Here is a 70,160-nt window from a genome sequence, read left to right on the forward strand (position 1 = left end):
AAAGCAGCAAATGAAATTGATTTGCTCTTATATCCACATAGCTTGTTTTTCAATAGCCTAGTTCATAGGATCTCCGATCTCTTAGGATAGGTTACTGCCGGTATGAACCTTATGAGTGGGTAATAATCTCATTTCTCTTGACGCTGCTTGGATGTGCTAAAAAATGTCGCATCTCGAGACTCTATTATTGAGTTGATGGCAATATCTGAGACCTCAGAATGGACCACTAGGAATCTATATGCGGTAATATGGTGTGCATACCCTAGGAAGACACAATCGACAGTCTTTGATCCTAATTTGTATTTCTTCGGTAGGGAAACATGTACTTTAGATAAACAGCCCCAAGTGCGAAGAAAGGATAGACTTAGTTTCATCCCCTTCCATCCTTCATAAGGGGTTGCCTTGCAATTTCAAGGAGTGACCTTGTTTAGGACATAGTTAACTGTGAGAATAGTCTCACCCCACCATGAGTTAGCCATACCAAAACTTTATAACAATGCATCAACTAAGTCACAAATTATTCGGTACTTTCTCTTGGCTACTCCATTGACCTGTGGTGAGTATGGTGGCGTAAACTCATGAATTATGCCAGTTCCTTCACATAACTTGGAGAAATCTTTAGGAATATATTTCCCACCTCTGTCAGACCTCAGTCTCTTTATTGTCTTCCCCAGCTGGTTTTCCACCTCGACCTTATAGATCTTGAAGTATTCTAATGCTTCATCCTTTGTTCTAAGAAAATAGATATAGCAGGATCTAGTAGCATCATTTATAAGAGTAAAGAAATATCTTTTGCCACTCTTAGTTAAATTCCATTCATCTCACACAAATCAGAATGGATCAAGTCAAGTTGCGAGGTGCTTCTCCCCTTGACCGAATGAAACGGTTTACTGGACTGCTTAGCTTGCACACACACCTCACACTTATGGCTCTTGTCGTAATTATACGAGGGAATGAGATCCATATTGCTCAAACGCACAATTGCTTCATTGTTGACATGATACAAGCGAGAATGCTATATATCAATGTTGTTATTAGAATATGAAGAATAGAAAATATTTGCAGAACTGTCAAAAATAGAAATGCGGAAGATGCCTCCGCAATCATAGCATTTTCCTACAAACGATCCACACCTGGTCATTACTACTTTATTTGACTCAAAGACTAACTTTATTCCTTGCCGACACAATATTGATCCGCTGAGTAGATTACGGGTTATGGCAGGCACAAACAGCACGTCCTTCAGGACAAGATTCTTGCCGAAAGTCAGCTTCAGGCTTACTTGTCCTACTCCGCATACTACTATCGAGACCCTATTCCCCATCAGTATGGATCCGCCATCTGCGCCCTGAAGAGAAGTAAAACACGTCTTGTCAGCACAAGTATGCCTTATTACACCTATATCGACCACCAACTTACTGGTGAATTTGCCATAAAGGCCACAGATACATACCCACTAGTGGAGTCACCTCTGCCGGTATCATTGGTCGTCGCAACTGCCACATGCACTTGATCTTTGGCTGCCTTCTGCTGTTCAGACGTTGGCCCCTTGCCCTTACAGTCATGACATCTGTTAGCTTTGTGATTCAACCCACCGCAGATGTAGCAGATAATCTCGGGCTTCTTCTTCTTCTTCATTGCATTAGCCTTCGGTCTAGAAAAACCAGGCTTGTCCTTTTTCTTTTTTACATTCTTCCCAGGATGGTTCTTGTGCTCGATAAGGTTAGCTTGAGTGGGCGCCTTCACCCCACCATAGCCTGCCTTAGACTTCTCCTCGACGTTTATAGCAGCAATGAGCTCATTAAGAGTCAAACGCTGCTTTAAGTGTTGACGCACAGTGATAAAGTCATGCCAAGAAGTAGGAAGCTTAGCTAGAATGACATTAACCTGAAAATTCTCAAGGAGGACACGACCATACTGGCCTAAGTCTCGTACGATCGGCCTAAGTCTCGCACGATCAGCTGCAACTCATGGATTTGTTCCATACGAATTTTCAGGTAACTGACCACCATGAAGGACTCATTGTCGTTGTCACTTTCAGTATACTTGTCATTTAGCTCCATCCACATTTTTCGTTCTTCCTCGAACCCCATGTAGACATCGAATAGCCTGTTCGACAGGACAGCCAAGAGGCGTTCTAGGGTAGAGGCATTAGCCTTCTCCCAACGGGCCCTTAACAAGTTGAGACGCGTTCTTTCGACCTCGTCTTGCACGGCTTCCCCTAGAGGAGCATGTGGCTCTTCGGTGAGGACGTAGAAAACTTCAAACTCCATCAACCATAGCCTCGTCCGAGCCTACCAGCACTTAAAGCTGGTTCCATCGAAACTCTCAGGCTTAATCGCGTCCGAGGACGATGGTGGTAGGACAGAAGAGTTAGAGATAGCCATTTCAGAAGCAATAAGATTTCTGGATTGTTGTAAATAATGCGATAATAAGAAAAAAGATTTCATCACGAATATAAAATGCAAGAAACAGAGTAGTTCATATACACTGAACATGAACATACATGCAAGTGCCATAAGTATAGAAGCAAAACCACCTCCCATCAAGCAAGATAATGAACTGAACAGCATATGGATAAATTGATAGAAGTTGCTCTCAGATGAATATAACAATTGGCCTCAGGACTACGAAATCCTGCTCCCTAGTTGCCCATTTGACACATCATAAGCTGAGCTAGAAGCTAAGATCACAACTAGATGTAAAACTGAAAAAATGTTCTCTGAAATTGAGCTTTCTTCCTGAACAAAGCTACTGGACACAAATGCTGACAGGAAGAGGATTGCACTTTGAGAAACAAATACTAACTGAGCAACAAAATATCAGAGCAATACCGAAGGACTTTGTGGTCTTCCAGAATTCAATCCAAACAAGATTAATTGAATCAACAATTACAGTAATCCTAGTCCAAGAATCAAGCCTAATTAACAATGTATAAACCACTAACAATTAGCATAGAGACTAAACAAAGGAATGCACCATAACTTTCAGATGAATCCATGTCGATCCAGCAACAGAGAACGAACATATAAACACCTATTATACTTAGACAACTAGCCCAATCTCAGTGTTACATTTTATCATCACATAGCATATTAATCACCAAGTTGTTCAGAGAGCAGAGATGAAAAGGGGGAGTAAACCGAAATACTCACAGTGTTATTCAGCTAAAGGCAAAATCAATAGAGTCAATAAGCAAGACAAGGCACAACTTTACAACCGCTATCCCAAAATTCCGATCACCCGTCAGTTGCTGTTGGTGAGAGGAAGACGGAGATACAACACCTCACCGCAGTGCGTCGGTGCGCGCAGGCAAACCTCGGTAAGCACAGCTCTGATGATCACCAACCAAAGAGCTCCACCAATTCCTTCCAGTCCCAAATCACCAAACCACAGCTCAAGCTCCACACGGGTTGAGCTCAGAAGGCGATTCCCCAAAGCCAAAGAAGAAATCCGGTGAGAGAGCTAGAGAATGGAGGGGATTTCTCTAAAATCAGTTAGCGAGAAAGAAGAGGTCGACCTACATATAGATGGAGCGGTGCCTTCCAGCCCCATAAACCCCTGGAAGGGTCGGGAATGGTTACGCCACCACTGCTCTGGCCGTCGCCCGCACCCTCCGTGCTTTCTTATTCTCATCTCCTCTACCCTTGCCGGACCGATGCCCCCCACCTTGAACCCTCACTGAAATGGGCTCGGGCCTCATCAAGGCCAAATGAGCCAGCCGGTCCAACTGAGCAAAGACCCATAAAAACATTAAAATTCATCAACATATTATGCTCAAGAATATAAATCACCTTACAAATGGAGACTAAAAAATGTAATAATTTGAATTCCATTGTAGGGTTCATTTCCTATGCTTACAACTTGAGATATATATTTGTTTCATTTGACTTTTCCTGGCCATTGCAGAAGAAATCGAGATGGTAGGAATTTACCGCCGAGGAGCATCAAAGACTAAATTTCTTGGCAAGTGGAATATTGTGCTTCGCAAGTGGAACTTCTCCAGATGCTGCAGTAGATGGAACTTTTGCTTGCTATTTGATGCAAACTAAATTTCTTTCGCTTGTTGAACAAAAGACTCACACAAGGACTCTACTTTTACTTGGCGATAGCTATGCGGTAAAAATATAGAAAGAGATAGATGTTTATATATCCACCCTGTGTTAGCGCTTTATGTGTGCCGGTACTCAATATTTAGTTTATGTGCATAGGAACCCCATGACTTTTTCCTACTTCCTCTGATTCTAAATATAAGACCATTAAAACATCAATATGATCTCTAATTCGATACTTTAACTATCAATATATATATATATATATAATTTTAAATAGAAAGAACTATATATTATAAAATTATTTTTTATAATGAACCTAACAGCATCAATACTATATTTTCAATCTATATGTTTTTTTAGAAATTGATGGTTAAAACTAAAAATGTTTGACTTATAACATCTTAAATTGACTTATATTAGGGATCAGAGGTGGTATATAGCAAAAAGAGTCATGCAAAACATATGGCGAAATATGGCTAGAAACCGTTGGATCAACTATTCTTGCAAAAATAATATGGCAGTAAACTATGTTTAGTAGTACTTTTAATTGCAGCCATGCAATATTATATGGTGCAATAATTATTACCAAGATTTCTGTAAACTAAATAATCTCCAAGAGACTTATTTGAATGGACATGTACCAGCCCAATGACATTCGAATTGGAATTGGTACCGATCGTTTCCCTCCTGCCCAACCAAAAATAGCATGCCAGCTCTAAGAAAATCCCTGGATCAACACACAAGAGCACACACGGTTTCGCCTGCACACACACAGGAAAGAAAACCCAAAGGTGGCCCACCCGTCAGTCTCCCCCACCCGTCGATTCCGCGACCTCACCCAGAGGCGCAAATCCTAAGCTCACCCGTCTTCCTCCACACCACACGCGTGCGCGTCGTCTCCTCTCTGCCCCCAAGACCAAAAGCAACCCAGCCCGAGCACCCCAATTTCCCTTCTCTTCCCCGGCGACGTCCCCACGCCCGCCGCCCCCGCCCAGATCGGCGCATCCCCCGCCGCCGTGACGCCTTTCCGGTGCCCCAGCCCCCCTCCCCCGCGCCCCCGTACCGTTGCCCACACCGAATCCTCGCCATTCCGCGCCGCGAGGTATCCGCCCCACTGTACCTCTAGTGTTAACCCTTTTGGGGGGGGGGGGGGGGCGTAGTGGCCTGTGCGTGCGGGGGTGGGGCGTGCCTAAATAGGCGGGGGTGGGCATGGGGGAGGGTTCTGAGGGCCGCGCCGCGGGGGCGCAAAACCCTAGCCTCGAGGCGGAGGAGGAGGCGCGGCGGGTCAAGGAAGAGCTCGCCGACGACCTCAACGGCGACCCTGCGGAGGAGGAGGATGGCGAGGAGGAGATGGTCGTGGAGGAGGATGAGATGGTCATCACCTCCGACGACGAGGACGACGGCTTCGTGCCGCGCACGCTGGAGGAGGCCCTCGTGCCGCGGGTGGGCACGGTGTTCGACTCCGTGGACGAGGCCTTCGCGCTCTACAAGGCGTACGCCTACCGCACCGGGTTCCACGCTGTGCGCCGCACCTGCCACAACTACGAGGGGCTCCGCTACCGCTCAACCTTCACCTGCACCCACGGTAGCAAGCCCCGGGCAGGTGCCGCCCCCTCTGATAGCCCAGGCGCTCGCTACCCGCTCCGCAACAAGCTGGGGGCAGCCGCCCAGGAGAAGAAGGCTCGACGAGGCGCTACCGAGAGGACTGGATGCAAGGCGATGCTGATCATCCATGACAAGCGAGTGGACGATAGGTGGAAGGTGGAGTCTGTGGACTTGGAGCATAACCATCCTTGCACTCCCGATATGGTGAGGTTCTTGAAGGCGTATAGGGAGATGCCCGAGTCAGTCAAGAAGAAGGCCAAGATTACTAATGAAATGGATGAGATGGTGGAAAAGTCACTGAGTGAGATTGCTGAGACCAGGAAGTTCCCGACACGGCCCAAGAGGGGTGCTGGCGGTGGGGCTGGTGTTGGAAGCCAGAGGTTTTGTAGGATAGAGAGTTTTGTGCAGCGGTTTGTGGAGGATGACCTCATTGCGCTCAAGAAGTTCATTGAAACGATGCAGCGCAAGAAACCAAACTTCATTCACAGCTGGGATCTTGATCAGGAAAGTCGCGTGAAGAATTTCTTCTGGACTGATTCAAGAGCCCAGGCGCAATACCGCTACTTTGGTGATGTCATTACACTTGATGTGATGTATTTACAGCACTCTCGCGCCAGCCTCCCGCTGGCCACACTCCTTGGGGTGAATAACCATGGCCACCTTGTGCTACTTGGCTGTGGCCTGCTCTCCAGTGACAGCAAGGAGAACTATGTTTGGTTGTTGAAGAGGTGGTTGAGCTATATAAATGGCAAGTCGCCAGAGGCGATCACAACCAGCTATTCAGATGTCATTGCAGAGGCTGTGGCTGAGGTTTTTCCAAATGTAAGGCATCGATTCTGCTTTTGGAATATCTTGAAGAAGCTCCTAGAAAATGTGGGGCGTACACATGAGAAAGAGGCGATTTCCTCAAGATTCAAGGAGGTTGTTTATGATAGCGTCACTCTTACTGACTTTGAGAAAGAGTGGGGAGCCATGGTTGACCAGTACAAGCTCAAAGACCACGAGTGGTTCTGTGCTCTGTACAGTTGCCGGAAACAGTGGGCTCCTGGGTATGTCAATCATTCATTCTGGGCTGGTACTTCTGCTATCAGGAAGGTTGAAAAACCAGATCCATACTTTGATGGTGTTGTAACAACTAAAACTACCCTACCAGTTTTCCTTGAGCAATACGAGGCTACTTTGAAAGGGAAGTTGGAAAGGGAGGCGTATGATGATTTGCGCTCATATTATTCTAGACTCACTTTGCTGTCGGGATTACCCTTTGAGGAGCAACTATTGGAGCTCTACACGGTAACCATGTTTCAGGCATTTCAAGACGAGATCAAGCAATTGATGCATGCTATTTGTAAAGAGGTAGACAGAAGTGGGAATTCAATTACCTACATGGTCAGTGAGTTAATACAGGGAAAGAAAGTTGACTATACAGTTGTCTACAACAATTCAGACAAGGATGTTTGGTGCATTTGTCGCTCCTTTCCCTCACGAGGCATTCTTTGCAGCCATGCTCTGGCTGTTCTGAAGCAAGAGAATGTGCTGATGCTGCCATCAAAGTACATCCTCAACCGCTGGAGGAAGGATTTTAGGATACTTCATTCATCGGCAAATGCAAATTATGCGGAATCAGATAGAACATTGGGTATTTATGACGACCTCTATAGTCGTGGCCATGAGTATTTTGAAGATATCATTGATATTGGAGCAAGAGAACCTGAGCTGAAGGAGTTCGTGTTGTCAGCCATGAAGGAAGCAAGGGACAGACTAATTAGGCCTGATCACACACAACAAGGTGATCAACGGGTTGATGTAAATATGTCTGTGACTGGTCAGGTGTCCACAGATACAAGAGTTGATGTGAACATGACGTCAAACACCTCAGCCCTGTTTCAGGGGGACAGAAGGGTTGGTACAGATATGACATCAAACACATCAGCCCTAGTTCATGGTGATACCATGAGATCAAACACCACGGCTCTGATTCATGGGGACAGAAGAGTTGAGTTGAAAATGCCAGCAGCCCACCTTATTCATGGTGAGGGAAGAATTGACATGAACATGGCATCTCCTCACTTGATGCAGAGGGAAAGAAGAGTTGATATGAACATGACGTCGCCACACCTGATACAGGGGGACAGAAGAGTTGATATGAACCTGGCATCACCCCACTTTATTCATAGCGACAGAAGAGTTGATATGAACATGGCATCCCCTCACCTGATACAGGGGGATAGAAGGGTTGATATGAACATGGCATCCCCTCACCTGATACAGGGCGACGCTAGAGTGGATATGAACATGGTATCCACTGCTCAGAATGGGGTGCACAATTTCGATTTGGTGAATGTAAACATGGAGAGTGGCTCGTTGCCAATGGCTGCAGCAGATTTTATGCAAATGCATCCGCACCCACCAGTTTACCATCCAAAGCAACTTCTTGATATGAGAGATCAGGTTATGGATGCAAATAAGAGACCAAATATGGACACCAACACTTATTTTATGGGAGGTAGTATGCATGTGGGGTAGTTTGGTTGTGTAGTCCTGTAACCTTTCTGTTGGGAAAGGAGGCATCCTTCCTTATTTTACATTGACATGTAATCATGTATGTTCTTAGAGCAGGCAGTACAACTAAACAGCTAGGTTTTAGTGTTGCAGGCCAACCTTTGACTGTTGGTAGCTTTATTGTATTCTGTTCACTGTTTGGCAGTTGTGGCAGGCTGAATGCCATTATCTTGTGCGTATGATAAAAAGGAAAAACCTTTCTTATCATCTATCTACTAGTGATTTGGAAGCGAGATGCCTCTAGTTCCAAGATTACACAGAAATTTCTGGGTTGAGTTGTTGATTGATGATATACCTCTGCATCATGACTATCTTGCACCTTGTTCTTTGTGTGGTTTAGGTGCATCATATGATGCTCATCTGCCATTTATCGAGCCTTTAACTTGTACATGGGAAATGAAAGATCAAATTTGTTCATCATAGTTATGTAACTTGATTATCTGTTGGTAATCTATGTTATAAGTTAACTGACTTGTCTTTCTTTTTCTTAGTAATGTGTTTCTTCTGAGACAATTGGCGAGAGTTCAGGAAAGGGAAATTTTGGCTGTAGCTGTGTACCAAAAGAGCTTGCTAACTGTTACTGTTCAGATCATAGTGGGTCGACCGGGTCGCAGGTCGGGGTCGAGGTCATGAATGGACATGTCCTGCCATTGCCTGTAGCTGCTTGCTTCTTTTTGCTGCTTTATGCGGCACTATCTGCCCAGTTTATATTGACATAACTACTTTGATCCTTATGCTTTACATGGGAAGAAAGATAATGGAAGAAAGAGCCTAGTCAGTGCTATTTGCTTTATTTGGTTCTATTGTCCTGGACCTCTTGATGGCTTGCTAGATGCCTAGATCATTGCAGAATGGAGACTGTATACTAGTCGAATATATTATGATGCCCTTGGCTCCTTGCCGGTTTCTTTTGGATTTTTTCATATCCCGTTGCAAGTTGAAACTTGCTGTCGATCTGTGTTTTCTGTCATTGAGTTTTGCAGCATGATGGAAATAGATGATCATCCTTGTGACGTGCCCTACTAAATTCGCTTCATCAAACCGTGAAACAGTATTTCCATTCCAAATGATGATGAAAACTGACCCTAGAGGAAAGACACTTTCAGAGGCTGAAGCAAGCGTACTGCGAAACATCATGTGAGTCTTAGGAGTTTCAGTATTCAGAGGCTGACGCAAAAGTACTGTGAAACATCATGGGAGTCTTAGGAGTTTCAGTAAGGTGCACTTTTCAGCCCTTCACTTAGAAGGTTGTATCATTGTATGTTATTTGAGAAATGCCTTGCATTTTTTTTTGGCAGCAGCAGTGCAACTACTTGTGGACAACAATACTTGCTGGTCTTTAGGATTCCAGGTGTGTACTTTTCGGCTTGACAAAACTGTCCATTCAACAGACAACGGAGTTCTGTGTTTAATCTTGCAAGTGTAATTGAACTTGATTAAGATACAAAGTATTCCCTTGTTTCGAATTTTTTTACCAAAGTATAGACAAAAGGATCACCTTTTGTTGTCAAGACGAATGGATTTATCTTCTTAACAACACAACCCTTTCTAAGTGTACCATCTAACTGCTTGCATGTAGATTTTTTTGGGAATATTTATTCCTTTTGATCACCATGGGAACATTTATTCCTTTTGTCTGCTTGTCTACGCAGAGAAGGTTTCACCCCCTCCCAACTGATTTTGCTTCCAACTAACCAACATTTATCAGACATGTCATGAACAAGCAGCTTCGACCACAAGGCTTTTTGTGACCCCGCTGCATGGATCTCCAAAGTAATTCGACGACACTGGTACACTGCAGTTGCTCACCCCAATGCAGGCCTGCAGAGATTCCAGCAACTCATAAGGAAAAGAATCAGTTGACACATTGAGACATGACAAGTGTGGAGCAGCTTGTAGTTACCTTCTGAACAACTGCTAGAGCCTGAGAGCTGCTGCATTCGCCATGGCTGTAGCTCCCACATGTGCCGCTCGGTGTCCCGAAGCTTGCAAACTTGATGCTGCTGATGACCTGGCCTGCTTTCGGGCATTCCAGGTGAAGTGCAGGTCCAGGTCTCTGCACCTTCTGTTGGGGAGAGATCCAGCTATCGATTTGGGCTGGATGTGCCTCCGACACGTGTACGCACACACTTCCTGTCTGCCTCATCACAAAGGATATCTTGCTTGGGTCGCCACCAAACTGCTCGAAAAGGACTAGATCATTGCTGCCTGGCTGGAGAAACGAACGGGGTACATGATACCTGTTTAACAAGGTGAGAAACTCATTTAGTCATTTAGTTCTTGCAGTTGCTATATTTCTTGTGCGTTGTTATAAAACATAATCAGAGTGCTCCGCATCACAGTGGGCATGCGTAGTACAATTTTGAAATTGTCTGCCTTCCATTTTTCATAGTTTCAGTACTGACAAATCTAGCAGTGTTTCATTCTTGAGAGAAAAGTTGACCGCCATTATGATCTAAATGTTATTTTTTCCCAGAAGAGTGTTTGGATTTCCTTCAGCGAGAACATATAAAATATTAAAATGGGGAAAAGCTAGAACTTGCTCTGCATGTAGGGAACAAAGCGGAGTTATGAAAATCTTAGAATGCATATTCTGGGAGATTTGTGGAATTCTTACAGAGTCTGTGATGGCTGCCCACATTTCTTGAGGCATTTGCTTGAACTATAGGCTCCTCTGTAGTTGCATGAATTAACACAGCCACTTTGTGGAGCCAGATTTGTTGGCCAGTATCGACCAATGCTCTGTCCATTCACCCATGCCTCACCTTTTCCCATTCCCGTGAAGTCTATGGCAACAGGATCATCACCTGCAGGAGCCGTGAACTTGGTCTGCATTCGGAGCATTGCAGTTAGCACATCAACCAAAGGTTATGACCCAAGGAAATGGATTAGCCAAAGTGCCAAATAGATAAAATGTATATTTCTAGCCTTTTGAGCCCATGCTGCTAGCATGCAAAAGCCAAATGTAGCTTAATTTCATTGCCATATGATCATACTGACCTTGTACCAGATCAATGGTTGATTGATTGGGTAAGCATTGGCTGAGACCCATTCTGGAGAGACTTCTGAAGGATCATACAGATGCAAGTCTTCTCCTCTCAGTCCAATCTGAAGTAGCAGAAATATGATTAAGAAAAGCCAACTATACTATGCCTATGGTTGAGCTAACTAGTAAAGGGAACTCAAAACAAAATTTGCCAATATTTTAGTCAACCCGGAAATAGCATACTGTGGAGTGCAGGCTACCTGGTATGTCCAATCTGCAGAAGACAGATCGAGTGCACCATTTGGTCCACTCAACTTTATTGGGCCAGTAATTCCAGCACCTACCAGGTCAAAAAATGCACCATAATTCTGTAGGCTCAAAGAAGTTGAGGGGAAAAGGATGTTAGTTAAGTGTTAATACATATGCTAAAATGTCAACTCACATATGTAACATAAAAATGCAGTGGAATATTCCATGTGGCATCTCTTTTAAGGTGAAGATGAATTACCGACAGCCCAACTGTTGCACTCAGAAGATCTATCTTATTCCTCCCAGGTACAAGCGTAATTGGTTTTTGGAATGAGATGAGTGAGCTGCTAGCACTGCCCGAAGCACTTCCTGGTAAGATCAGTACAAAAATATGGTTTATGTGTGAAAGACCAATGTTTATAATCAACATCATAATTCAATGCCATATATGAAAGATTTTGCACTATCACCTCAAACTTACCTGCAATTTTTCCATTGATGTAAACCTGAAGAACATGTCCAAGTGAGTTTATAAGCAGATTGGACTGGCTGCTGTTTAGATAAGGTTCATCACCTTTAACAGTAACGCTGCACAAAGTAGCATAAGCGGTGAGGAAACTTGTATTGTTAGTTTACATTGTCATATGCAGAATTACAACAAGGCACATAATCATGTACCTTGCTGAGTACCAGAGGAAATCACTGGCATCTGCGGTGGTGTTTATCTGCTCCATCAGTCCAGGTTTTGTCAATGCATTGTCCTTTGTGATACCAACAGGCTCTATGGCGTAGCTCCAGCCAGATAGCGCTAGTTCTGCTGTGATGGACGGGTCATCTAATGTTTCGGTATTGGATCCCAAGTATCTCATTTCTGGACTTGTTGCCTGAGAATTGATCTGCAGATTGTAACCACGCGTACAGAATCAGGTTCGCGATCAAGATGTTCTTTCCCAAAGCAAGTGCAAGCAGCACATGTCCATACCTGAGCCGTGTTTAGTACCACATTCTTGCAGTCAGGAAGGATGCTGACAGACCACGCAGGGAGCTTATATGTATTGCCTTTGAAGGTGACAGTTTTATCGGATTGAGCATCTATGTTGGCAAGGAATGCTGCGCAAACTGAACCAGCCTTGTATATGTGCGCCTGAAGATAGAATATGCACTTAACGTCACTTACCCGACTAGGCAATGAAGGTAAATACTATTCCTGGACAAGATTTGCTACATTTCTGCATTATTGAATGGTTTGTGTTTCTTTCCTGTCACTTAAAAGAAGCTGCTTTTGTAAAGGAGGACATACCTCAGCATTTTGACCCAGAGAAATGTATGATGGATCAGTTGCTATGAGTGCTGGTTCGCATAGCTTTATTGCCTTGTGCACATCCCTTAAGTGGCCCCACTTTGGCTGCCTGACTAGTCCTGAATCACATGTTGAAAAGGGTGCAAATAAATCATCGTGGATCATTTTTTTGGGAAAAAAAATATTTCACCTTGATCCTTATCCATGCTAATGTGATATACCGATGATCATCAAACATCAAACTTATTAGGCTATTTGTCATCGCCAAACATTATTTTTCCCCCCTAAAAATGTCATTGCCGATCATAGTTGAGCATAGTTGAGTAGTTAAGGTATTCAATTTACACAAGGATTTCATCGAGCATTCTTGTTTTTTTTCCTCATTGCCATATATAGGTGATGAAATATTTTACCCAAAATCACTGATGCTTCAGTAGTCAAAGGACCATTTGTGATGCAGCCCCCCAGTTTCAGGAGCTCAAGATAAAACAGGACACGCCCAGGCCAACAAGATGCTTACCGTACTCGTCGATGGGAGCATCGTAGTCGTAGCTCGTGGCGATGAAGGGTCCTCCGGAGCTGCGGTCGAGGTTGGTCCCCCCATGGTACTGCGACGACAAGATCTAGAGTTAGAAATGCTCCAGCAGGACCAATTGGCAGCATCAATGCGCATTTCAATTGCTCGTGCATCTGGTCGAGCAGGCTGGCAGAACAACAGACACGTAGAAATGGGAGAGCTCAATTCTGCACAGTGCAGTGCAGCAGGTAGTCATACCATGTAGTAGTTCTGGAAGGTGCCGCCGCGCTGGTAGAAGCGCGCGACGGCGAAGGCGAGGTCCTGGACGGGGCGGTAGGGGACAGCGCCGCCGAAGGAGAGGAACCAGCCGCTCCAGTTCTCGGTCCACAGCTTGGGCTTGCTCGCAGAGTTGGGCGTGAACTGGTCGCAGTAGAACCCGTTGCAGGTGTTGATCTGCAACCACCTCGCGCTGCTCAGCTCATTCATTCCACTCACCGATTCACGTGCCGCCGCTTGCTAGATGCGACGGGGCCATGACAGGAAAAGGCAGGCAGAGCCATTGAGTGAGTGATCACGTACGATGGGGTCGGGCGCGTCGGACTGCTGGCACATGACCCATGGCACGCCGGTGTCGAGCGAGACGGCCATCCCGGCCGCCCACCGCATGTACGCCTTCCCGGGCGCCCCGTACGCCGAGTCGATGTTGCCGTACTCGTTCTCGATCTGGGACAGGATGATGGGCCCGCCCTGTGACGCGTAGAGGCCCGCCCCCTTCATCGTGTCCACCACCTTGGCCGTGAACCGCTGCATCTCCGCCTTGAAGGGCTCGTTGTCGGTGCGGAACTTGATCCCGGGGATGAAGTGTAGCCATAGCGGGAAGCCTCTGCAAGCATCGAGCAACCGATTCGTCTCGTGAGCTAGCTTTCTTTTCTCCTACCGGCCGAGTAGTGACGAGGCGACTGAATGGTGGAATGAGGCTGCTGACCCGTAGTTCCACTCGGCGCAGACGTAGGGCCCGATGCGGAGGTGCACGTAGAGGCCGGCGTCGGCGACGGCCTTCACGAACCCGGCGAGGTCCTTGCGGCCCTCGAAGTCGTACTGCCATGACACATTGACACATCTTGCCCATCAGAATTACTCTAGTAATTCTTGCAAAGTAATAATTGTACACGAGACGAGAAGCAAAGAAAGAGCCTAGGAGTTGGAGGGAGAATATGGCATAGGGTGCAGAGGAAGCAAACACCGCCCTTTGACACATGATGGCCAGGAGATGATTACGAAAGAAAAGATCAAAAAGCTACTACTATATCTAGGTGAAAGCATTGCTGGAGTTGATTAGAGAAAAGAAAAGATGCTACAGAGTAATAACAGCGAGTATGGTTGTGGAGTACTGCTGCAGCTACGTGCCTGTCCCCGGACTGGCTCGTGGATGTCCCAGAAGACGTACGTCTCGATGACGTCCAGGCCGCCGTCCTTGGCCTTCTGGATCAGCCCCGGCCACATCTGCAACAAGCAGAGCCACCGCCGGCATGTCAATGTTTGCTTACCGACAACAGAGGAGCCTCAGCGCGCCTGCGAGAAAAAGTGCTGTATTACGTACGTCGGGTGTGCTCCTCGGGTAGTGGATGGAGCCGGAGACGAGCACGCGCCGCACGCCATCGATGACCAGCGCGCGGTTGTCGTACGTCACGTTCGCCGCCGACGAGGCGCCAGCGAGGCAGAGAAGCAGCATCGCCGCGGGAAGAAGCAGAGCCGCCGCACGCGGCACCGCGGCGGTCGCCGCCATTGCCGCCGGCCCCCCTCGGGAGAAGACAGGAAGAAAGGAAGAAAGAACACCGCCTCTGGAACGTGGCGTTCGGTGTACTAGCTAAAGCTAGGCTAGCACCGCCCGGTATTAGTAGCTGGAGGTGGAGTGAGCGCGGGGAGGAGGAGGAGTTGCTCGGTGGGGGCGGCACGCGAGGAAAAGAACGAAAACCCCGCGCGCGCGGCCTGGATGGACTGATGGAGTGACCTCCGGGCGAACGGGCTGCCACCGAAGGGAGCGCGTTGCGAATTGCGATGCTCCTGTAGCGATCGATTCCGATTCGATCGCTTTCTGGCTTTGTTTTTTTCTTGCGCGGCGTGTTCTGGTGGATGTGGGGGAGGAGGTGGTGGTCGTGGTGGTGCTCTTCTCTTTGTGCCGCTGCGTCGCGGTTAAAAAGGCGGTGCGCGGCAATGGGGTGGGTGGATCTTTCCCTCCTTCCCCTGCTTTCTTCCGGCCTCTGCCCCGGCGTCCCGGCAAGCGGCGCTGTTTGCTGCTGCTTGCAAGCAACAGCAGTACTGCTGCTCCGCACCTTGGCTTCTCGATGAACGAAACGAAAGGGAGTGAGGTGTTGGAAAAAGAAGAAATTACTCCACTGCTGCAGGGGGAAGAAGTGGAGCTGGAAATCGCAGAGGGCAGGTGCTGTGTTGATGGTGGCGTGATGGTTGGGTGGTACGCACGGCGTGGGTGGGACGGGGACTCGATAGTCATGGCACATCTTTGCTGCTCACCGCAGTCCGCGGTGATGCTGCTGCATGTGTCCTTGGCATTGGCCTCACAAGAACAAAGAAAAGAAAAAGGTTACTCGGTGCCGTAGTGACCGACCGACCGGCGTTGTCGCTTGTGTAGCCTACTCTGTTGAGCTCTACTGTGCTAGTACGACGTGGGTCAAGGCCGGCGTTGTCGCTTCCCGTCTCGCCTAGCTAGCGATGCGTATGATACGCTGCATCGCTGCTAGGCTACGAGTATCGTCTTTCCTCTCGCTGGGGTGTTTGAAAATGGCGAGAGTAGAAGGTAGTGGTAGTTTTGGGCGGCGGAAAATGGTTGCCGCGACCTTCGAGGATGCAGCACACGAAAGCAGGGCCGAGTTGTCGCCGCACTTGTGTCGTCAGGTCAGGGAAGAAAGTGGCCTCTGAATTTTGGCACGTCCACAGCCACAAGGCAGGAGTAAGTGAAAGGACATGGAAAATTGTAGGCAAAGCTTTGCAGGAGAGGCTGACTGATAATGTGTTTTCCTTCTCCGTGCTAACTCAGTTACTTGTACTACAATGTAAAATGTGGATGTGGATTTGGCCATTTGACTTCCGCAAAAGAAGATTTGGCCATTTGGGCCAGTGCACTTACGCTTCTTTTCGACTAGATTTTTTCTACACACAAAACGGTATAGCTCTTTTAAAAATTCTGATTGAACGAGGGATAATATTTCTTAGTATCTAGAGGTTTTCTGGACCAGGGCAAAGTACATGCCTTTTTTTTCAGCACTTCTGTCCCTATGCATGGCAGCATGGAGACCATGTGAGGCAACTGCTAGTCTCAACAAAGTATTTGAATTTCCGAGGCTGCAAATCCTCAAGCAACGCACGAACTTGACATGAACCTCGCTGTGGGATCGATGTACATGGGCTATGCACCTGGTTATAAAGTTCAGACAGAGTTATAGACTAAGAATTGAGCAGGGTACAAGTGTGGTACCGCAATTCGTAAATCTAGCAGCACCTATTTTCCTGCGTGTGAAATGCTCTGAATTTGTGCGCTCTAACCAAACAGAAAGACAAACAAATAGAAAGTAGCTCGATCTCACACAGTCAAAGCTCGCCACTATGATCAGTGGCTATCTTATTCCCGTCCGTCACATTGACTAGCGTCTGAAATTAACAGGGCCAGTAGGCCAGTGGCCACAGGATGTGTCTGTTCGTCAGAAAACTGAGAATGGCAACGTAGAATCCTAGCCTAACGCACCGAAACATGAAGTCGATGCTCGTGACCGGCAAAAGGCAGTTCCATTCCATACGCCTCAAAATGCCACATGTAGAATATGAACTCCCACGCAACTAAAACTGCCAACTCCACTGTGAGAGCTCGTGACGACTATCGTTTCACAGTAGGACGCCAGGACGAGGCTCTGAACTCCATTTTGAGTGAGTTGGCCAACACCTCGAGTCCCCCCCCCCCCCCCGCCTTGGTCCGAGCAGTGGTGTCCAGATAAAGAAACGGATACGCCGAAACGGATAAAGAACGCAACGGGTGAAGCAGAATGTTCAGAGCAGAGCTTCAGAGGCTGAAAGAGATGCAGGTGCAGGTGCTGCGTCACTGTTGCGATCCCGTCCCTGCGGTTAGCTGCGGCATCTCTGTACCATGCATCTACATCGACTTCATGTCCTGACAATATCTGATGTGCTCTCCCTTGTCTCCTGCGCCGGCTTCCTCCAGCTCGTAGCCTCCTCGTGTACGTGTACCGCGCCCGCGCGTGCGCTGTGCGTCGCCTCCTGTCTCTCTCGGCGCGCGCGCGCGCGCGATGCGGATTGGTTGATGCGCGCGTCGGGATTCTGCGCGCCGCGGTGCGGTGGCGGTGCAGAGAAAACTGACGTCCAGGTGGCTCCGACTCGCGAGGATAACTGGACGTTTTGGAATCGTGCTCGTCACCGGTCATCGCCTCGATTTGTTCTTTCGTTTTCCCGTATGCATCTCGGTCGAAATCTGCCTTCCTAGGTACGGACGTCGGGGCGTAGAAGCTGAGACAAGTGGTACAGTGAACGGGATTAGTTTTTGCTTGGAAGGGTTAGCAGGAACGGTCGGAGTTCGAAACACTCCCTTTCTCGGCAGCTTAGTTCGCACGTACGAAAGGTGCACCCCGGCCCGGAGTTCGCTGCGACAAACCGGGAAGCGGATGAGCACGGCGAGAGCGAGTGACGAGGACACATGCGTGTTCGCAAGATGGATAGAAACTTGGAGCCGCCGTGACGGATGGCAGCGCCGCAGCGGCTTCACGGCACGGCACGGCACGGCACGGCTCAGGCCAGCGTTCCTTGGAGGCCGCGCGACAGGAACAGCGCCGCAGAGCACGTGAAAATTAGCAGCACCGAGCGCCGAATTCGATAGCATCTGACGAGCAGCTTTGAGTGGCTCCGACTGCGCGTCGAGCTCCACTGGAAGAACACAGCCGGTCTGAAATGAAATGGAGCGCCGAAAGGTTAGGCTACTTCTCCCAGATTCCTTACGTGCTCGTCTTCCCACCGGATTTGCCGGAGAGTTTTTCTCTTGCCACAGTGCTGCACGACTGCTGTCTGTACCTGATAAGGCCCGGAATGGTCAGATCATCGAAGGCGACAGACAACTTGGTGGCCATGCAGCAGAACGGATCGGCACGATATCTAAAGAAGTAAAAAAGAAAAGAAAACAATGTAGACGAACAAGATGGCATCTGGACGTCGCGTCATTGCACATACGTGCTTGGCTCCATCCATCAATTTAAGTTATCTAGTTTTGGAGTGCACATAACCTCCTGAGATGTACAAAAAATGGTGTCACGCAACACGTTCAATCATCTAATACTTGCGCCGTGCAAGAGATGCAATCTGGCGAGAAGAAACGTGCGTGCGTGCTTATCTAGTTATCTGCTCACCGAAATATGGCACAGATGCAATCGTTCCACTCTTTTTGCCGGATTACAATAGCATAACCCTATTTTAAGGGGCACCTCAGTCTGACCACAGTCATTAGTGGGTAGGTGCGAAAGGATCGATCCTCTAACTTTAGTGGTGTTAAGTCAGAGACAAACAGTAAATCTATTTATCAAATATTGTAGTACCAGATCTGAACTGTTTACCTTTAATCCAATAGCTCAGATCGTGTGACTTCACGGATAAATGAAGTAAGAGAATCTCAATCCGGTGCGAAAGTAGCTGACCAAAACAAACGCCATTGTGTGACAACAACTCTCTAATTCTCTATCGTCCAGTCCAGAGTGCTTCTTAAAATAGATGATGTTTCAAGAGGTACATAACTGAGGACATTCTCGCCTGTGACTGAGGCCTGTGCAACGTGCTACTGCAAAAGACCAAGTCGGCAACATCATCACCTCCTGCGACATCAGGACACACTACACATGCATGGCTGCCACATAAGCACCGTTAATCATTCTTCCCTAGACGGACCATGTGTAATAGTCCACTAGCAGTAGTGTACCACCAGAGACATTATAGAAACCGGATCAGGTGATATAATAATCTAACAACAAATCCCCACCGGCAGGACAGCGCAACCTTTCGACATGATCTCTGAACTCTTCCTGACACAGTGACATTGTTGCGTTAGGTACGGGCTTCATAGCTCTGGAGTAGTAGGTGATGACTGAGCTTGAGACTCGATAGTACTCGCGATAGCTGTGGATTCACCAACGCACTGATGGGCACATTATGAAACGACAAAGCCGGCGCAACAACTTAAGAGCTGCCGGGATCAGATCAGAGCAGGCAAAACAACCTAAGATATTCCTTCAGTTCCCATCTTGCAAACGCAATCAGGACAGTTGAGCAGCAGCATTCAAGGAGAAAAGGATTGGAATGTACCCAGATCATGTGAGGTCGATCCAAAAGACGGTGAATGGAACCGTAAGCTTACTTCAGCATTTCAATCCGCATAAATATTATCTCATATGATCAATCCAAAGAAAAAGCAGCATTTGATACAGCAACCAAAATGCCTACATGAGGTTTTAGACTCTCTGCTTTAAGGGATATCAAGGGCAAGGGCAAAAAAGGTTCTACATCTCACATTACAACCTGAGAACTGCTATCAAGTATCAACTCGCCAAAAGAACTAGCATTTCCAACTCTGAGAAACAAATAAAGGAGCCGATGAATTGTACAAGCTATTTGAAGCAGGATACCATGTTGACGACTGCTGCAGGACTATGGGCTACCATGGAAATATGAAGATCTCCTACTTCAGGAAGGTTGATGATACAAAAAGAAGCGCATAAGTGACACATGCGGTGCTCACTTCCAAGTTTCTAGGACCAGGCAATATAGGAGGAATTACAGAAACCATCAAGAAGGTGCCAAGAAACCAGGAAGCAAAGAAAGATCCAAGCCTGAATGATCACATAAAACTCAGCGTCAGGAATCGATCATACCTATGCATTTCTGAACATCAAAGAGTACTTATTTTTGTGAATATTAAAGCAGAATGTACACAAAAGGTTAATAATCACCTAAAGCACTGAGAACCATGCATGCTAATGTCAGCAATAGCAATTAAACTTAATTGGAAGTAAATGTAGAAGAGCCCACTTAGAACATGCTATTATCAGTCAATGCCACTATATTCTGCTTCTTAATCTCTATTACCAGGCCAAAAAGGTTATGCCAATCTTTAACTTTAAATGACCTAAACAAAATAAAATGAGTTCTAAAAAATGCAAGCTGTTCAAAAAAATTGCAGTGTCCATTCACAAATGACTACCCTCTGGTCCACCCTGGTAGCTGTCTCAGAAACAAATGGTCTGTGAATCTGCAAGCATTTGCACACAATTTTTGTATGCTTATGCATCAGCAGTTCGAATTATTTATTGAACTATGAACTGGCATTATTGGCAATGAGTTGACACTTGACAGGCCCCCACTCACTCTAGATCAATTACTGAGCAACTAGCACTACCCAGACAGGCAGTTTTTATTGTGATGATCTATGAATGAATATCATAAGGAATACTGGCAAAGAGACTATCTGAGATCATGGAGCCAATAAAAACAGGTCCTCAAGAATATCCTGGTTAAGGAAACAACAATATTCTGGTTTAGAAAACTACAACATCGTAACAGAATCTGATTAAAGGAGGCAATGGGGAAAGTATGCTTGCACCACAGGGACAGAAAGTTTGTGGGCTGCTCCTGTCATGGGTCATGGTCCAATCCATGGCCCATTAGGACCGGCCGGCCCAAAAGCCCGCTCAAAGGTTCTGTTCACGGGGTGTGAACAGTGACGCGCGTACTGTAGCGTCGGCCGAGTCCACACCTTTTCTTAGCCATTAAGTAGATAGGGTTATCCATTACTTTCCAAATTGTAATAGATTATTTATGAGTCAAGTTAGCCTCTCTATATAAAAAGAGTCAAACTATTAATAAAGAGATAAGCAAGAATTAGAAAGAAAACACTTATTCTTGCCGTCCACACGCCTGGTGCCAGGCTGACCCTCACCTTCTCTCTCGCCGTCGCCACCTCCTTGCGCCCAAATCCTAGCCACTGGCGACCTCCATGGTCGCCATCCCCCTTCAATCCTCCTTTTAAATAAACAATCACCATTACATCCGGCATCAGAGCCCACTCTAACATCATGGATTTCGTCGGAATGATCGATCCTACAGTCAACTCAAGATTTATATATGCAGATGCGATTGCGAAGGACTGCATCGACCTCGACAACGACAACCACCATGGCTAGTCCTTAAGTGAACAGTACCCATGTCGCTCCGATTTCTTCCAATCTTCATGCTCCACTCGTCTCCGATACTGTGTCAGCAACTTGAGGAATTTCGCCAAGAACGCCGACAATGGTTTGTTGATTTATTCACCGCCCTCAACGGCTCTTGGGATTCAAAGGAGACGTCTAAGCTTTCTTTCCCATTACCGCGCCAACCACCAGCCTCAAATGCATGTACCAACAAGGATGATCTGCAACATAAGCAGCTTCATCGAAGGTCATGACCAACGCTTCTCGACGTCCATCGGCAGATGACCCGCAACATCGCCTACATGTCGAACATCGGTGTTCCCTCTACGCCGATCTTCCACCTATCTCAACGTCAGGCGGTGCTGCCCATGTCCCACTAGGTGAGCCCGACGATGACTCCTCCGCCGGCATCGACGCTGTCCTCCACGACTTCACCAGGCCCACTACCACGTCGTCTTCCGGGATGCTTCTTCCGACCTCTCCTTCTAGCTCAGTGCAAGGCGGGCAGTTCCATGTGGATTCTACTACACATAGCATGAACAGTACCCATGATACTATTTATCAGGAGTTGACCGCCTTTGAGCGTCGTCCGCCAATGACATCTTCTTCGACACGCATGGCGTCATCCCATCTTTTGCAGAAGCTACTGAGAATGTGACCAGGGACTTCCTTTTCACAGCCCACAGCGTTCAGGAGGAGCACACGACCACTACATAGGATTTTGCGATGTCCACGGTCACGGAGTCCCTCATTTCATTTCAAGTTAAGAAGATGGGAAATCACCGAGGCTTATGGCACCTCAACACCTGCAGACTCTCGTTGGCCATCCACAGCCGACCTGGAGTTCACGCTCAGGGTAGGAGGCTCTAGTGCGTTTGATGCCACTGAACCACTATCAATCTACAAGTCCTTCGGTGAGAAACCTTCGAACTCGACACCAAATGACCCTACAGCGACATTGATCCGACGACAGCTTCCATACCCAGTGGCGCGGACCGGCCGCCTGATTCAACCTCCTTCACCCCAAGTGACCGGGTCAATTCTCGGGTCACCCCCTGCATCTCTTCGGCAGCGACCACTTGCCTCCACTCGTCGACCATCTCCTTCAACGATGAGTCCTCTATGCCCTTAGGTTCGCCATCCCATACGTTGTTATTCGCATCCTTATACGGCGGCAATGTGCAGTACCCCTCCCCGACTACCTTGCCTAGTTGCCTTCAATGGCGAGAGAAGGTTCCAAGGTCACAATCGTCTCCATGTTCCACGACACTGCTGCTTCTACTTCAACAACGGCGAAGCGACCACGAACCACCCCAACAACACCAAATGTCCCCCAGGCATGCTTTTTAGATGGCCTGGACAACACGTTTCCTTCGTGTTGGGTTGATCAACTATCCTCTTCTACTGTAGTCGACCAAGATCAATGACCGCGCCCATCCAGTTGTCAACAACTTCATCTTTGGACGTTCTACACCGACAACAGTTGCTTGACCTCCATTGCATCCAATAGCCATCAACGTTCAGGAGGAACGTACGTCCACCCTTCCTGGCCACATTGTCTCCAACAAGGCCGTCCACATCGTCACACAACATGGTTCAGAGACTGTTCTTCCACCAGTGGCCTTGGCTACACCCATCATGTTGCCAACCGCCAAAGTCCAGATGGTCACCACCATACCATCCTTCATCTTCAGGACATTTGCCGCTCTTAGGATGCCTCGTTCCCATGGGAACCAAGATGATCGTATGTCACGTGCATGATCTTCAATTCCCCTGCTCAGCATGTGACGAACTACTAGTGCATGACAGATATCAACATCAAGAAGGAACACATTAACTCCGTCTTGCAAAAATCTTCCAATGGGCACGACAAGGATGCACGTGGATACAAGGGAGTACTATACTGCAATCATCTTCAAGGGATTCTACGACATCTCCAAGGACGTCGTCACCATAATCCATGTCTTCTCCAAGCTCATTGCCAAGTATCTCTTCTTCGTCAACATCAACGGCGCAACAATGATATACATACTCCTTCGACTCCAAGTCACCGTCGTCGTCATCAACACAAGGCGAATGGAGTTCTTCATCAACCATCTCTGGCACTGCCTCATTACGCCAGAAAGCTGCATGGGAGCAAAACTCGTCCTTCAACATGAGGCTTTCTCGGACTTCAACTATAGCACATACTGTAGCGCTGGCCGGGTCCACGCCGTTTCTTGGCCATTAAGTAGATTAGGGTTTTCCATTACTTTCCAAATTGTAATGGATTACTTAGTGGCAAAGTTAGTACAAACAAATGTTGTGGTACTATGAGGAACTAACTGTAGACTAATGCAACTGTATCCTTAACAACCTAAAAGCCAAAATAAAACAATGTAAGAAAAAGAAAACGTACCCATAAAAGAATGTTCGCCATCCACTTCTGATCCTCTTATAAATGAAATAGATGTTTGCTGCACAAGAGATGGCCACCTGAAGAGTTGGTCCTTCTTCAGTAGGAAAAGCAAGGGTAAGTGCTCCAAGCAAGACAAATGTAATTGCTGTCTGCCAAATGACTTTGCTCGGTGGTGTTTGAAATCTTCCTTGAATAGCCTTGACCGCACGTGACTGACTCAGTTCCCTAATTTTTTTCTTGAGATTCATTTTTGGTTTTTTCCTATCAAAGAAACTCTGCATGATAATCCTGTCATGGGCAGACTCAATTGCATCAACACTTGGCTTATGGCCTGCATACTTGCTTATCAGATAGTTTCTTGCAGCTCGAATTTCTTCTTCAGATGCTTCCCTGCTGATTCCAAGTCGCTGAAATGGATCCTTCACGTGGATTCGAGGAAAGATGGCTGAAGAAATTAAGTGGTTAGATAAGATTTACAAGGATCATCATACAAAGGAACTACTCCAGACATCGAAATTGAGAGGGCAAACAAGCATATGTTGTTGCATTTTTTAATCCTGAGCAGTTAGTGTCTTTTCAGTTTCAGTTCCAATTTTGCATGCAGTTAGTGGTCATGCATGTTTGCATTCAGTTAGTGTTTCTGTTTCTGCATGTAGGAGTTTTTCGAGTTTTTAATCAGCCGTTTCTTCAGCTAATGTTCAGCTGTTTCTACATGGCTGTTAGAGAGTTGTTGTTTGGCTTATAAATAAAGAAGAAAACCATAAAAACTGCAAGCAGTTCAGCACAGCACAAAAAAATTCCTGCGTGTTCTCGTGTGTGTTCTGCTCGTGTTTGAGTGTGATCGGCTCAAGATTTCGAACATATGTTCATGTGGTTTTCATAAAACAATGTCAAAATAGAAAAATGAAAAGTGGTGGATATGAGGTGATACTGACATTACTTAGTTCTCTAGATACATAACAAGTCAAATGTGGCACCTTATTCCATTCAATGTTTATATTTTACCATCTACAATCTATCATTATGAAAACTAAATTAGTAACTTGACATTAGCAGAAATCAACTGTTCCTTAGTAAGTCATATGTCAGGGTTACTGAAATTCAATATGAAACAGTGGTTAAAACATCTCAAGAGTCTGAACTCTGAACTGATTATGCAAGATTTTTTCTTGGTATAGACATAGGCAGCTAATACTCACGAGTCGAAGAGTCGGCCATGTCACCAAATGATGCAGTTGCCAGTGGTGTGACTCTAGCATTTCTCTGCGTGTAACAGAAAGGAGCCCTATACTTTGTGTATCTGCATTGTAGGATTTGGATGAGAAAATATATTTATCACAACATGAACTAGAGGAAAGCTTTGATATGGAGCCAATAGTTATAAGAAGTATAAGATACCATACCTATCCACATTGATGAAAATCTTATTCTTTTCCATGCATCCCCCGTTGAAACTCAACGAAGAGACAAGTCCCAAGGGCGCACTTGACACCCTTGAAGTAACTGGACATCGCAAAGTCCTCGGCGGATCGGTTGCTAGACCGTGAGCCAACATCTCAATGGATGGATAAATAGTCTAGAATCGTTTTTCCCTGCTAAGCAAAACAACACTACATCAAGAACAAGTAAACACAACAGGAAAAATGCCAAACATTAACATAATGTGTCACCACTCGACACAAAGACAATTGTGCCATGGGCACAACAGAAGTATGATGTACTGATATGTGGTTGTCCACAGGTTAGAGGTTGCCAACTAAAAGAAGGGACCTCCATCATTTATCTTGGATTGTGATGAGATTGGGGACTTAAACCCAAGACCAGGAAGACCAAAACCTTTGCTCTACCACTAGGCCACATGATCAGGGGCAGATCTACCACCCCGGCGAGCTCTGACGACCGCCAGAGGTGGCCGGCGGAGCGCCCACCCCCCTCTCCCCCCGCCGGCGGTGGCAGATCGGAGCGCTCACGACGTACCGTTGCGATGGGCGACGCGTGCGGAAGGCAGAAGCCGAGACCGAGAGCGCCGGCCGGTGTATGGGAGACGCGTGCGGAAGGCAGAGGCCGAGCCGAGAGCACCGGCCGCCGGCGGTTGAATGGCCGACGCGTGCGGAAGGCAGAAGGCACAGCAGCACAAAGCCCAGACGGATAGCGCCGCCGAGATCGGATATAAATATCCTAATACGCGTGGTGGAGGAGACCGTCATCCCTAGAAATAAATACTAATGCGTTTAGTACTTGTTAAGTCTAAATTTTTTTATTTAACGTTTCTAAAAATATTCGGTCAATTTTTAAAATATTTATACGAGAATTATAGAAATTATATGTGTAGAATTTTTAACCGGTATTTTTTAAATATGTGTAAAGAATCCAAAAATTATAAGATTATGAAAGAATGTATTTTTGACTGAGGAGAGTAGCGTAAATTAACTCTCTCACTATATATTAATTTTAATTTTGAATTCTCCACTGCACGTGATTGTCCTCGAATGTACAAGTGGTGACTACAAAACAATCTGAAATGAGAAAGAGTGAACGTGTTCTTGAACCCCTACTTTTTTTCTTTTCTTTTTGTGGAAATTAAACTGGAGCAAAAGCCCTATTGTCGGAGAGTGAACTCTTGTCGCAGGGATCCCGAGAGACCCCTTTTTAGAGATTCGGCCGGGGGGATGATCCTGGAAAAACTTGTTTGGGAAATAAGCGGGAACGGAAATAAATGTGATGGCCGGCGGGAGACGATCACCCTAATGCAAGAAAAAGTGGGTACGCCGGGTTTTAGACAGGTTCGGGCCGCACGGAGGCGTAACACCCTACTCCTGTATGAACACTATATTTATCCTTAAAGGGAATTCTTCAAGGAGGTATCTGGTTCTAAGGGGAGAGCTGTTTACAAAGAGCTTGAGGCTCTTATGTTCTAGCTTAACTTGAGCTGGTTCGAGTGTCTGTCGATCTATCTTTGGCCTGGTTCGTCGGAGATTGTTGGTCGTCTGGTGGTCGAAGGCCTTTTTCTCCTCGCTTTTAGTGTTCTCCATCCTTTCCTTTTATAGGCACGCCGACCCCAACATATCCTGAATGGGAAAGAGGGGACGCGAATGCCAAGGTGCCACGGAGAAAGGCGTAATCATTTCATTTTGGCGAAGTGACAGGGGCGGTGGAGAAATGCGGCGCGCATTCGACCACCAGCTGCTGCGGAAGCCTCGGGGCGCCCTAAAAGGGGCCCACCGGTCAGCCTCAGAGGTGCCCAGTGCGCCCACCCTGTCTTGTTCTTCTGCCAGGGCAGGGTGGCAGGCGGAGTGCTTCGATTCTGGCAACGTTATCCCGAGGCACCTGGATGAAACGGGACGGGACCCGTGCATTTAATGGACCCACGGCCCCCTGCTAGTGCATGGCAGGGTCTGACACTGGGGCGTGGGCAGCTGAGGATGTCAGGATGTCAGGATGTCAGACCGCGCGTGCCTATTAAATGCGGCATTGGGCCTTTGACTGGATGACACCCTGACGACGGGACCCTTCGGGTCGTTGAATGATCTTGTGCGAACCTTCGGGGCACCGAGTCCTCGGGGGCTGCCACGTGCAGCCCCGAGCACTCTCTCCCGAGCACTGCGGTGGGACCTTCGGGGCACCGAGTCCTCGGGGGCTGCCACGTGCAGCCCCGAGCACTCTCTCCCGAGCACTGCGGTGGGACCTTCGGGGCACCGAGTCCTCGGGGGCTGCCACGTGCAGCCCCGAGCACTCTCTCCCGAGCACTGCGGTGGGACCTTCGGGGCACCGAGTCCTCGGGGGCTGCCACGTGCAGCCCCGAGCACTCTCTCCCGAGCACTGCGGTGGGACCTTCGGGGCACCGAGTCCTCGGGGGCTGCCACGTGCAGCCCCGAGCACTCTCTCCCGAGTACTGCGGTAGGACCTTCGGGGCACCGAGTCCTCGGGGGCTGCCACGTGCAGCCCCGAGCACTCTCTCCCGAGCACTTTGGTCTTAGTATTTGGACCCTGCAGATCATCGGGGAACTAGGGTGCTCGGGAACCAGAGGCGGCGGCCCCGAGCACCTTCTCCCGGGATTTAGCTTTTTCTTACCTCGCAGGGTGGTGACATGTGGTGGATAGCCGGCCTGGCCTCGGGACTTAGGGACCCCTGGTTCTGAATACACCGACACCTATAGAATCAACTGAGATGGACCTAGCACGCTAAAGAATTTAATCAAACCTAACCAGAATCGTAGATGGATGGACAGATTAGCACCTCACCACACAGTAAATAAATTTGAGTAACCGTTGAAGAGAAATAAATCTTTGAATTCAATTGGTTATAGTAGTGGATAATCTTCAAAGACAAAACAAAACTCTGAGGAAAAATACATGGAACACCAGGGGTGGAGGTAAGGAGGATGCCATCGGCAACAATTGCAATGGACGAGCTTGTGGCTCAGCAGATAGTGTGCTCATCAACACTATCAACAAAAGGTCGTATCATATGCAGTCCAATTTTTAGTCAGCTCAGGACACTTGGCCCACCTAAAAAATTCATCAAGAGTTCAAGACTAGACTTTATTTTGCATATTACACCACCCACCTTTTGCAAATTGTAGGGAGAGCTTACGAAAGGGTCAGATGCGTAAAATCTAGAATCTGAAAAGAAAATATGTTTGATTGACTGTATCTACTATTATAATCTAGTTTAGCGGTATAAATATTTGATTTTATCCTAACTTTATTCCATAGTTTGATCTGACGGATGCAAACTCTGTATCTGCTCATGCAGGTGGGTCCTCTGCATCCACTCATATATGTGGATCTACTTGTTCATCTGTATCTGTTTATACAGATAGACACACCTATAATATTATAAAATCGTTTTTATATAAGTAATCAATCATAATCTCAACTCCTACCTCTGCTTATGCAACCTCAAATTTAGTTTACTAAATAAAAACTCAACACAGTCTATCCAAACGGATACAATCAATCAAATATGATTCTTTTTAATAAATATAACCCTACTTAATATAATTTTCCTCTATCTATTTATACATGCACGAAACCTCATCTGATAACCAAAATCACTCAAATTGGACTATGGTCGTCCCTCTCTCCTTCCCTTCATCTTGCTACAGAGAGAGCTTGCTCGACCGACATTAGCATTGTGACCTGGCTTACATAACTTAAAAGAACTATTGCAAAACTTTGATACATATTATCGCTCTCATGATCCAATAGTTAACATATAAAAAAATAAAAATAGATATCATAATGAGAAGATAATCTTTCCAAACACCTAATCCTATATAACTTTTTCTCCACCTCATCACCTCACACTGACAGATTGAAATACTTTAACTTCATCACCAAGAAATCACGTATAAACAGTAAAATATGAAGCGATAAACAATATTTAGCATTAAATTTGATACGTTTATGTCAAATCCAACAGTAAACGTCAATCTGGAGTTATCTAACTTCACCGATGAATAAATTCACGGATACCATTCCCACCGCGACTCGTTCATCCACTTGGCCAGCGACGCCACTTGCGACGGCTCGTCAAGATCCCCGCCCTCCGCCCCCACGCGCGCTCGATTCTGCGTCGTCCGTTTGGTTCGTCCCTTGCTCCGCCCCCGTCCTCGTCGTCTCCTCCCCCACTCCCGTCTCGTCGGCTTTCTTTAACCAATCCCCTGGCCACCCATCGCAACCCCCAGTCCCCCACCAATCCTTTTCCCTTTTCCTGATGGTGGTAACAATGAACCGCAGCGGCGATCTCTCCGAGCCGGATTGCTGCAGCGGCGGTCGCTGGCGCTGCGTACGGGTTTCGCGGTCGCGTGTGGATTCGATTTGACCGCCTTGGCCTGGTGCAGCCGAGTATATTTGCTAGCGGTGCGAGTAATCTGTTCGGGCTCCTGGTTCTCGGCTTTGTTCTTTCGTGTTCTTCGGTGAGGTGCTGCTCTTTCGTGCCTGGTGCAGTGGAGCGATCGGGAGAGCTGGAATCACAATCTTCTCGAAACGAGGTGAGATGTCTTTTTAGCTTGCTTCGTTTGGTTTTGACCAGATGTTGCGTTTCCTGATTTGGGCAGATAAAGTTTGTTGCTTCCTCTCTTTAAGGGTGATATCCCCGTTCCATGCATAGCAATAAATGGTTTTTTTGGACGGTTGATGGTTTTTTTTTTTTTTTTTTGTCGTGCACATACTCAAAGCCAATTTGTAGTGAGGAGGAGAATGAGTGAAAAACACCACGTAATAGGGAGGCCGGGTGCGCTATCCATATGAAGCCTTATGGGCACAACCAAGGGTTACAAGATCCTTAATTAGAGGAGATATACATGGAAGGTTACAACAGAAAAGTAAACACATAATTGTGCAATAATAATCTTCCTAATACCTACCCGCAGTCACAGTGGGAGGAGTCTGGACGCAAAGACTGGACTGAAACTCGGTGAAGAGCTGAACCGAAAGGCCTTTAGTCATGATGTCTGCAAACTGGTGCGAAGATGGCACGTGGAGAACTTGAACGTGACAAAGAGACACCTTCTCGCGGACAAAATGGATGTCGATCTCGATATGCTTCGTGTGCCTGTGTTGTACGGGATTTGAGGACAAGTATATGGCACTAACATTGTCGCCTTGTCGCAGTAAACCACAGTGGCCGAAGTAAGAGGGACGTGTAGTTCTTGGAGGAGTTGGCGCAACCAACAACACTCAGCGACAGCATGTGCAATAGCGCGGTATTCAGCCTCTACGTTGGAGCAAGAAACGGTGGACTGGTGCTTCGAGGACCAAGAGACGAGGTTGTCACCAAGATAGGCACAATAGCCTGAGGTGGAACGCCTGGAGTTCGAGCAACCGGCCCAGTCGGCATTAGAGTATGCCGTGAGAGATGACGCTGGGGAGGTGCCGATGTGCAGGCCAACGTCAAGAGTGCCCTTTATGTAGCGTAGTATGCGTTTGATCAACGCAAGGTGTGGTTCTCGCGGATCATGCATAAAGAGGCATGCTTGCTGAACAACATAGGTCAGGTCGGGCCGTGACAAGGTCAGGTACTGAAGGGCCCCATTGATGCTCTTTCACTCCTAGGGACTATACTCCGGAGGATCGTGTGCTATTTTGGGTTCACTGGAGTTGTTCCTGTTTTTAGGTAATTGTGTAATCCACCCTTATGGTGTAAGTGCAGCTAGTACCATTTGGTGAGCTAGTACACATTCAAAAGCAGTGACTTTCAAAAAGGAACAGAGGGTGAAAGTTCAATTGTAAGGATGTTTCTTCTGTACCTTTCCCTCCTATAAGTTCCTAGAAAAGCCACCCAAAAACATAAGAGGGCCCTCGAGGTAGACGCTGTTCCTTTGAAACAGAACCATGTTGCTTAAATTGAAGCCTTTGAACAAAAATTTTGCGTCTCCATCCCCTTTACTAAAGTTTGTGAGTGAAATTGTTGACCATGTCTTGATGTAGAGTACTTCATCGAAATGTTAAATCGGAAATCCCTTGCGGATCCTTAAAGCTGACAGTAGTCATGATGTGTTTTTTTCTTGACACATTGTAGTCAAGATGTACATTAAGTCCCCAGTCTAACCTCGTTATACTTCTAGAGTTATGTAATTTGTGCTAATAAAGATTTCGGGTGCATCTGAGCTCCCCTCCTGATAAAAATATTGTTGGTTTTCTGTTCTTCAATCCCCAGATAGACTTTCTGGATATCTTTTACTTACACTTTGCTTACTGCCTGAGTAACTGAATTACTTTTTCTTTGCTAATCTGATATTTTTGAACAAAGTTGTTGATTTATAGCTGCCATATCATTTATATTTCCTTTGCAAGACTTGATGCCACTTGCCCCAATATCTGATCGGTACCATCTAATTTTAGATCTTTTTTACATTGCTTCACTCCACATACTATTGGGACAAGTCTGTGGGTAGGATCATGTCTGAACAACCTCTGAGCACAGGGAGTGCCTTGAAGTGTAACTAAGTTGCTACGTTGGTGATTTTTTGTATTTGCATTCTTCTTCCGAAAGTTCATGAAAGATATGTTTAAAAAATCCAATTAGTTCTGTGACAGTGGATGATGATCATGGATTGTACAGTAGTCAGAACAGTTAGTGAGTCAAAACCAGGCAATGAGCAAAAGGACTCTTTAGAAGAACTTCCTGGAGCTATGGAGACTTTAGTAGTGCATGATCATGAAGAAGAAAAATTAATTGGACTTGAAGATGATACAGAATTAACACCTTATGAAGGAATGGAATTTGAGTCTGAAGATGCTGCAAGGGATTTCTACAGCACATACGCTAGAAGCACAGGTTTTCGAATTCGGATCAGCAGGTATACTCGCTCCAGACGTGATAATTCAATCATTTCCCGCCGTATTGTTTGCTCAAAAGAGGGATTTCATGAAACTCGTGCTTGTGATGGTCTCCATTCTGACCAAAAACAGCAAGAACGTGCAGATACTAGGGTTGGTTGCAAGGCTATGATAATGATTAAAAAGTATGGTCCTGGCAAATGGATAGTTACCAAATTCGTAAAGAACCATAATCACGGACCAGTTCCACCAAGAAAACTTGATGCTAGGCTAGCACATCAGGACTGCGATCCAATGGAAAAGCCACATTCTATTGAGGTGGACCCTGTCGAGGAGCCGTTTGAGGGTATGGAATTTGAATCTGAAGAAGCAGCAAAATTGTTCTATGTAAACTATGCGAGGCTTAATGGTTTTCGTGCGCGTATTAGCAGGTACTGCCGTTCAAGGCGTGATAATTCAATCATTTCTCGCCAGATCGTGTGTTCCAAGGAAGGCTTCCGTGAAGTTCGAACCAAGAAAGTGATGACAGATGAAGGGAAAACAAAGCGCCCGAGAATGATAACTAGAGTTGGTTGCAAAGCTATGATTGTAGTGAAAAAGATTAACTCTGGAAAATGGATGGTTTCTAAATTTGAGAAGGAGCATAACCATTCGCTGTCATATTCAACAGCAGTCCCTAGTACATCAAACATTACTTCTGGAGAAGCTGCTGATTTCGCTGCAAAGAGTAGAGATCCCAATGAAGTAAAAATTGAAGGATACAGTGCAGGAACCCAATGTAATGATAATGGCACACAGTTCTCCTGCGCGTTCGAGAAAAATTCTACAGATTCGCTCACTGTCCTTTACAACAATTTATGCCAGGAGGCCATGAAATTTGCAAAAGAAGGGTCAGTCACAGAAGAAATTTACCATGTTGCAGTGTCTGCCTTGAAGGAGGCTGCAGAAAAGGTTGCTGAAGTCAAAAGGAGTCGTCCAACATTGCCACATCGTGGTTTTATTACTGAAAGCAAACATGAAGTCCTACAGATGAAAACTATGAGTGCTTTGGGATGTTCAAATGAGGTTGGACTGAAAATAACACCCCCAGGGCCCAAGACTTTTCAAGAGCCTACCTCCAATCTTGTGCTGATACCAACCAACATTTTGACTGATTCAAGATTATATAATTGTGCTGATAATGCTCCGCTATCATGTGATATCCCCACAAATGGTAAATATGCTATGGTAATGGTCAATTAATCCAGTGCTTTGTTGCAATTATTGTTTTTTTAGTAACTGTTGCCTGTTCATCAACAGGGGGGCGGGGTAGGCATGAACCAGAAGGTTCTTATATGCATTTTGAGAACATAAAGGAGACCTCTTCCCAGAAATCTCAGGTAACCTTGCTATTTTGCTTACTTGTCTCAGTGATTTTGCAACGTATCAAGCAGTTTTGGGTATTTCATTTTGGACCAGAAGATTCTTATTCGTAGTTCTAACCGCAGAACACTAGTTTTAATCAAGCCATCCATGAAAAGGATGAAGGTATCTATGGATCTTCTGAAGAAACTACGATTGCTATTCCTGCGATACCTCTTGCCCTGTGCATGCCTGTGACACGGAACTTACCTGGAGCTTCTGCAGGTAGCTCCAATCAATTCAAGTTTCCTGAAAGCATCGTATTTATAGTTCAATACCATCTGCATTGCTATATGAGTTTTCGAATCTTCCAAATAGTTTGTCTATTGATTGCTTCCTTGGTCTGCTATTGCAAATAAAAATGAGCATATGCCATGGAAGGTTTAGAATGGTTCATTACATATGCTAATACTATGTGTCTGCTATAATTGATGATAGGTTATCTTTAGCATATTTTATGACCAAGAAAATATCTGCTTATGTTCTGTCACCTTAAGTCACCAAACTTTCCAAATTTTTAGTCCCATATTTGACCTATACCTGCAGTGGTTCTTGAGAGTTCAGTCCATTGCCTTATTTCAGTTGTGTGTTGGCATTTCCAAAAAAAATTAAGCATTGGAGCATTCTCGCCGTCCGGAACACAATATCTTTTTATTTCCAATCCAGGTAGTTTTGTTTGTTTAGAAAACACATAATTAATACTGGATGCAAAATGGAAATTTTATCACAAATGACAATTACAAGAAATGGCGAAAATATCTGTTTGCCTTACGTTGTCAGTTCCTAGGTGATAGGCTTGACTCCATGGAGAGATTGTGGATTTGCATGCACAAATTGATCATTGTGAGGATGAGCACTACATTGAGAAACTGATACCAGATGTGAGAAACTAACTGTACCAGAAGTGAGAAACTACATTTTCATCCTTTTTAGAATCCAAGTTCTTCTCATCTTTTGAAATATTGTAGACCTAGATTTTATATTGTAGTTTGTTGATGTGGTTTATTCTGTACTGTCTTGTTTTCAGTGTAGTCTTAGACATGATTGATTTTTCCCATTTTGAATGTTTCTATCATTTGAGCTTATACTCAAACGCAGATATAGTATCGTGCCATTGCTGGTAACATAAAAAAGAAGAAATGTTATAGTATCGTGCCATTGCTGGTAACATTAAAAAGAAGAAATGTTGTTTCTTTTTTTTTCTAGAATATGCAGGAGAACTGTGTATCTTTGTATTAAGAAGTAAATTAAAGGTTTTTACAACGCGAGACTAGATGAACGCTCGCTGAAACGCAGGATTTCAGTATGGGACTATGGTAAAAACTAGAACAACCAGAAAGGAGCACTGCTATTGTACAAACCTTTAGTTTTTGTCAATAGTGCTTATCTCATCTGGATTTCCAATTTAATTGATTTCACTATTTGATTGCTATCTTTGTGCTAGTGCACCTTGATGGATCGTTATCTGCCATAAGAGAGTACTGTTCTTATATCTGTTCATTTCGATGGACTGCAGATGGGCCATACAGATTGTTGGCTGCACCAATTGAAGCAGTTCCAATTTCATACCGTCCTGCAGAACCCATCAGACAACAACAGAAAAGTTTTTGTAATTTAGGTCCATTTGCAGGTGTTCTATCCGAACTGAAGAATAGAGGAAAAGGTCCAAACCCTATGGTGCATGCTACAGCTCTTGCCTGTGGTGCTCGTGTTGTTCCTCTTGAGGAGGCAGCTTCGCTTATTCAGGCCATTGAATCCAAGATCAGATCTGGAGGCGCCATAATAACAAAATTACCTTCAAGCAACCTGACATCGCTAGTTCCTCAGGCTGCTGCTATGTCATCTTCTAGTGAAGATGGTGAGGAGAATGACCACAGTGAGCCCCTGATGGTGAACGTCAAACGCAACTGCCACGATCAGAGCTCCGACGAAATATAGCTGCAAAGCGAGCCATCAGAGTTGGAAACTGAAGCTGAGAATTGTTCTCTGCCGCCTGAAAATGAAAATCATGGTTCTACTGATTGCTAACAGCTAAGACTGAAGGATTGAAGCTATGTGAAGATCAAAGCTCCAAAGGTAGCAAATTTATACTATAATTTAAGACATTTGTAAGATTGAATCCGTATTCTAATAATGTATTTCTGTTCACTTATATAGAGTAATTGGATTAGCCCAAATAATTACTTCCGGTAAAGAGTTTGTAAAAAGGACTAATCATACTGTGTACATGTCTTACCGTTATAGAAAAGAAAGGTGATAGTGTTTATAAACCAGTCAAGTATTCTGTCAGGAGAAAACTTAACAGCCGAAGTTATCATGTTGAATGAAGCTCATGCACCCGTGTTAGTACCGTTGATTGCGTATCTAGATATGTGCGCATCATTTGCAATTTGGATTTTGAGGTGCAGCATCGAATATTCCCCGGTTTTGGCATACTTAATGATAGGACTTCAGTACATTTCTCCATCTGCTGCGATATACATGATACAGATAACTTCAAGCACCGTGTAAGAATAAAACTGATTGTGCTTATCATATTGGTTCAGTATTCAGTAAGATCATGTCCAAGACTCTCATCAACATAAATATTTTTATACTCGAATTTTCCAATCCACACAGAAGTCAAAATAGTTCGGCTATCGTACACGCATATATCTTGAAGGCGGCAACTAGGAAAATTAAAAGGTTTGTGGGTTTGTCAAACCCCTGTCCTTGTGCTGTCACCACTTAAACTGACATTATCGCTGACCTTGAGCTCTTGAAAACGTGCAGCCGAGCAGGTATGCTCGTGCCATGGCATCACTGTGAAAGTGAAAGCTCGTATTGTCAAAGGATTTGAAAGTCTAAGTCTGACCACTATTTAGCGCCATTTTTTTTACCCGGGACCTTCTTAGAGGCCAGCGTGCGACACCGGGTTCCAACCCCGGCGGGCGCTGCCGCTCCCATGCGGCTTGCCATCGGCCTACGTGCCCGTTTGCCATTTTTTTAGGAAACTTATCGTCAAACTTTTAATTGGTTCTTGATCCATCTAATATTCAGTAGATTTGCCCACCACCATGTCTCTCACAAGTCTCAGTCATCTTGCACTGGTCATCGTCGCGTGATCATTTAGCTGGGTATATGTGTATGCGATGCCCGACGCCGTACAGCAACAACCTCTTTCGGTCTGACGAGAGGGGCATTGCTGGATGAGCGTCCAATATAGAGCTTCTCGCAGTAATGGAGACAAAAGACGGCAATTTCAGGCAGAGTCGATTGGAGTTTGATGACGTTTAAACAAAAGAAAACAATGGCCGTATGATCAAATCAAGCTGTTTCGAATCCAAATTCTGAAAGCAGATAGAGTACATGGGCAAGATGCAAGCACACATTCACACCAAGCCTAACAAGCTGATAGAACCTTACAGGCTAACACACACACACACATGATAAATATACGGAGCTAACTCTACTAGTGCTGGCATATCGATCCAACATTTTTTCGTCATCATCATCGTCACACACACACACCACTGTTTTATTCTGAACTCACTCCATCGAACCGCGTTCTTGATCCACCGCTTGAGATCAGAAGTTGGGGCCGGCGGCGAGGATCTTGTCGGTCAGGCTGCCATCGTCACCGATCTTGTAGCTGGCGAACACCTCGAAGTTCTTCTTGAACAGGCCGGCCAGATTCAGGAGCGTCTCCTTGTAGGCGGCCTTGTCAGTCCACTGCATGAAACGTTTTCAAGATCAAATTGATCAGCGTGTTGTTCTGGGAAAAATTTCAAGATCAAATTGGTTGACGCTAGAGCTTACGGTGTTGATCGGGTCGAGGATTTCCGACGGCACGCCCTCGATCTCGGTGGGGATCTCCAGGCCAAAGACCTCGGTCTTCTTGTAGTTGGCGGTGAGGAGCTCGCCGGAGTGGATGGCGTCGATGATCTTCCTGGTGTATGGCAGTCTGATCCTCTTGCCCACACCATACCTGACAAGTCACCACCACAAATATATAGTCATATAAGGGGAAAAAGGTTGAATTTTGCAGCAAGTAAAGTATGAAGTCATCGCAGAGATATGGATCATACCTCCCACCGGACCAACCGGTGTTCACAAGCCACCCTGTGGCGCCATACTTCTGCATCTTCTCGGCAAGCATTGCGGCGTACTTGGTTGGGTGGAGCATGATGAAAGCTGCACCGAAGCAAGCGGAGAACGTAGCCTGTGGCTCCTTTATGCCGTCCTCTGTGCCGGCGACCTATAAAAAATGACAATCCCAGAAACAACGATCAGGAGCTGAGGTAATTGTTCAGTGCATGGTTTGTCTTTGGAATCTGAAGAAACGTTACCAGAGCAGTGTAGCCACTGATGAAATGGTACATGGTTTGCGCAAGGTTCAGCTTGCTGATAGGCGGGAGCACACCGAATGCGTCGCAGGCCAGGAGAATGACGTTCTTCGGGTGCGGTCCGACGCACGGTATCTTTGCGTTAGGGATGTACTCGATTGGGTAAGCAGCCCGAGTGTTCTCTGCATTAAGATCAGCACTGTGAGATCACACGTTTTTGTTATGATGCTTATGACTGAAATGAGACGACAATGTTTTGGAGATATTTACCCGTGACAGATTTATCGGTGTAGTCAACTTCACGAGTATGCTCATCAAAGACAACGTTCTCCAGCACTGCAAGAGAAACATTCATACAGAATCAGCAAAGACAAGCATGTTTAGAAATGCCACTTGACAAAGAAAGTGAAGGTTCAGGTAAGTACCAGTTCCAAACTTGATGGCGTTCCAAATATCAGGTTCTTTCTCCTGAGAGAGATCTATGCACTTGGCGTAGCAACCACCTTCAATGTTAGAAACGCCATTGTCGCTCCAGCAGTGCTCATCATCACCGATTAGGAGCCTATTATGATCTGTCGACAGCGTCGTTTTACCGGTGCCTGTTGTGAGAAATCCAAAATTCCAAAATCAGCAAATATGGCAAAGGCATTCAGAACACATATTAGTCAGTGACGCTGACATATCGCACATAGCAGCATATCTGAGGCGTATATATATATTTACAGATACGATTAACTAGGCAAGCGTCAGATGCGATTTGGGCAGGTGACGGCACCGCACATTTCTGTGGATCCATCTTACCTGACAACCCAAAGAAAAGGGCAACGTCACCATCTTTGCCCATATTGCATCCCGAGTGCAGGGAGAGGATGCGGCGTTTGGGCATGAGGTAGTGCATGACGCCGAAGAGCCCCTTCTTCATCTCCCCGGCGTACTGCGTACCCAGGATGACCATCTCCCTCCTAGCGAGGTTGATGTCTACGCTCGTCGACGACGTCATGTAGTGCGTGAATCGGTTACAGGGGAACTGCCCGGCGTTGTATATGGTGAAGTCCGGCGTGCCGAAGCTCTCCATCTCCTCGTCCGTGGGCCGGATGCACCTGCGACCCGTCCAGTTACTACAGTTCTAGCACTAACATACACTGCAAAGCTTTGATCCCCAATTGTCTTGGAAGGCAACAGGATTCCAATACATATAGATTCATGAGAAAACAGGCGATCGTCAGGATGAACTTATCTGGGCGTTGGAGTCACGAGCAACCAAATTAAGATGCTGTAGGATAGATAGTGTCAACGGTGGCCTAATCGGTGGTGTCAGCAGAGCCGGACTTACATGTTGTGCATGAAGAGCGAGTGGTACGCCCTGGCGGAGATGATGCGGACCTTGATGCGGTTCTCCGGGTCCCAGTTCAGGAACTGGTCGTTCACGAACACCTGCAGGATCAGACCAACGCGAGCCATGAGTAACAGCGTGCGTGTGCGTGTCAAGACTTGAAAGTGCGTGTGTTGATGCGAAATGGCTGCGAGATCATCGCACCTTGTCGAGGGAGTTGAGGTAGTCGACGGCCCTCTCCCTGTTGGTGAGGAACGTGTGCTCGTCCATCTCGATGTTCGGCGACCCCCTGCAGGAGATGTCGCCATGTTGGTCAGCTGCCAAGCAACAAGCAGGAGCACAGGCTGGGACGGGCGATGGTTACGGGTTGTACTCACTTGCCCCACCACAGCTCCTGCGCGGCGGCCTCGTCCTTGACGACGCGCTTGTCCCTGGGGGAGCGGCCGGTCTTGGCGCCGGACAGCGTCGCCAGCGCGCCGGTGGACGTGATGAACGACCCCTTCTCGTACTTGATCGCCTGCTCGTACAGCTCTGTTTTGTGTCACCGAAACCGCAGTCATGCATTACTCGCATCAGGCTCTTGTGCTCGCGTACGTGTCTGAACTGAGAAGTCCTGAACAGAGACAGGTGCATTGCGTACGTACCAGCGGGGGAGAGGTTGTAGAGGACATGGGTGAACTTGAGGGAGCTGTCGCTGACGCCGATGGTGGGGGTGTGGTGATGGTGGTGGTGGTGGTGCGCCTGCGGCGGCGGCGGCGGCGCGCCCTTCGCGGCGGCCTCGCCCTTCCTGGCCGGATCGCCCTTGACGACTTTCGGCCCGGTTTCACGTGTCAGAGACGCCAATGACGCACTGCATCCATCATAGTTTGCAGATCAGGATTGTTAATGCCTGCTTGTAGGGGTTTCGTAGTATTACTTACGCTCCTAATTACTAACACAAATCTATGCGCGAAAACGGGAGAAAATCCAAAGACTGGGATGAGCAAGGCCTGCAAAATAATAGTTCCTGCTGAGGCGAAGATTTGCTAAAAAGGATAAATGAGCAAGTTGAGCGACTGAGGGCGACAGCGATGTCGCGTCTGGTATGGTTCTTGGCAAGTTGCCACCCCAATTTGCCTGCGTGTTCGTTACGTGCGAACCGCCACATCAGCTGATCTGTTTCGATCTCCTCCATCTCTCTTTTCTTTTCTTTTCCTTTTCTTTTTTTGAGCTGACTGCCTGAATAGAAATATGGAACTGATTCGATGCGATAAGAACAAGCTCGATGCAAACACGTGAATATGTGGTTCTCTGTCACTCTGGTGCCATGCAGGGGAGGTTACGTGACAGAGCTAGCGTGGGAAAGAACCGTGCACCCAGGGACGACGCACCTGGGTGCAGGGGCGGATCAAGGGAGCCTCTTCATGCTTCGTAGCCAATGGAAATCCTCTAGTTCCCTCTCTCTCTCCCTTCTCTAATATTTTTTTTTTGTCATGGATTAACAAGAAAAAGAAGAAAAAATAGGGAAAAGAGAAAGAGGAGAGAGAGTTAGATAAGTCTCTCCTATCTAATCCATCCCTATCTGCCATTGCTTGATGTGTTGCAGTCCACGGGGTGCTCATGGCGCCGAGAAGTAAATTTTATTTGATTCGGTCTTATGAAAGACTTTTTTTTTTATGATATGTGCTATTTTTTTTAAATCTAACAATTGGATCACAAGATTGATAGTATTAATGAAGTCTCACAAACATCTTTCTAGATAGTGTGCTATAGAATTTATTTTCGTGTGGCTTTCTTTGTTACTGTGCTTTTTGTTGGAAAAGGACGTGAGATGGATGGTAGGCAGGAGTACTGCTCGTGCTACTAGTTCTTGTGCCGAGCAGGCCACTGTAAGCGTCATCGTAATTTTACTTCTCCTTTGGGTTTATTTTAGCGGTAGGAGGACTGCTAGTGGAGTAAAAATATTTTTTTAGGACTCCGGTGTTAAATATTTCTACGAAAACTTTGGGGATCTACTAGTACTAGTATGTTACGGGGGCCCATGCAGCAGTGTCTATGGACGAGGTGCGCAGCTTGGATTGAGCAGTGGGACCCTCGATCCTCCCTCCAATGTCCACGTGGCATCGGAAGCACAGCTGACGTGTTCCGTTCGTTGCTCTTCTCCCACGGTCCAGCAAACGTCAAATTATTTTGTTTTTTCTCCCAAAAGGAAAGATTTTATGTCTGCCATCCTCCCGTGTTCGCGTCACGGGTGGATGCTCATTAATCTTTTTGGACATCCAAATCAATTGATTGAGCGATAAGAATTAGTTGGGTATTTCTTAGAAATTCACAGTTAGAGTTGGTTATGCTGAGAGTATTTGAATGAATTATCTTATTTTTTATTTTAAACTAAAAAAAATAGTAATATTAAATTATTTATTATAACTTTTAATCTTAAAATCTGACGTAGACTTTTGAAGTTAAAAGCTCATTCAAACGGGGTCTCATGATAAGAAGGCTGTGAGAACGGAAGCAGGAAAGGACGGATGGAAAGAGGCGCGAGGCCGGCGTCTCACCTGATGGACTGGAGCTGCTGCCTGTGCCTCTCCTCCTCGGAGAGCGCGGCGGCGAAGGGCGAGGCGGCGCCGTCCTTGATGGGCGTGGTGGGCGCCGAGCGCTTCCGCTGCAGCGAGTGGAGCTCGTCGATGGTCTGCGCGCGCACCGGCGCCGCGCTGTCGTCGTGGCACACCCCGTTGGCGTGCTTCTTCCCGTGGGTCTCGATCCGCGCCAGGCCGTTCGGCGTCGCCATGGTCCCGCGGGTGATCGGATCTGCAAAAAGGAAGAGAACAGCCGCATTGGCGAACCAGTTAGTACATGCACGATCCGATCCCGCCATTGGTGCTCCGAGAGCACCAGGGCGTCGCTGCTGCAAGGATCGGATCGCAGAGGGACCAGACGAGGTGGAGAGGCGGGCACGTACGGGAAGAAGGACGTGCGCAGGGCGGCGGTGTACACGACACGAGGGAATCGAAAGGAAACAAGTGAAGCGGTGTGGGGCGGATGGGACGAGCCCGGCTGGGCTTTTAAAGGGCCCGGAGTTAACAGTGGTTACCTTTTTTTGTTTGTTTGGAGTTAACCGTGGTTACGTTCTGACCCGACCATCTCAATCGGCCGTGGTGGTCGGGTTGGGTTTGGACTTTGGAGCTTGTGTGTTTTGATGTTTTCCTCCCTCTTTTTCTTTTTTCCTTGAACGAGACATTTTCCTTTTTCTTTTTTAGGATTTTTTTTAAAGCCAGGATCAGACATGTTCATACATGAGCGGATCACTCCCGCTTGTACAGTGCCCTTGAACAGAATGGAAATTACATTGGTACCATTAGGGAACACAATTCATCAGTTTAAAAAGCTCAATGGCATGAGAATTTTGGAGAACCATAGGACACAATGGAACATACTCCATCCGTTCATAAAAATTACGCGTATTTCTTTTAAGCTTGATATTCGAAGTTGAATTTTGACTAAGATTTTCTTATAAAATATATCATTTATAATTGCAAAAACTATATAATATTAGATCATTTTGAATTATGAACCTAGTTATATATACAATAGATATTCTTATAATTTAATTAAATGTTAATCAAAATATATAAAATTTGACTTTATGAAAAAGAAATACACCTATTATTTTTAAACAAGAGGAGTATAATTTTAGGATTCATTGAGGGCAATGTAATCCTTGTTTCGAGACGTCGGGAGGCGTTAATTTCGTAGGGAAGTAGCACCCGCTTGTGGAAGTAAATTCTACATGATTCTGTCTAGAAAGATCCTCGTGATATCACATCCATGCTATCCATCTTGTAATCCAATGATTGAGCTGTAGAGGAGATAGAAGAAGTGAACACATATCATCATAGTAGAAAGGATCTTTCGTAGGACAGGATCCTATAAAATTTGCTATTTTTCCATGGCATCTTTCTTTCTGTAAGCAGTACCACAGGAGATTGATGTTAACACCAGGAACTCACTAGCCAAAAGTATCATTTACATCGTAGTGGTACAATAGGATGTTTGGGTTTGAGAAATAGAACAACAAAGACCATTTTTGTTTGAATAATGGGATATGTTTTTCATAAAGAAAGCTTTATTAACTATTATTATTATATATAATCAAAAGATACAATTATATAAGAATTTATCTTGGCCTCTATATTGCCAGGATGCACCCAACCTAGTAGACAAAATGAAAAACCGAAAAGCAATAAGAAAACCTCATATAAAAAGGGACACATGAATCTATCAACGTCAAGGGACACATATATATATAACCTACAGAGAAGATGAATAATGGGATAGGTATGTTCATCACCATTTCACCCTCACAAAACACATGTTTAATGGAAAATGACGAACAAAGCCATGCATCAAAATAAGTAAACAAATGATGATGGACCAACATATCATAGACGAGGTTATTTTGTAAACCTAACACACCATGTAATAAATGGATAGCATGTGGGATTAGTCCTATCGTGAGATGTGTTAGCAATTTGTGTGAAGGGGGTAATTGCACAAAAACATTTCTTCACTTTGTATGTATTGTACTGTGTGTTTTTATGTAAAAGTTAATACGCTCGTATGCTTAATTCGTTGGTTTTTACTTTGATAAACTTGAGGTGTACACACCGGGGGTATTTAACTATCTCTGGACTTAGCCGGTGTCCTTTATCAACATTACAGGTGCACTGCTTATACATAATTGATATATCTCGACAAGAAATAATATTTCTTTATTAAAAAGATACTATTAGCATTATCATCACAGGCAGGCTGACTATTAGCTTTATCATCGCAGATAATCTGACCATACCGGGTCGGTGCAGATCGGCCTTCATCTTCATCGTAACTCTCCAACCTCTCTCCAGGAGAACCCAACAAACAAGGCATATACTGTTAAGCAGCTCAGCATGCTATTTGAAAAAATAGAGTAAATTGTATAAAACTATAAATATTGTGTCATTTGTAATATAAAACTACAAGTATGGTGAATAGTAATATAAAACTACATGTAATATGCATTAATTTCACATAAAATCCGATTTTAATTAGATTCACCTAAAAATGATCTTATATTTCTAAAAAAATCCTAAAATTGTTTGTACATGTTTCATAATCTATGTGTAACCTATTTTAATTAGAATCACTCAATAAATCCATGTAGAATTTAAACTAAAATTTTCTAAAAAGGCTACTTTTATAACTCCTAACAATTGTTAGTGTCTTAAATAAAATCCAAAAAATATGGAAAATTCACTAATATTCTTCTTATATGATGTAATTTCTAAAATTATTTTTAATTTTAGATATTAAAATCGGGTTTTATTTGAGGCACTAAAAGTGAGTTCCTTTGTAATATTCTATTTTTATGCTTCATTTATATATTTACTAAGGAACTCACTTTTTCACCATATAACCTAAGGTTAGAAATAATTTTAGAAATTAGTCTATCATATAAGAAGAATATTAGTGAATTTTTCTATATTTTTATGTTATTTGAGGCCCTAATAGTTGTTAAGAGTTATAAAAATAGTCTTTTTAGAGAATTTTAGTTTAAATTTTACATAGATTTTTTTAATCCAATTAAAATGGGGTTGCATATGGATTATGAACACATATGAAAAGTTTTAGGATTTTTAAGAAACATAATACTATTTTTTAGTGAATCTAATTAAAATTAGGTTTTGTATAAAATTAGTGTATAATATTTGTAGTTTTGTGTTACTATTTATAATACTTATAGTTTTATGATACAATACTTATAGTTATAGTTTTATGTAATTTACTCAAAAATATATGATATACCATCAGCCGGAGGTGTGTCAACGTTTGATCGAGTCCCAGCTAGCGTGAGCGGTACTGTCCGTGCGTTGCAATTGCGTATGTGTGTATGAGATGGATGGATAGGGACGACAGCCTATTGCCCCTTCACAAACTAATCACCCGTTTCTCCAACTTATCTGTCATTAGTCGGTACTACTCGTAGTACTCCATAGTACTCACTACTACAGTAGTATAAAAGCAAGGAACTTGCTGTGCATGCTCGAGTCAACCAACTCCGGTTCATTGAATTTTTTGACAGGTGATAATCACTTAGTCCAGCCCTCGTTTTCCTTTCTTTTTCTCTATGCACCTATCGTATTCATCGATCGATCGCGCAACTACTGGCCGCTAAATTTTCAGCAACAAGAGTTTCCCCTCGATTTTTCGATGAATGAACGAGGATGCTGCCGGGAAAGCAGGGGTTGCAATTACGCCATTAACGCGAAGGGGTAAACAAGTTGATCTGCTCCATGAATCCAACTCAATCCAGTGAGGGCCATGTGTGATTGCCTACGTTTGGAGTCTGATTTTTCGTATCTCGGTTAGAAAAAATGGACGCGGAAGCGAAATGGAAGTGTGAAAACCACGTTTACTTTTCGGATTGCACTACTGACTCTTCATGTTATCATGTAGCTTGGAAGATCATCTATTTTGTTTTAAGTATATTTGTGCATCCTCTGTTACAGGAGGAGTCAGAAGGAGCAAAAGGAAAACGTGGCCGGGCTGGATGCGTGCACTGCATCTCTTCGTGATACTAGTGTTTCACTTGTTTTATGCTTGATCGAGTATGACCAAGGAAATGTGTTTATTAATCTTGAGAACCGTACTGCCGGGATGTATTTGCTGAGCTTGTCCATGTGCAGATTACCTTCTTTATCAATAACCAACTTGCTTGGTTACATAAAAAACGATTATCGAGTTGCAGGTCAGACTATCTATGATCGTATCCTGCGCTAATCCTGGTCAGACTCCGCATCGGCATGGCGCCGTGTCTGACATTATCCTCTCAGCCGGTTCTTCAACCGGATGCCCTCGGCGAGGCGGCTTCGATCGATCGGCATGGTGCAGCACGTACGCGCGGGACGATGAAATCACGGACGATTCTTACCACCTCGGAGGGTGTTTGTGCCCTCACCAGATCATATCGGCTTCCATCAATCGTCATTACAAAATAATTGATATAAATAGAGTCTTACTTATCTTTTTAAATCATCGGAAAATAGGAAAGAAATTTTATAAGATCCGTGCACGTAGGAACTTGATGAGATGTCATCCACAGTACACGCATGTGCGTGTCTACACGTGCGAAAACACATATCGCGATACTACATAGATCTATACGAAAGATCCGTTTTCATAAAATTTCTTTCCCGAGAAATGGCCTCGATGCGGGTGTGGTGCATGCCATGCCGATGCGATATGGCGGCCCCCAACGGTCCGCCGGATCGGTGAGTTCGAGGCTCGGGAACAAGCGGTTTCGTGCGCGACGTCACGTACACACGAGACGTTAGCTTGCACACAAACGGCACTCTCGTCGTCACGCTGTACGCGTAGCTCCTTCCTTGTCCCGAGTAGTATGCCATGCTATCGCGTATCGCGTAAGTTATGGTACTGGAGCTAGTGTTGGTGCCCTATAGGTATAAAATCAAAGAAGAACAGCAATGGCTGGTACGTTACCTTTTCAGGCTTGAAATTTGCCTTGGATACGTTACTGGCTACGTACATCTCCACTCTTTTGCGCGCAAATATTTTCTTTTCTCCCTTCCGGCGACGGCCGTGGGCTTTTACTACAAGCCCTGTAGGTGAAGTGTGTTGTGCACAAAATTCTAATACCATATTCTACACATAAACATATTTCATAAACTATAATTGATGAACAAAATTTTAACCCTAGAAGCAAGCAATGATATCAAAATTCTATCAGGGTCTTCAAGAACTCAGAGTCAGGTTGATGAATGGATAAATTTGATGATGTGTCGATTCGCAGTTGTGTAGATTGTAGATGAAACAGTGCAGAGCGGTCGCACAGATACGTTGCCCAAAAACCTTATTACCATCCCTCGTGTGGGCTTCACGACGATAAATGCTCAGAGATACCACTCACCCTCCTCCCTTATGCACGATAAGGAGAAGGGTTGGCCAGATTAGGCAGCGTAGCAAACAAAAACAATGATATGGATAAATAGAGAATAAAATATAGAGCAAAAAGTTATGCCTCCCTAAAAGCCTGAACATATCTAGGATTTATATGGATTTGGCTATCCTTTTAGAACCGTTTCCTTTCATAAATCGCTCACTAATTAACAACCTCCCATAACGGACCAATCACTCCCGTGATTATGGCATTCATCGCAATTAAAAGGGAGAGTAGCAAAAAAGACTTTCTATTTTGTGCTGCCACACCACGTTACGGTCGCGTGTCCCAAGTCATACGGATTTTCACGCAAAGATACGCGAACTGTGAATATAGCAAAGCCTATTCTTCTTTTATCATTTCTCTATTTCAAAGAAGGGAGAAAATTCCACTATTTAAGTTAGTGTACATCCTCTTATCTTGATAGTATGGAACTAAACCTTCTTGTTTTACATTATCATGAATGGGCCTTATAGCACCATATTTCAACAACCCCCCACCAATGCCAAAGCAAGAAAAAGAAGGAAAAAGATCACTATATTAAAGTGCTGTCAATATACCAGTTTTTAGTATAAGTCTCGTATGAGTTGAACTTACATCTAGAATATCAAGATTCATCTTTCCACAACTGATGAATGGATTATGCCTTGAATTCATAGCTTTGTGTGGGCATATTTCACTTAAAATTTCAACTGATACTAGGCTGCTAAAGCAACCTCGCCTAAACGGAGTGTTTATAGTCTACTCTCATATCTTCTCACGAGCTTTCTAAGAGAATGCCCTGTTCTCATGAACTACGACCAAACAGTTAGGTTTAAGTAGGTGTTTTCCTTCAAGATATCCTACAGGCTAATATCTTTTCCAACGAAAAACATTAAGGTTTTACGCAACCTTCTATGCAATCAAGAGTACTTTTATTTTGAACATGTGTACGAAGATATGTAATATACTCTTTGGTTACATCATCAACTTGTTTTTCCTATTACCTAATTCACGGGATCTCCGCTCAAAAGGATAGATTACCATTGTGATGCACTAACTCAAATGGGCCTCATTCCCATGTCCTTGGACACCACTGAAATTGCATTTCGTGGTAATCCCTTTGTAAAAGGGTCTGCCAGATTTTTCTCAGGACGCACGTAGCTCACAACTATTACTCCAAAGTTTCTCATTTTTCTGACAGATTTAAGTCTACACTTCACATGTTTGGAGGACTTAGTACTATTCTTAATACTCATAACCTTGGCTAGCACAATTTAGTTATCGCATCACATAAGGATTGGTGGTATTCGCTTCTCAACCAATGGTAAGTCCAATAGAAGCTCTCTTAGCCATTCAACTTCAACAGTGGCTATCTCTAGTGCAACAAGTTCTGTTTCCATGGTTGATCTCATCAAAATAGTCTGTTTACAAGATCACTATGAAATTACATCACCTCCAAGTGCGAAGACATAGCTGTTGGTAGCTTTGATCTCATCTGCATCTGAGATCCAATTGAAATCACTATATCCTTCTAACGCAAATGGATATCATGGGTAGTGAATCCCAAATGATGTTGTGCCTCTCAAATAGCGCAACACTTACTCAAGTGCCTTCTAATGATCATCTCCTGGATTCGACGAGAACTGGCTTAATTTACTCGCAGCAAAGGAAATGGTAGGTCTCGTTGCACTAGACAAATATATAAGACACCCAATTATTTATGAATATCTCAATTGATCTATTCCTTGTCCTTCATTCTTTCAAAGTTTCACACTCGCATCATATAGAGTCAGAGAAACTTTACAGTCTTTAAAGCCAAATCGGCTAAGAATCTTTTTCGCATAGTGGGATTGATTTAAAGTGATCTCATCTTCACTCTTTATCAATCTAATATTCAAAATAACATTTGCAGGACCCAAATATTTCATCTAAAAAAACGAGACAAGAAGATTTTGATTTCATCCATCACGACAGTATTTGTTCCAAAAATTAGTATGTCATCAACATATAAACACAATATTACTCCTTGACCCCCACCAAAGCGATAGTATATACACTTGTCTGCCTCATTGACATAGAATCCAACATATGTTAATGTGTTATCAAATTTTTCATGCCCCTTTTTAGGTGCTTATTTAAGGCTATATAGGGATTTTAATAATTTGCACACCTTATTTTCTTGCCCAGAAATTTGAAAACCATCTGATTGCTCCATATAAATTTCTTCCTGTAACTCTCCAACAAGGAAAGCTATTTTACATTCATTTGATGAACATGTAAATCATAGGAAGCTACTAACGCAAGAAGCACTATGATGTTAGTAATTCTTGTGTCAGGAGAATAAGTATCAAAGAAATTCTCTCCCTCTTTTTGGGTATAACCCTTGACCAAAAGCATAGCCTTTTACTTTTAATAGTACCATCAGACCTCAATTTCTTTTTAAAGATTCACTTACATCCAACTGGTTTACAACCGCTTGGAGTATCAGTAATCTCCTAAGTCCCATTATACATGATAGAGTCTATCTTGCTATGGACTACCTCTTTCCAATACTCTACATCAGGAGATGCAAAGGCCTCCGAAAGAGTTTTCGGCACATCATCGACAAGATATACAATAAAGTCATCACCAAAATATTTTGCAATGCTCGGTATTTTGCTCCTCCTAGGAGCCTCATCAACTATATTGGCATCCTTGTTAGATATCTCATTATTTGATTCAGGTGGTATAAAGGTTCAGAAGTATCTACATGAGTTTCATTATACTCATTATAGTTAGAACTGCATGCTGCTCTCATGGGATAAATATTATCAAAGAATGAACCATCTCTTGACTCCATGATTGCATTATTAGTACTAATTTCTAAGTATCAGATCTCACTACTAAAAATCTATAGACCATGCTATTTTGAGCATAACCTAAAAACACGCAATCAATTATTTTGGGTCCCAACTTTCTCTTTTTCAGCGTAGGTATATTGACTTTTGCCAAACACCCTAAGAGCATAGAAAATTGACATTGGTTTTTCTCCCTTTTCATCCCTCATACGGAGTGACATCTCTATTCTTTTTTCACAACTCTGTATAGGACGAAAGTGGCTATCAAAATAGCTTCCCCCCACCATTCGTAAAGCATACCGACACTCTCTAACATGGTATTCACCAAGTCTGTAAGTGTCTGGTTTTTCCTCTCAGCTATCCCATTCGACTAGGGTGAATATGGTAGTGTAACTTCATGGATAATTTCATGCTCAATACAAAATCAAGAGGATTCATTTGAGATATACTCTCCTCCACAATTATCACGTAAATCGCTTAATTTTCCTCTCAAGTTGGTTCTCAACCTCAACCTTATAAATTTTAAAGTAATCTAGAGCTTCATCTTTTGTTTTCAGTAAATAAACATAGTAATAGCGTGTTGCATCATCAATTAAGGTCATAAAATATATCTTGTCTCCTTTAGTCAACAATCCATTCATCTCACACAAATTAGAATGAATAAGATCTAGTGGTGCCAAATTTCTCTTTTCCTCTAATCCTTTAAAAAGTTTTTGAGGTTGTTTAGCTTGAACACATGATTAGCACTTTGATCCTTTGACAATATCAAATTTCAAAATTAACTCTAATATGGATATTCGAACAATGGTGCCAAAACCAATATGATAGAAACGAGAGTTCCAAGAGCTGACCTCACAAATATTATTCATAGATGCAACATTCAAATTATAATTGGACTCAATAGTACTTAGGTGAAACAAGCCTCTGCTCTCATAGTTTTTACTATCAAAATTCCTGAATTTAGATATTACAACTTTATTGGACTCGAACACTAACTTATAACCATCCTGTCAAAGTAAAGAACCACTAATAAAGTTCCTGTTTATTATTGGAGCATGCTGCACGTTCTTCAAATGGACAATCTTCCCTAAATTGAGCTTCAGTTCGACAGTACCAACACCAAGAATAGAAGTAGCAGATCCGTTTCCCACCAGGACGGAGGAAGACCACGCTCCCTGGTAAGAGAAAAACAAGGAAATATCAAAAAACACATGTATATTGGCACCAATATCAACTCATTGACCTGTTGATTGTGATATAAAAATACAACTGGTAGATTACCATACCCATAAGATTTGGTCTCATTGCCGCTGTTGTCAATGTAACATTCACAACCTTCTTGTTTAGATACCCATCTTCTCTAGTTTTACTGTTAGTGGTTTTCTTTGTCTTTCCACCATCCTGCAACTTGCCCTTGTTCTTGTCGTACAATTTTTTCTCTATGCTGTTTGCATTAGCACCATTTTCCGCTACTGCGGATGTACTCGGCATGTCCTTTGCTCTTGCCTTTTCCTCCACATCGAGGACTATAATCAAATCCTCGGTGGAGATCTCTTCCCTCTTGTGTTTCAGGCTAGTGGCAAAATCCCTCCATGATGCAGGAAGTTTGGCAATAATGCTCGCTGCCACAAACCTATCAGGCAGGACACAACCCAATCTTATGATCTCTCCAAATAAAAGTTGCATCTCATGGCTTGTGCAACTATCGACTTCGCAACATCCATGTTGTAGTCATAGAATTGCTCACAGGTACAAAGCAAGCGACTAGATTCAGAGACCGTAAATTTGCGCCCAAGTGCATCTCACAATTCTATGGGGTTTGTGTAATTCATATATACATCATACAACTGATATGATAATAAGGTCAAGATGCAACCCAAAGGTGGCGTTTTGATCAACCGTGAGTGGCATCTGCGGATGGATTACCCTCCACAGTCCCAACGACATGAGCCAAAACTTGACTCTAGTTTATCATCTACGGAAGTTCATGCCATCAGCAAACCTCTCAGGTTTCATTGCATCCGAAGCACCAGCCATTGCTGAATAAGAATTGACGCAATAAGATTTCTGAATTGTTGGTAACATGTGCAAAATTCTATTACCAGATTCTACAGAGATGCACATTTCACAAACTATATCAGATGAACAAACTTCTAACCCAAGCAACAAGCAACAATACCAAAATTCCATTAGGGTCACTAAGAACTCACAATCGGGTTTGATGAAGGGATGCATTTGACGATGTGTCAATTCGCATCTGTGCAGATCGTAGATGAAGCAGCACAGAGCAGTTACGTAGATACGCTGCCCAGAAACCTTATTGCCATCTCTTATGCGGGCTTCATGACAAGATACCGCTCACTCTCCACCCTTGTGCACGCCAAGGAGAAGGGCCAATGAGATCTGGCAGCGTAACACACAAAAACAGTGATTTGGATGGATAGAGGAAGAAAATATGGAGCAGAAAGTTGTGCCCCTGAAAGCCTGAAGGTCTCCAGGATTTATATGGAATTGACTGTCCTCTTGTAGCCATTTCCTCTCATAAATCATCCACTAATTTGCAGCCTCTCATAACTGATCAATTAGAGAGCAACAAAAGAGACTTGCTATTTTGTGCTACAACACCACCCCACGATCGCGCGTCGCAAGCCACGCGGATTTTCACAAAGTTTGAATATAGCAAAGCTAATTCTTTCTTTCTCATTTCTCTATTTTAAAAAGAGGAGAGAACTCTACTATTTAAATTAATCTACATATCTTGTCTTGATAATATGAGACTAAACTTTCTAACTTTGCATTTTGGTGAATGGGCCATATATGGGCCACATTCCAACTGGCGTCAGCTCGCCACGCGCTTCTGTTGTGCCGGTTTGCACCTTTTGGCTCTGGAGGCGCACCTAGGGGAGGCTATGCTCAGGCTGTCGCATTCGCACAGCTTGCGCTACATGGTGACCCTGATAGCAGTGATAATTCAGCAAACAAACAACGCTAGCACTCGGTACTTTCCGCGGGCCATAAAAGATGCAGCTTCTTTTGGCGGGCGAGTGCCTTCTCGTGGACCTGCTATTTTATTGCCGAAGAATGGCCGATTTGCCGAAATTATATAGTGGATTGGTGCTGCGAAACCTTCCCTCTTGGTCGTCCACAAGGCTCGTTTGGTTTGGATATGCATGGTACTAGTGCGGCAGCTTTGGAGCCACGGTCATGGCGGCCTTCGTGGTTCGCGCGCCTCGCGCTGTTGTTATGGAGCGCGAGTGCAGCACCCAGCATCCAGGTGACTGATTGCTGATTGCTTCCCATTGTCACCGGAACTGGCACCCTGGGCGAACGTTGCCCAGAATAATTCTGCACCTAGAGAATGTGACCGGAAAATCCTCGCGAAAAGAGAGAAATAAATAAAAGTTGATAAAATAGGACAAGCACTTCACTGAAGATTTTGAAGTGCAAAAAGAGGCACCGTATTTCTCTGTGTTGAGTGTGTTGATGGCTCGGCATCAAATAAATTGCAGACGGCAGAGTACTTTGGGCAGCCTTCTCGGTCTGCCGCGGTGGTGCCTCCCCCGGTCAGGGCCTTGGATGTGCTTGCGAGTTTTCAGACCGAATCAATTCGTTCACACGCATCGAACGAACGAATTCAATGGGCGCAATGCACACTTACCTTGCAGGAGCGGAGTCACTCGGTCAGTGATCCCGGTGAAAGGGACATGCGCGTGCGGAGGCTGTAACCAAGGGAGGCCGAATAATAGCCTAACCCAAGGCAAGGCTTTTAGAGCAAAGGAAAACGACGACGCGCAGCGAGAAAGTGGGTTCGCGTAGCGGTTCGTCGGGAGCGAGAGGAGTCGGAGGACTCGTGGTTCAAGAGTAGCACAGTAAGAGTATCACTAATAGTGGACATAACTGCTAATCTTTTAGATGAGAGAGTATATTTTTTAATATCGTAACTAACGTAATTTACTGTACCTTACGGAGAAGAGAAGTAAGCAAGTACTGGCTTTAAAGAGAAGAGTTATTACTTGCAAGTCCTTCCGGTATATTTTTTCTCTGTAAGATATAAAAAATTATGAAGGTCAAAAACCATATAAACTTTAAGAAATTTTCTCAGAGTTAAAATCTATAACTATTAGAGGTGCGTAAAGTTCAACAGCTTGGAGCTTGCTAGGTGCTAGGCTGCTAGTGATATTCTCGTGGAAAAGGTTGCTAAGGGGCAGTGGGCGCGACCTGGCACACCTGCAGACCTATCCAACTTGAGATTTTCCCGGATTTACCAACCCGGGGCACTCGCCGTTGTTCATTCTCCGGATTATACGTTGGCCCTTGCATGGGATGGTTCATCGGAGAAATTTCAGCGTCAGTGGCTAAAAGCCTAAAACGAGGGGTAGGCACGACAGCTTGCTTGTGTTATCGTGTACGGAAGCTAGTGGCTACACATAACGAAGAAGCGGAACAATGCCCACAACTTTGCTTCGCTTTTCCATGTTGGAATGGAAACCGAACGTCCAAATTTAGTGATATAGTTTTACTATAGTATTAATATACAGTGAATTTAGCATAGTATTTCATAAGCAGGAATCATAATAGTATTGTACTGTAAATTACTGTTCATCACATCACAAAAAACTGTTACTTTCGCTGTTCATCCATGACTTTCTTTCCTCGAGGAGCGGGTTACCGAAAAGGCACATTTGGGCTGCACCGGACCTCAGCAGAGGCGTACCGGGGGAGGTGAAATGCATTAATTTGCTCGCTGGCAGCGTCGAGTCCCGCGGAAATGGATATTGCTGGATTCCATCAAATCTGAACGATGCCGCCTAGCTGCCAAACACCGATGTACCAAGAAACCGGTCATTTTTGCGGCGACCCGTGAGGCAGTACGTGCACTGTTAAGGTGAATAATCGACCGCACACACATTCACATGCTTTGTCTTTCTTGGCGCGGACGACTCCATCTCCATGCGGTTCCTGACTGTTTTGGGCTGGAAATTGGAGAAGGCGTTGCCCGGGGAAGGTGACTTGTCCATAATAAACCTCGCTCACTTTCTACGACAACCATTAACTGTTTCACACGGCATCCCACGCAGGAGATTTTTTTTTACCCAAATATGTCACGTTTACCAGATGTACCTGTGGATCTGGTAGATTTTTTTTTACCATGGTTATCATTATTTTATTTAAATTTTATTTGAATTTTGTTTTAATTTTATCCACTGTATCTAATATATCTGATGAATTATGTTTATTGGTGTCCTCTGTTAAATTTATCATGTAATGTTAGTCCTCCGGTTCCAAAGCGAAGTGTAACGTCTTCAAATTTTCAAAATTTTGAAGATCATTATTCTCCGAGGCCTGCTCTCTCTTTGGGCCGATCTCCCTTTCTCTCCCGGCCTCTTTCCTTCTTCCCCGTGTTGGCCCGTCTCCCTCTCTTTCTGACCCGCGCCTCCTCTCCCTCCTTCCCTGGCTCAGCTCAGTCATGCTCATCTCCTCCGTCCTCTCTCGCGCGCACAACAACCGTGCTCTTCTCCACACTACCCGTCGAGTGCTGAGCACGCGCCGCACCTGGTCCTTACTCACCTTTGCTGCTCCACGCCCGCTGTCCCCCACCGCAATTGCAGCTGAGTCGGCGGCTTTGCTGACCCAGGCACACGCGCACCAACACGCCACAGCGCCACGCCACGACGGCCCTTACTCCCTAATGCACCGTCCCCTACCACCGCTTCGGCCACCCCCGCTTACAAAAGGCCCCGCTGCACCTTGCCACCCTGGCTTCCCCAAGCAAGTAGCCACCCCTCCTTAGTTTTCTCTCTCCCCGTTGAGACAAGCTCTCCCCTTCTCCCTTAATCTTGCCCTCCGTCACAAATCCATCGCCGTTGAGCAACCCGGAGCACCCCAGCCACCTCTTCTACCCTCTCCCCTCCTCCGTCCTCCACCGAGCTCCCGAACCTTGCCAATGGCGGCTCGCCGCCACCCTACCTCCGCCCCTCTCACGCTCGGAAACCTTGCATAATGGAACCCTCATGTCCGCCTCTTCCTCCTCGTCGCCACGGGCCGGTGACCGAGCGACGGTGCCACCTAGTACCCATTAAAGCCGGGGCACCGTTTCCCCCTCGGGCCGGCACTGGGCCGCACGGCCTAGTGGCTTGCAGAGCCCAACAGTGCCATCCCATTGGCCCATCTACGTAGTTCCAACCCATTCGCACAGCACACATCCCAAATGAACAATATCGTCACAATAACTCTTTTCTTTTTCTCAAAATTAATTTCAGAAGTCTGTTTCTCCTCCATTTCAACTCTCATTTTAATGATTCTTTCGCCAATATTTATCTAAATTCAAGCTCTATCCATTCTCATTAGTTTCATAATTTTTGGAGTTTATTTTTGTTTATATGTATTTATTTTGTTTGTTGTGTACCACGTTTTAGAAACCGGAGCATTCGAGGAGGAGAAGGAGCTGGGAACACATGACTTCAAGCAGGACTCTCTCGAAGAATTCAATGAAGTCAAGTCTAAATCCGTTTTCCCTCGTTGATTATGTTGAACCTAGATTTTACCACCATAACATATAGTAGCTATTTTTCATCAAATAATTGTATAAAGTATTACTTAATCATATAATTTTATCTGTTAGTCTAGTTATATTCTATTGTAGATTAGCCATTCTGATTGCTATCAACCTGAATGTAATTTTGATAACCATAGAATTATCTTCTCAATAATATTTATTACACTATGATAGATCACTTGTTAGTAGTATGCTTAGGACTATGTACTACATGTTCTTTCATGATTTGCCATACTAGTTCTATGAACTGTGTGAAAATTATGATGCTTTGTTAATATTTGGGTTTCGGGATGAGAAGAAGTAACAAGTAGTTAAAAAAAAACAGAACAAGTTAAAGCTGAGACAAATTAGGGTTTCCACTGAAAATGCCTTTGGATTTTAAGTGCTACATGTGTGGCAGATTTAACGCGAAGATGTTTGCCTTGGCTCGATTAAAGACCGAGTTGGTGTGATATCTTACATAGTCTTCATATTATAACCACTCAACCCTATATACGATAAGACTTAGTCTAAATCTCACCAGTTAGTCTACTGGTCGTCCGAAGGCAGGAGTATAACATGAGACCATGGAGCAGGAGTAAGTAGGTGCAGTTTTATCGACCTGGTTAGAGGTCTAATATAGGTCAAGAACTCCTGGATAGCTCCTGTAGACGTCTAGTGGGATAATGCTGAGGTGGGTAATAGCTTTGTTGAGTCGCGCTGCCACAACGGATGAGCTATGATTTGATCACAACAACTAGTATGAGTTACGTGCGTTTTATTAGAGTGAGTGAACAAGGTGTGCCTGTTTTTGAAAATAGGTCTGATAGTAAGTCATGGGTTGCTATGGATAAAATATTCGACAACATTAAAATTTAGACATGGTTACCTTCCACCAAGTCCGAATGCATCCTTCATTTGACAATGATGATATGATTTTTCCACCAAACCACTCTTATAAAAATAAACCCTTATATGTATAAACTTAGTATTTCTGCAAAATTAAACTTATAGCCATATTTTTATCAACACTGTATGTATATTTATATCTTTTGATGTAGGACAAAGGTTGTGACTTATTGAGTATGTTAGTACTCATTCTTGCTTATGATTTCAAAGACTTAGCCTTCACTGATGCAAAGAGTGAGGCTAATAAATAAGTCTTAGTCGTGTCCGTACCTGAGTTATCTGTGGTATAGCATATCCCCATATTGATCCTGTTGCATTCTTTAGTGATCTAGACTTTGTTGCTTGTGAGCCTTTGCAGAGTTTTTTGTGTACTTATTAGTTTGGTGAATTTATTTCACCACTTACTTTATTATATGACTATAATATCATATTTTATAAGATTTGTATTTATCAACTAATGATCTAATAACTAATATGATAAAATTTTAAACACCAGATCTGGGTGCTTCGCGAAGTGGTCACAGCCACGGTTCACAAATGCGTTGGTAACCGCCCAAAAATCACGGTTACCGAACTTCTCGGTCCGGTCCGGTTTCAGAAACCGAACGGTAACCGAAATTTGAATTCAAAAAATTCAAAAAAATAAAAAAATTCAAAAAAATTCAAAAAAATCTTAAAAAAACTAGACACAATTCTAAGACCTTCTGTGAATTTTGTTTTTCAAAAATAATGTCGTTTGCATCATATTCTATAGGGAGAAAGTTTGAAAAAAATAAAAAAAATTGAAGCGTGCGGCTCAGTTATTAACTCACGTTAAGGAAAAGTGTAACATGTAAAAACATATTTTTCTTATGTAAAACTTATTTGAAGAGAATCTTTAAAATTGATTTCACTTTATTTAGAGTTTTATTAAATTCTCTATGATTTTTACAAAGTTCACAAGCATAAAGTGAATATGTTAAGAAACAGCATTGTAATTAACTTTTTAATGTCTACTATTATTTTTTATACGTAAATCATAGTATAAATAAACTAATCAAAGTAGTTTCACTAATTTTTGAGGTGTGACGGGTCAGTTATGAATTAATCTAGTCGCAACACATTTACACAATCATGCATGTTCAAATAACTAATTCATGATTTCATGTATTTTAAAAGACATAGGATCATGTAAGAAGACTAACAAAATTAGTTTCATGATTTTTGGATTAGCAAAGAGTAAACTATGCATTTAACTTGGTTTAACAAATACAATTTCTCACAGAAAAGTTTGAACTTTTTTATGAGTATAAATACTTTTATCATGTAGATCATGTTACAAGGAAACCAACAAAATTTTTTTCACTTGATTTGAAGCTCAGATGAATTAGTTATTGATTTTACAAGGTTGATCCTTTTTTGGGTTTTTTGTTGAACTGCGCTGAAATTCGATAAAACCGCTCGATAAATCGAGAAAACCGAGCGGTTACCGATCCAAACCGCTCGGTAACCGACTAAAAAATGCGAGAAAATCGCTCGGTAACTAACCCAAACCGCTCGGTAACCGACCAAAACCGAGCGGTTACCGAACGGCTAAAATCGCGATTTTTTTTTTCCAAATTTTAAATTTTACCAAATAAAATTTCTCCGACTTTCGATAACTTCAACCCTGGTCACAGCATAGCTCCCCAATCGGGCAATCCTGTGTGATCCTGTGGCGCTGGTTGAACTAGGAGGACCCGCCCAATATTCGGCTGGCTGGGATCGATCATGGGATGAATCCAGGCTTGCTCTCCTTTCATCAACACCGGAACGCAGCCCAAGGAAACTAGATTTTTTTATTTTTATATTCCGAGAATAAAAAATATAAAACTAGACGCCGTTTGAAAAAATTGTAAAAATAGATTATTATCCTACGTTGAAAGGTTTTTAAAAATAAAGATTTCACCTATTATAGATTATAACATCCTCTACAACATATTTTTTATTCTAATAATATTTTGAATTTTAAGAGCAATAAAATACAATGTTTTTTATTTTTTAACCTATTGTCCGTTAGAAGGATGGTATATTTATTTTTTAAAACTTATCGTCCATTAAAAATATGATATCGTGTTGTGTTGCCACCCTTGCAATGGGCGACAGTAGCCTACTTGTATAATATTTCAAACGGTTATATAATTTTGTAATTTTTGATTTTCGAAATAAAAAAAACTCCAGGAAACTACAGACTGCTCCGGTCAGGCCGTGCGCCCCTCCGTCCGGGCCGAGCGCGGCGGCCTCAGTCTACAAGCCGCGTTGCGTTGCTCAGGAGCCCAATTGGCCGCCCACCCAGCGTAGTAAAAGGATGCCCCTTGACGTGGTGTACGCGGGCCGCTTGGCAGCTTGGGCTTCTCCGGTCTGCATGTCAATGGGCCGCGTGATCTGCTCTGAGCACTGCCAGCCCGAGTTTCTTCCTTGGGCCACAACAACAGCAATTTTGTCCTGTACCAATAAGGATTATCAGCATGATCATGCAGAAGAACTAGAATTATGTTGGCCGCCTGTCTGATGTCAATGATTGAATTATGTTACTACTACATATTAATTATTGATTCACTTACAACATAGATCCACTTACTTAGAAATATTTTTTTAACGAACCATGGTAGGAGCACTTTGCTTAATATAGATTAAGCATATAACTTCTACACTTATCTGACACTTGAATAGAGGTTAAATTTTGAAACAGACACGAATATATGAATGAAATCAGTCAAAATGATATGCAAATATAAGTATAGAACTATCAAACGTTAGATAATTTCACGAAGATGGGAATGTTTGGGAATGTCTTTCTGACTTTTTATACTGCACTTGAATTTATAAATCATTCATTTGCCTATAATTTATTCTATCTCGCAGTTCTTTTGCCTCTTTATCTATGATAATGTCTTGCGGCCTTCAAGACCATGTTTTGCATGACCCAGGTATACAAATATATTTTGCGATATTAGATATACTTTGGATACATGTAAAAGTTTTCGGATATATTTATATTCATATGGGTCCAAAAATAGGCAAGGTATGATCTGTTGCAATATACAAATATGATGTATATTTTTAATCCTACCGTTAACAAAACAATATTGAAATGAGTTCAGATCTATAGACAATATTGAAATGTAAGATGTTTGGAATAAAAGAATATAGAAATGCATAAACTATCTTTGTTCTTATTATCCGAATTTCCACGAGTAGAATCACATATTAATTACAAGCTCTATCTGCGATTAGTGTATGCATGAATTGAAACAAAAGTGGAACTTTTATATCGAGAACCGTTGTCATCATTGTACTGTTGCAGTGATCGCATGTATGAATTTGTCAAATGCAGTAACTATGTCACATTTGGGTATGGCATTTCCATTGTGAATGTGGTCACAACGTATTTTTTTATACAAAAGCACAACAGAAATTAGGTTTAGTTTTGCAGCAAATACTGAATCTAATACCAAACTAAAAATTAGACGATTACTCATGGAGAAATGAGGAGGTATCTACGTATAAAGCAGTCTTAATCATGCAAATTCAATGAACACAACTTTTAGAAATGTTACCTGCTTGTTCGTCATATTTCATTTTCTGCAGAGTTGGGAGAAACAAAGGGAATAACATAGAGGAATTTTCCTGCAGTTGAGACGACAGACATCCATAACGTCTGTAAGCATCAAGAATTTGTAACAGAGATTATGTTCAGGTACTGCAATAAGTTACATGAATTGAAATGTTATAGCTTTGAATTATGTAAACAATTGTAAAATTTGACTCAAATCTTATGAACCTATAATCATATTTGTTGAGATCGCCATGCACAGATGTAGATTTTTTAAGTTGTAGTTACAAACTAAGGTCCTATGATCAAGCTCAGTGACCAAAGTGTTTAAACCATATTACAGAACTGCAGAAATTTCTTGATTCAATATTTTAGAATTAGTTGCATGTCAAAATTATTAAAATAGAGAAGTGCTATTTTTCTCAAACCAAATGATGTTGCAGGAAGGACATCTAAATTATCATCAAGCTTACATGAAAATGCTCATAATTACAACATGTAAAGTTCACATCTTTTTTCTGCAACAATTACAACTAAAACTGAATATAAAAGATGGCTTGTGATACCTTTATATGTCATTAAGCAGTTTAGGGGCATGAAGATAAAAGGAGAAGAAGCACACCGTGCTTTGCTAATTTGATGATTAGAGCCTGCTTATCCTGTTGCTTCGTGCATTCCTTGTACCATATCGTTCTGTGCCACTTTACTAAAGGTGTAGTGCTCCATTCATTTAGCAGTCAACAAAATCTGCACATGCTTTAGTGCCAAATATACTGAGTCAAAAGAAAATGTACCCAATCTTTCTACAATTATACCTTTACCTCTCTTCTAGCTACTTCACTAAGCCACTATAGCTTAGAAATTATGCACCTTTAGTATGACGAAGCTTACACGGCATACCCACATGATAAAGGCAAGTAGTTACCTTCATGGTAGCATTTAGTTTAAAGCTTTCCTCCCTCTGTTTCCAGTTTTGACGTCCTCCAAATAGTGGTGAAGGATCTTTATCCTGTTTGTCAACGATTATATATGATAACTTCTTTACGATTATGTTGGGAGTCCTCTTTGGAATGACAACAACATTTGGATCATATGCAATAGGTATTTGTAGTTTGATTATAGTTTATCATCAGATAAAATGTTAAGAAGTGAATCTTACAGTGGAGTGGTTTCGATGAGAGACCCATTGAGTTCAACACGTAGAGAATTTTACAATCTTTTTACAAAGAGCTACACATACAAGGAGGCAACGGCGGGCCATCGCGTGATGAGGACGAGGAGGCGGCGGTCGGCGCGCGACGAGGACGAGGAGGTGGTGGCGGGCCGACGCATGACGAGGATGAGGTGGTGGCGGTCGGCGCGTGACGAGGAGGAGGAGGCGGTGGGCCGACGTACGATGAGGACAAGGACGAGGAGGTGACGAGCCGACGCGTGACGAGGAGGCTGCAGACGGGGAGGAGGCAGCGGTCGGTGCGCGACAAGGAGGAGGAGGCGGTGGGCTAACACATGATGAAGACGAGGACGAGGAGGTGACGAGTCGACGTGTGACGAGGAGGCTGCAGACGAGGAGGAGGCGACGATCGGGGAGGACGAGCAGCGTCAGGCTGAATGGAGCAAACGAGGAGAGCAGCTAAGTGCTGGATATAAATATAACGCATGTATCAGTACCGGTTCTAGTTCCAACCGGCTTTGATAGGCACTATCAGTGCCGGTTTCTTGACGTCTCAATCATATTTCACCCGTGATAGTTTAAGAATCGGTACTGATACGTTAACAATACCGATTACGCTTGAACTGATACTGATAAAACACTACTTATGACATGTTCTTTACCGGTGAGGCCACTGCAAACGACCACCGCACGCGGCGCGACTCCACCGGCATGCATGCGCACCAGTAGGCTGCGCGTCATCAGCATCGACCCCGCGAAACCCATCCAGCTCGCCGCCATGAACACCCAGTACCTGCACGGTTCATGCGTACGTGCTCGTGTGTCTCAAGGTGAAACCATTCGATTGGGCCAAGAATGCACGCGCCTTGCGGCCGCTTACCTGGGCCGGTGCAGGTCGCACATGACGGGGTCGCCGGCGAGGTGCAGCACCAGGTTCTTGTCATCCGACAGCAGCGTGTCCTGCCAGTACCCGCCGGGAATGTTGCTCCCGAGCTGGTACGTCAGCGTGGTGATGAGCGTCGCCACCACCAGCAGCGTGTTGGCGTCATTGCCCGCCCAGTTGTTCGGCGGCTGCTGCTGCTGGTTCAAGCCCGCGCCGTTGCCCATCATGGTGGCGAGTGCCGAGTGCCGAGTGATACGGTGAACTGGATATGAACTCTGAATAAGCTTGCTTTGGATGGATCAGCAGGCTTGCGACTTTTTTTTATTTTTTTTTATTTTAGCCTTTTTTAAATTAATATTTTAATAATAACATGTCGAAACCTAATTTTTCAGAAACTAGCCCTTTTTGTCACGCCAAAATGCCTAACGTGACTCCCCAACATAATCACGCCACATTCATTGGCGTGACTAAAGTGATCACGCTGGCGGAAACTCCGACACCTTTACACGTGGATTCGACGTGGCAGGCTGAGTCACGCCAAATTGGTTTGCGTGACTCGGGTGAACAGGTTTTTTTTTTTTTTTGATAAACAGTGTTTTCTGCGGTTTCAATTATTCTCTTTTTTGCTTTCTTTATTTGAACAGTGAGGTGCCGTACTCTAAAATTTATGAAATTTTTTTTATGTCCTATAATTCAATGTGAATCCATTTTAAAAGGATTCACCTCAATACCCCATCTAGGTTTCAAAATAAAAACTCCAAAAATGGTTACTTTAAGAAATTCTAGTAATTTTTAAGGCCTCAAATAAATTCCAAAAATTTGAGAAAATTCATTAATATTCCTATCATGTGGTGTAATAATTTCTAAAATTATTTCCAACCCTAGGTTACTTGGTGAAAAAGTGAATTCCTTCGCAATGCTCCATTTATATGCATTTTTATCATTTCATACTATTTAGCCTTATAAACGTCCTCTAAATAATTAGCAATTATATTCGATTTTCCTCAAAATTTTGCCAGCGCTTAATGCAACATGTACAGGTCCTATTTGCAAACTTGCACATCCAATAGAGTCGTAGAATTTGAATTATTCAATTTCGAATGTTGGTATATGTTACAATTTATACTTAGGTGACTTGTGGAGCCAAAAAGGATTGCCATTTGTGGTCTAAACCATACCAAATTTATTGTATGGATAGTTCAGAATATGTTTTAGCCGAACCACATACATGATTTTTAAGAAGACTAATAAACTTTAAATAAGTAGACTAAAAAGAAAGAATAAATGAAAAAGAGTAAAGATTGGTATATAAATTACAATAAGTTATTTTATGTAGTTATACTTACCATCCGAAATGTAGAGGTGTCGTATTATCTTCTTAATACTTTTGACATAAGTTGTTGTAGCAGGTTCAATAGAGACCCTTTGTCCTATTGTATATGTATAATGTTAGATTATATGTTATTTTATTAAAGTTATATGATGGTATTACAATAGATAAAATGTATATTAGGAATGGTAGATGTAATATATAAATGAATATATAGTTACCTGACATGTCTCTAGTGTAATCAATTCTGGTCCTTAATGTATCAACGGATGCTAGAGTATATGCATACTTGGGGAACGTTGGAGAAGCACCAGGGAATTCAATTACCTTAGTGTGACCCGTGAATTTTATCATGTATATGTGGTCAACTGCTCGATAATTATTCTTAGCTAGGAACACTTGGAAAAACTTTATGAAATATACAACTCCTTCTCTAAGGTGTGGTTTGAATTGATCTATATGGCGTTGTGGTACTTGAGCTTCCATTGCATTTCCCTATACATTTGCATAGAAAATTATTTTAAATGATGTATACTCTTTTATTTTTTCTAAAGTACCTAATGTTTGTGGATACCTCTTGATCCAATAGTACAAAATCAAGTTTATGGATCTTTTCTGATTTGTCATCCAGAATATATTCGGATAATCTTGTCACGACAGATGTGTCTTCATTTCATGCTAAAAGCTCTGTCGTGTAATCACCATCGGATGGCTCATTCCAATCCACAGTTAAACTACTCATAGATAATGGTTGCCACTGTTTCATTCAATATAACCTAAATTGTGTATAGATTCTTGATGAACATATCTCATGGCTTAAACCTAAGAACATTAATGTTATCAATTGCCTACTTTCAACAAAATTGGAAATTATTTCCTAATTTAAATGTACGTTTCAAAATGCTTAATTCACACTGTAGTCTCAAAGGCTGTGGGTAGCCATAGCATTTAGCCATGTTTAAACATGCACAATTTAAAGTTTATTAGTCTTCCTAAAAATCATGTGTGTGATTTGGCTAAAACATATTTTGAACTATCCATACAATAAATTTGGTATGGTTTAGACCGCAAATGGCAATCCTTTTTGGCTCCACAAGTCACCTAAGTATTATTGTTATAGAACAAATTGTAACATATACCAACATTCGAAATTGAATAATTCAAATTCTACGACTCTATTGGATGTGCATGTTTGCAAATAGGACCTGCACATGTTGCATTAAGCGTTGGCAAAATTTTGAGGAAAATCGAATATAATTGCTAATTATTTAGAGGACGTTTATAAGGCTAATAGTATGAAATGATAAAAATACATATAAATGGAGCATTGCGAAGAAACTCACTTTTTCACCAAGTAACCTAGGGTTGAAAATAATTTTAGAAATTATTACGCCACATGATAGGAATATTAATAAATTTTTTCAGATTTTTGGGAATTTATTTGAGGCCTTAAAAATTACTAGAATTTCTAAAAGTAACCATTTTTGGAGTTTTTTATTTTGAAACCTAGATGGGGTATTGAGGTGAATCCTTTTAAAATGGATTTATCATGAATTATAGGACATAAAAAAAAGTTTCATGAATTTTAGAGTACGGCAACCTCACTATTCAAATAGAGAAAGCAAAAGAAGAATAATTGAAACCGCAGAAAACACTGTTCATCCGAAAAATACTGTTTGCCCGAGTCACGCAAACCAATTTGACCTGACTCATGCTGTCACGTCGAATTTATGTGTAAATGTATCGGAGTTTTCGCCAGCGTGGTCACTTTAGTCACGCCAATGAATGTGACGTGACTATGTTGAAGAGTCACGTTAGGCATTTTGGCGTGGCAAAAAGGGTTAGTTTCTGAAAATTTAGGTTTCAGCAGGCTATTATTAAAATATTAATTTTAAAAAAGCTAAAATATATAAAAAAGTCCAGGCTTGCTTTGTGAACTGTGAGGTGCGTGTGGATGCACCAAGTCATGGTCAACCAACTTCTTTTCTATCTGGGTGTAGTATGTCCTATTGGTCGAGGCGGCATTCAGTGCAATATGTTGCTGGATATGTTCTCATTTACGACTGAATCCGAACTCCTCTTATCACTTCTTTGTCATGAGAGCTGATTGGAAATTCAATTCAGGCGTATCTTAGTACGCTGGCAAGATGATCATTTAATACTGCTTACAGGTTCATATTTTCTTTCAGCTTTCATCATCACTGCAGAGAAGTGACAGGTACGAGAACGGGACAATTTAAGGCACCACATGCATCTGGAGAATCGTCACAAGCTACAGTGACGTATGTTTCATCGCAGTTTCAGCGGCGACGCGGTGGGCTCTTGAGTTCGGCTGGTTTTAGACTTTTCTTCGGGCTATTCGTTGCCGAGAATCGGAGGAGGTCTCTTGGGTGTGCGGGTGATGGAAAGTCTTTGCCCCATCAACGACTTGCTCACTCTGAAGACGCTGGCTTGGATGGACCGGCAGGCTTGCTTTGTGAATTGTGTGGTGGGTAGATGCTTGATGAATACGCAGGTGCGTGTGGATGCACCGAGTCATGGTCAACTGGTTTCTTTGGTATTTGGGTATATCTCCTTCTGTGGTGCCATTCAGTGCTACATGCGGCCGATGCGCCCCCCCCCCCCCCCGGCGTAGAGATGTAAACGTTATAGACAACATTTTAGCTCCCTCAGTGTAATTCTAAAATTTCTTAACTTATATATAGAACAAATAAATATTATGAGTAGTATAGTAATGATAACTCGTACAATGGTGTGAGAGTAGTCTCATATTCACTATTAAGGTTATGAAATTACCACATTAATCGAAAAAGAAAAAGACCTATATCACTCTTTGTTATGAACATCTAACGTCATAGATTAAACTAAAAAATCCATATCAAATATGATTAATAAATAACTAAAATCGGAATTAAAAATTATGAAAAATTAGCAGGACAATTTTCATATGGTTTGGGAAGCAAAATATTTAAATAAAGAGTTTAAATAAAATAAAATAAAAAATTAATAATTGAAATTGGTGATAGAATAGAAAAAGAAGGATCAATATCAAATATAGTCATAGAAAAATAAAATTATTATAAAAATCAAATACTTAAATAAGAGTCTATGTAAAATACTATTAATCATTAGCTAAAATTCATAATAATAAAAAATAAAGAAATTTAAAAATTTCTACTAAGATAATAGATTAAGAATCACCGTGTAGCTCAAGATTGTTGCATCAAGCAGTAGCAGGCAAGACACAGCATGCAGGCAAGTCAACCATATTTGATTTGGTTGGGCTGGCTACACCTGACGCACGATTTTGACAGTTGATCAATACGTATATGAATCAAATCAATACATGTATTCGATTTGGTACATGTTTGGAGTATAAATATTTTTTTATTCCACTAACATAATTTTTATCTTTTCTTCTAATTTTATATGTTTTGCAACTAAATGACATTAAACACATAAAAAACTAAAGAAACTATTTTTTAATAAAAGATTATCATGATAAAATATTACAGTGAGGCTAACCACGCTATTAACATGAGTCACCTTACTAGTTTTAGCTTATGAGACTGTTGCTTTATGAACCAACAATCTCTTTCTCTCATGTCTTTCTTTCTCTTCTAGGAAAAATAAACCCCCCTAAAAGTCACTTGGATTTTGACTTTCACCCCCCAAAAGTTGTTTGTTGCAAAAAAACCCCAAAAAATTTGATTTTGTTGCAAAACCCCCCAAAAATTCAAAAAAAAATAAAAAAAAATCACAAAAAATTATAAAAAAAACTAGAGACAATTCTAAGACTTTCTATGAAATTTGTTTTCAAAAATAATATCTATTGCATCATATTTCATAGAGACGAAGTTTGGAAAAAAAAGAAAATGTGCAGCTCATTTATTAACTCATGTTATTTTAACTTTTTCATGGCTACCATTATTTTTCCTACACAAATAATTGTTTATGTAAACTAACAAAAGTGGTTTCACTAATTTTGGGGGTGTTATGGATTAGTTATGAATTAATCTATCTGCAACATATTTACTCAATCCTACACGTTACAATAACTATTTCAAGATTTCATATATTTTTAGAAGATAGAGGATCATGTAAGAAGACTAATTTTTTTTTATGATTTTTAGATTAGTAAATAATTAACTATGAATTTAACTCGAATTAATAAATGTGCTGCACATTTTTCTTTTTTTTTTTCAAACTTACTCTCCATGAAATATGATGCAAAGAATATTATTTTTGAAATAAATTTCACAAAAGGTCTTATAATTGTCTCTAGTTTTTTTTAGAATTTTATGATTTTGTTTAAATGTTTTTAAATTTTTGGGGGTGTTTTTGCAACAAAACCAAACATTTAGGGATTTTTTTACAATAAAACTTTTTTTTGGGGGGGGGGGGGAGGGGAGTCAAAATTCAAGTGACTTTTGAGGGGATTTTTGTGTTTTTCCCTTCTCTTCTACATCACTAAAATTCTACGTGGTATTGCTTGAGACGTCCTATGAGATAGTTGATGTGTATCAATGTACTTGCCTTTAATATTAAATCTAAAATTTTTCTTTTGTTTTTTTTACTACTCCCTCCGATGCTAAATACAAGTCCATTTAAATTTAACCTAAGTTAATTTTTTTATTATTTTTGATCATCAATAGCTAAAAAACACATAAATTGATAACATAAGGTTAATGTTCCTAAATTTGTCATGAAAATACATTTATAATATATAACTATTTCTATTTGAATTAATTTAGTTTTATAAATATTATTAGTCATGAATCATATTAGAAACTAATGTCCTAAACTATATTTTGGGATCGGAGGTAGTACTCATCTGAATTTAATTCAAGCATATCTTAGTTTGCTGGTACCATGAGCATTTAATACTGGGAAAAATGCAAACCCCCCCCCCCCCCCCCAAAAGTCACTTTGATTTTGACTTTCCCAATTAAAAGTTGTTTTGTTGCAAAAAAAAACCCCTAAAAGTTTGGTTTTGTTGAAAAACACCTCCGAAAATTCAAAAAAATTTAAACAAAATAAAAAAAATCTAAAAAAAACTAGAGACAATTCTAAGACCTTTTGTGATTTTTTTAAAAATAATATCCTTTGCATCATATTTCATGGAGAGTAAGTTTGAAAAAAAAGAAAAACGTGCAGCTCATTTATTAATTCGAGTTAAATGCATAGTTAATTATTTACTAATCCAAAAATCATGAAACAAATCTTTTTAGTCTTCTTACATGATCCTATATCTTCTAAAAATACTTGAAATCTTGAAATAGTTATTGTAATGTGCAGGATTAAGTAAATGTGTTGCAGATAGATTAATTTATAACTAATCCATAACAACCCCAAAATTAGTGAAACCATTTTTATTAGTTTACTTAAACAATTATTTCTGTAGGAAAAATAATGGTAGACATGACAAAGTTAAAATAACATGAGTTAATAAATGAGCTACACATTTTTTTTTCCAAACTTTCTTTCCATGAAATATGATGCAAAGGATATTATTTTTGAAAACAAATTTCACAGAAGGTCTTATAATTGTCTCTAGTTTTTTTAGAAAAATTTTGTGATTTTTTGGGGGTTTTTTTCAACAAAATCAAACTTTGGGGGAGGGGGGTTTTGCAACAAAACAATTTTTGGGGGTGAAAGTCAAAATCCGAGTGACTTTTAGATGGATTTTTGTATTTTT

The 70,160-nt window shown here is 43.0% G+C and overlaps 6 protein-coding genes and 1 pseudogene across 8 annotated transcripts; 2 read left to right on the plus strand and 5 right to left on the minus strand.

The window, feature by feature from the left end:
* The first annotated feature begins 4,937 nt into the window (after positions 1 to 4,937).
* Positions 4,938 to 8,448, plus strand: LOC133912078 (protein FAR1-RELATED SEQUENCE 6-like). The gene has a single exon (XM_062354642.1). The coding sequence runs from the start codon at positions 5,265 to 5,267 to the stop codon at positions 8,181 to 8,183; it is 2,919 nt and encodes a 972-aa protein (XP_062210626.1). The 5' UTR covers positions 4,938 to 5,264; the 3' UTR covers positions 8,184 to 8,448.
* A 1,154-nt stretch (positions 8,449 to 9,602) lies between these two features.
* Positions 9,603 to 16,008, minus strand: LOC133912079 (beta-galactosidase 6-like). The gene is made up of 16 exons (XM_062354643.1): positions 14,872 to 16,008; positions 14,679 to 14,774; positions 14,257 to 14,369; positions 13,851 to 14,154; positions 13,530 to 13,724; positions 13,275 to 13,362; positions 12,755 to 12,873; positions 12,437 to 12,598; positions 12,133 to 12,350; positions 11,936 to 12,042; positions 11,714 to 11,823; positions 11,466 to 11,573; positions 11,220 to 11,327; positions 10,837 to 11,048; positions 10,123 to 10,459; positions 9,603 to 10,040 (listed from the first exon to the last, which is right to left on the minus strand). Exons 1-16 carry the CDS (start codon positions 15,055 to 15,057, stop codon positions 9,933 to 9,935), a joined length of 2,571 nt encoding a protein of 856 aa, XP_062210627.1. The 5' UTR covers positions 15,058 to 16,008; the 3' UTR covers positions 9,603 to 9,932.
* A 3,667-nt stretch (positions 16,009 to 19,675) lies between these two features.
* On the minus strand, positions 19,676 to 26,109 carry LOC133912080 (protein CHAPERONE-LIKE PROTEIN OF POR1, chloroplastic). Of its 2 annotated transcripts, none has more exons than XM_062354644.1 (5): positions 25,899 to 26,109; positions 25,325 to 25,513; positions 25,121 to 25,221; positions 23,922 to 24,366; positions 19,676 to 20,164 (listed from the first exon to the last, which is right to left on the minus strand). In XM_062354644.1, the coding sequence occupies exons 2-5, from the start codon at positions 25,474 to 25,476 to the stop codon at positions 20,014 to 20,016; spliced, it is 849 nt and encodes a 282-aa protein (XP_062210628.1). In that variant the 5' UTR covers positions 25,477 to 25,513; positions 25,899 to 26,109; the 3' UTR covers positions 19,676 to 20,013. The 2 variants fall into 2 exon arrangements, with proteins under 2 accessions (XP_062210628.1, XP_062210630.1); XM_062354646.1 differs by lacking the exon at positions 25,899 to 26,109 and adding an exon at positions 25,758 to 25,888.
* Positions 26,110 to 29,415: 3,306 nt separating this feature from the next.
* LOC133912081 (uncharacterized) lies at positions 29,416 to 35,881 on the plus strand. 2 transcript variants are annotated; one of them, XM_062354647.1, is made up of 5 exons: positions 29,416 to 29,917; positions 31,770 to 33,420; positions 33,507 to 33,586; positions 33,695 to 33,833; positions 35,125 to 35,881. In XM_062354647.1, exons 2-5 carry the CDS (start codon positions 31,968 to 31,970, stop codon positions 35,544 to 35,546), a joined length of 2,094 nt encoding a protein of 697 aa, XP_062210631.1. In that variant the 5' UTR covers positions 29,416 to 29,917; positions 31,770 to 31,967; the 3' UTR covers positions 35,547 to 35,881. The 2 variants fall into 2 exon arrangements, with proteins under 2 accessions (XP_062210631.1, XP_062210632.1); XM_062354648.1 differs by having other exon boundaries at positions 31,812 to 33,420.
* A 1,025-nt stretch (positions 35,882 to 36,906) lies between these two features.
* LOC133912082 (phosphoenolpyruvate carboxykinase (ATP)) lies at positions 36,907 to 42,278 on the minus strand. The gene is made up of 13 exons (XM_062354649.1): positions 42,185 to 42,278; positions 41,804 to 42,056; positions 39,911 to 40,116; positions 39,644 to 39,797; positions 39,471 to 39,555; positions 39,267 to 39,367; positions 38,735 to 39,033; positions 38,359 to 38,532; positions 38,204 to 38,269; positions 37,937 to 38,115; positions 37,676 to 37,845; positions 37,407 to 37,575; positions 36,907 to 37,319 (listed from the first exon to the last, which is right to left on the minus strand). The coding sequence occupies exons 2-13, from the start codon at positions 42,034 to 42,036 to the stop codon at positions 37,176 to 37,178; spliced, it is 1,980 nt and encodes a 659-aa protein (XP_062210633.1). The 5' UTR covers positions 42,037 to 42,056; positions 42,185 to 42,278; the 3' UTR covers positions 36,907 to 37,175.
* An 8,792-nt stretch (positions 42,279 to 51,070) lies between these two features.
* On the minus strand, positions 51,071 to 52,097 carry LOC133910487 (uncharacterized). The gene is made up of 3 exons (XM_062352868.1): positions 52,063 to 52,097; positions 51,342 to 51,693; positions 51,071 to 51,235 (listed from the first exon to the last, which is right to left on the minus strand). The coding sequence occupies exons 1-3, from the start codon at positions 52,095 to 52,097 to the stop codon at positions 51,071 to 51,073; spliced, it is 552 nt and encodes a 183-aa protein (XP_062208852.1).
* Positions 52,098 to 61,192: 9,095 nt separating this feature from the next.
* LOC133910488 (uncharacterized) lies at positions 61,193 to 63,438 on the minus strand (annotated as a pseudogene).
* Positions 63,439 to 70,160: the final 6,722 nt, after the last annotated feature.

The sequence above is a fragment of the Phragmites australis genome, chromosome 3 (assembly GCF_958298935.1).
Source record: "Phragmites australis chromosome 3, lpPhrAust1.1, whole genome shotgun sequence".
Classification (NCBI taxonomy): Eukaryota; Viridiplantae; Streptophyta; class Magnoliopsida; order Poales; family Poaceae; genus Phragmites; species Phragmites australis.

Bases quoted from the DNA above. Each gene is read 5' to 3' on its own strand.
- LOC133912080 (XM_062354644.1), bottom strand. From the start codon at position 25,476: ATGTTGGCTCACGGTCTAGCAACCGATCCGCCGAGGACTTTGCGATGT. The intron at 25,222-25,324 runs GTATGGTATCTT...CCTACAATGCAG, and splicing joins ATTTTCATCAATGTGGATAG to ATACACAAAGTATAGGGCTC. The intron at 20,165-23,921 runs GTACGTTTTCTT...GTGATCATTCAG, and splicing joins TGGCGAACATTCTTTTATGG to GCTTGGATCTTTCTTTGCTT.
- LOC133910487 (XM_062352868.1), bottom strand. From the start codon at position 52,097: ATGGCTGGTGCTTCGGATGCAATGAAACCTGAGAG. The intron at 51,694-52,062 runs GTTTGCTGATGG...CCTGCCTGATAG, and splicing joins GATGCAATGAAACCTGAGAG to GTTTGTGGCAGCGAGCATTA. The intron at 51,236-51,341 runs GTAATCTACCAG...TTCTCTTACCAG, and splicing joins GACCAAATCTTATGGGTATG to GGAGCGTGGTCTTCCTCCGT.
- LOC133912079 (XM_062354643.1), bottom strand. From the start codon at position 15,057: ATGGCGGCGACCGCCGCGGTGCCGCGTGCGGCGGCTCTGCTTCTTCCC. The intron at 13,725-13,850 runs GTACGTGATCAC...AGGTGGTTGCAG, and splicing joins CCGACGCGCCCGACCCCATC to ATCAACACCTGCAACGGGTT. The intron at 12,043-12,132 runs GTACATGATTAT...TACTTTGTGCAG, and splicing joins TTCCTCTGGTACTCAGCAAG to CGTTACTGTTAAAGGTGATG.
- LOC133912082 (XM_062354649.1), bottom strand. From the start codon at position 42,036: ATGGCGACGCCGAACGGCCTGGCGCGGATCGAGACCCACGGGAAGAAG. The intron at 38,270-38,358 runs GTACTTACCTGA...TTTCTCTTGCAG, and splicing joins CGCCATCAAGTTTGGAACTG to TGCTGGAGAACGTTGTCTTT. The intron at 38,116-38,203 runs GTAAATATCTCC...ATCTTAATGCAG, and splicing joins CACCGATAAATCTGTCACGG to AGAACACTCGGGCTGCTTAC.
- LOC133912078 (XM_062354642.1), top strand. From the start codon at position 5,265: ATGGGGGAGGGTTCTGAGGGCCGCGCCGCGGGGGCGCAAAACCCTAGC.
- LOC133912081 (XM_062354647.1), top strand. From the start codon at position 31,968: ATGATGATCATGGATTGTACAGTAGTCAGAACAGTTAGTGAGTCAAAA. The intron at 33,421-33,506 runs GTAAATATGCTA...GTTCATCAACAG, and splicing joins ATGTGATATCCCCACAAATG to GGGGGCGGGGTAGGCATGAA. The intron at 33,834-35,124 runs GTAGCTCCAATC...GATGGACTGCAG, and splicing joins CTTACCTGGAGCTTCTGCAG to ATGGGCCATACAGATTGTTG.